The 72,089-nt window shown below is 33.1% G+C and overlaps 2 protein-coding genes and 2 pseudogenes across 2 annotated transcripts; 2 read left to right on the top strand and 2 right to left on the bottom strand.

The window, feature by feature from the left end:
- The window catches only part of LOC143639787 (dnaJ homolog subfamily C member 2-like), a 3,252-nt pseudogene extending 291 nt beyond the window's left edge, over nt 1-2,961 (top strand).
- A 13,825-nt stretch (nt 2,962-16,786) lies between these two features.
- LOC143639714 (eukaryotic translation initiation factor 2 subunit 3-like) lies at nt 16,787-27,971 on the bottom strand. The gene is made up of 7 exons (XM_077107764.1): nt 27,930-27,971; nt 27,585-27,885; nt 21,042-21,224; nt 19,890-20,024; nt 19,681-19,784; nt 19,192-19,328; nt 16,787-16,895 (listed from the first exon to the last, which is right to left on the bottom strand). Exons 1-7 carry the CDS (start codon nt 27,969-27,971, stop codon nt 16,787-16,789), a joined length of 1,011 nt encoding a protein of 336 aa, XP_076963879.1.
- LOC143639749 (eukaryotic translation initiation factor 2 subunit 3, X-linked-like) lies at nt 22,236-37,393 on the bottom strand. The gene is made up of 5 exons (XM_077107794.1): nt 37,314-37,393; nt 36,670-36,733; nt 35,616-35,743; nt 35,405-35,526; nt 22,236-23,320 (listed from the first exon to the last, which is right to left on the bottom strand). Exons 1-4 carry the CDS (start codon nt 37,380-37,382, stop codon nt 35,425-35,427), a joined length of 363 nt encoding a protein of 120 aa, XP_076963909.1. The 5' UTR covers nt 37,383-37,393; the 3' UTR covers nt 22,236-23,320; nt 35,405-35,424.
- Nucleotides 37,394-45,944: 8,551 nt separating this feature from the next.
- LOC143639785 (cofilin-2 pseudogene) lies at nt 45,945-46,556 on the top strand (annotated as a pseudogene).
- The last annotated feature ends 25,533 nt before the right edge of the window (nt 46,557-72,089 follow it).

Raw genomic sequence — 72,089 nt, 5'->3', positions numbered from 1 at the left:
AGAGTGAATGACACATTTCCAATTGCTGTCCTGTATACAATTGAATGCCAGAGGGTCTAGATGTCCAGCCACAACCACTGCCTCTAAAAGGGCAGAGGAGAAAAACCCTGGTCCCAGCTAAAACCCCAGCTCCTCCAGCTCCTGAAGAGATATGGAAGAACACCATGATTCCAAATCTCATGCAATTTTCTTAATGTATCTGAACTCATGATGCTGACAGGGTTAAGAAAAGGATTCTGTGTTTCCTATCACCACCTCTCTCCAAGGAACATTTAAGCAAGCACCAGTACTTAATCTGAGTGCAGATGCTTCAAGTTCCTTACTACCACAGGCTCTTTACCACTTCCAATAGTCTGTGCTATAACAAAGCTTGCATCAACAGGAACAGAAAAAAAACCTGCATCATCAAGACAGGGAAACTATTACCACTGCTGAGAGCTTCACACCTGACTGAGCTGCTAGAATTCTGAACAATGAATAGCATGCAAAGACAGTGGGTCTTTGCCAGTATAATATGCACTGTGTCTCAGTCATTAATTATAGTTTAAAAAAACTTTTAAAAAACTACTAAAAAGCCCAAACTGAACTAATATCTCCATATACATCTTCAGGAAAAAGATACTATGAAGGCCATCCCATAAGTGGTAGATAAATAAAACACCAGTGTGAAAATGCTAATTCAGGAGTATAATAAAGACAAAAAAAAAAAAAAAGTAAAGCCTCCAGTATAACATAGTAACTCTCCAGAACATATTTCAAAGAAATGGACAAAATGCCTGACAAAGAAGTTCAAAATTGATTATGAAGCAGCTCAATGAAATTCAAGAAAATCCAGAGAGTTGAATAAAAACAGAATAACAATACATAAGAAATTAAGCAAAAACAACAGGATCTCGAAAAACAACTGAACAGAAATCTTAGAAATGAGCTTACAAATAAGTCAATAAAGCCACAATGGACAACTTCAACAACAGACTTAATCAACAGAACATATATTTAAAACTGAAAACAAGACTTTTGAGCATTGCAAACAGTCAGGGCACAGCCATCACCCATGCTCTGACCTCTGTCTCTGCACTCTGTCAAGTTGAACCTGTGGGAAGATGGTTTGAAGTTTTTATTAAGAGGAGAACCAGAAATGCTTCTGCCTCTTTTCAGGAACTGGAGGATAAAAAGGAGTTACCAGAGGAATCAGTAGATGAGGAATTGCATTGGAAGAGTTTCCCATGCTTAAAACACTTGATCCAAAAGAATGGAAGAACCAAGATTATTATGCAGTGCTTGGACTTGGCCATGTAAGATACAAAGCTACACAGAGACAGATCAAAGCAGCTGGAGAATGTTCTGCTCTCCACTATAGAGAATGGATATTGAGGTCAGAGGAGAGAAAGCAATGGTCTTAAAACATCACCCACACAAATGGAAAGCAGAGGGTGTAACAATAAAAGAAGGAGACAAGGATTACTCCACTTGTATAACTAAAGCTTAGAAAATGTTATCTGATCCAGTGAAAAGACAAGAATTTAACAGTGTAGATCCTACTTTTGACAACTCAGTTCCTTCTAAAAGTGAAGCAAAGGATAATTTCTTTGAAGTGTTTCCTCCAGTGTTTGAAAGGACTTCCAGATGATCAAATAAAAAAAAAAAAAATGTCCCTAAACTTGGTGATATGAATTCATCATTTGAAGATGTAGATGCATTTTATTCTTTCTGGTATAATTTTGACTCTTGGAGAGAATTTTCTTATTGATGAAAAAGAAAAACAGAAGGCAGAATGTCGTGATGAGCAAAGATGCGTTGAAAAGCAGAATAGAGCAACAAGGGCACAAAGAAAAAAAGAAGAAATGAACAGAATAAGAACATTAGTTGACAATGCCTATAGCTGTGATTCAAGGATAAAATGTTAAGAAAGAATAAAAAACCAAGAAAGAAACAGAAAAGAAAGCAAAAGCAGAAGTCAAATGGAAGGAACAAGAAGCTAAAGAAAAACAAAGTCAAGCTGAATTAGAAGTGGCTCGGTTTGCTAAGGAGAAAGAAGAGGAGGAAGTTAGACAGCAAGCAATATGGGCAAAGAAGGAAAAAGATATCCAGAAAAAAAGCTATTAAAAAAGAGAGGCAAAAATTTCATAACTCATGCAAGACCTAGAATCACTTTTTCAGATAATGAGGCAGAATGGGATAAAATGATGGAAGAAGTAGAAAAACTTTGTGATCGCCTTGAACTAGCAAGCTTACAGTGCTTGAATGAAATACTCACATCATATACAAAAGATGTAGGAAAGGCTGCTCTGGAAAAACAGATAGAAGAAATAAACGAACAAATTAGAAAAGAAAAAGAGGAAGCTGAGGCTCGTATGCGACAAGCATCGTAAAATGCAGAGAAATCAACTGGTGGAGGTGGAAGTAGCAGTAAAAATTGGTCAGAAGATGATCTGCAATTGCTAATTAAAACTGAATATTTTCCCTGCTGGACCAATTCAAGATGGGAAGTTATTGCTAATTATATGAACATACATTCCTCTTCTGTCATCAAAAAAAAAAAAAAAAGTGCCAAAGATGTTACTGGCAAAGCAAACAGTCTTCAGAAATTTGACCCTCATCAAAAAGGTGACATAAACAAAAAAGTTTTTAATAAATTTAAAAAAGAACATGGAGTGGTACCTCAAGCAGATAAAGCAACACCTTCAGAACGATTTGAAGTTCCCTGCACAGATTTAAACCCTTGGACAGCAGAAGAACAGAAGCTTTTGGAAGAAGCTTTGAAAAACATACCCAGTCAATACATCTAAAAGATGGGAAAAAACAGCAGAAGCAGTTCCTGGCAGGACAAAGAAGGACTGCATGAAACCCTGGCAGGACAAAGAAGGACTGCATGAAACGAATAAGGAGCTCGTTGATATGGTAAAAGCAAAGAAAGCTGTTCAAGAGCAAGGGTTAAATGCAAGTAGAGTCAAGAAATGACATAATGACAATCTTACTGTGTGCATTCTTATAATATAACTGAAAATACTAGATAAACTTTCATTTTAAGAATTATATTTATTGTATCAAAGTTCTCCTTCCAAAATAATTTTTCAGAGCACAAAGATCAACCATTAAAATGATCATCAGGGCCTTATTTTTGTATGACACAGTATTTGTTTCAAATTTCCCAATTCATTTTTGTATTTTCCTTTAAGGATCAGTAGTTTAAAACTTGCAAATTCTTCGTTTTATAAATATGTTTAAAATAAAAAAATAAAAAAAAGACTTTTCAAGAACCTAGTCAAACAATGAGTGAATGAAGATGGCATTTAAAATCTTCGGGTTACCATTAAATGATTAACTAGTGGCATTTTTAGAATACACAAAAGAAATGCATTCAACATAGAAAAGCTGTTCAATGCATTAGTAACTGAAAATTTCTGCATTCTTAGAAAAGTTATGAATATGCGGTAATCGGAAGTCCCAAACAGACACATCAGGAATGATTTTTATTATGATATATTTCAGTTACACTGCCAAAAGTATAAGACAAAAAAGAATTCTGAAATATCAAAGAGAAAAATGCCAAGTCACATTCAAGGAAACTCCCATTAAGTTAATAATAAATAAATATCTTAACAGAAATTGTGTAAGGCCAGGAGAAAATAAAATCACAAATTCCTGAAATTTTAACTGCGAATCAGGAATACTATAGCTGTTAAGGCTATCTTTCAAAAATGGGTAATAACTCCTGACTTTCTAAGTCAAAGAAACATTAAAGGTATTTGTCACTAACAGATGAGCTTTGCAAATGAAGCTAAAGGGAATTCTATATTAAAAGTAAAAGATAGGGCAGGGGATGTGGCTCAAGCAGTAGGGTGCTTACCTGGCATACGTGGGGTGCTGGGTTTGATCCTCAGCACCACATAAAAATAAAATAAAGATGTTGTGTCCACCGAAAACTAAAAAATAGATATTAAAAATTCTCTCTTTCTCTCTCTTTAAAAAAATAAAAAATAAAAGAAAAATATCATTATAAAATCCTGTGTCAGTATTAGTGGTACTAGAGGAACTGACACACACACAAGAATCAATTTTCTCAAAATAGTGAAATATCAAATTATAATGATGAATAAGAAAGAACAAATATTTAAACCAATCAGAGAAATGTGAACATGACAAATTCAATAAAAACGTACCAATAATAATCCTGAATGTAAATGGACTAAAATTCTCCAATTAGAAAATACAGCCTAGCAGAAATGAATTTAAAAACAAAACAAAAAGACCAGTAAAGATACCATCAGACTGAAAGTGAAAGCGTGAAAAATATATTCTAAGCTAAGAAAAAACAAAAGTGAGCAAGAACACTATATATTTTGTATGTGACAGAAGAGACCAAAACTTGCAGAAGAGACAAAGAAGGTGCATGTGTGTACATATCTATGTTAATAAAATATATTATTGCAATAGAAATAGTTTTTTAAATAAATATTTACTTTTTAGTTGTAGTTGGAAACAATATCTTTTATTTTATTTATTTTTACATGATGCTGAGTCAAAAACCCAGGACCTTGGGCTTGCTAGAGTGACAACCCCAGACCTAGAAGCAAGTTTTTGAAAAGATAAAAACCAACAAACCTTTAGCTACAAAAACCGAGCAAAGAGGTTGGGTGATGGTACACACATGTAATCCCCGCAGTAGTTAAGGAGGTTGAGGGAGGAGGATCCTGAGTTCAAAGTCACCCTTAGCAACTTAGTAAGGCTAAACCATAAAATTTTGTTAAAGTTAACAGATTGGCAGTATGTATTAAGGATGAAGCCAAGTACACCACCATGAGTGGGTTTCTAAAACAAGAGCAAGTGGACAGAACTGAGAATTACCATGCTAAGCTATATAAGCCAGTCCCAAGAAGTCAAGGTTGAATGTTTTCTCTGACATGGGCTAATCCAAAAAGCAATAAGGACTAACTTTAAAAAAAATTATATTCCATCCTTTTATAATCATTCCAAAATGAATCTAATATATAATAAAAGAACTGATAAAAAAAACCCACTGTCATCAATAAGTAAGTAAACTGACAATAAAGGGATGGATTCTGCAGAAAAGAATAAAAGAAAGAATAGAGATGGAAAAAAAATATTATCAATCAGCATGCATGGATCAAATGCAATTTTCCCTTATTTACCTGCCTCCCCCAAACCTTCCCAACCTCTAGTAATCACTATGCTATATTCAGGTTGTCTTTTTTAGTGTTCATATGTATCAGGCAAACAACAGACAACAACAACAAAAAGGAGCAGAATGTTAATACAAGATAAAGTTGAATTCAGAACAAAATTAGCAGAGAAAACAAAAAATGATAGAGGTCAATCCTCTAAATGTGTATGTACTGAACAACAAAGTTTTAAAGTTAATTAAGAAAACAGTAAAAGAACAGTAAAGAATAGTAGGCAAAAAACACTTTTAGATCGAAAATAAGAGATGAGTGTTCTAAATATTCTTTTTAGGTAGGTTAAAAATTCTAATGTTCATAGATATAATATAGGCTTCTCCCCGTGACTACCACAAAGGGTGAAGATATAGCCAATTTAAGCCAGTATAAGTGCACCAGCTAAGACATGAGCCAAAGTAAGCAGCTCCACATCCTAATAAAGACAGAGAAAAATTGCACAACAAGTTACACAGGGTGAGGAAGAAGGAGAGGTTCTTAGGGACAAACAAAGAAGATCAAGTGTTACAGGAAACCAATGGCATGAAAGCTAAAAAAGACAGTAAAATGCCTTTAATGAATATCCTGACCATCATAAAACGATTATGGATCCACTGAATAAATAGCAAAACAGGACTGGTTTACTGACACCTGGTTGTCAACAGACAACATAAGGCCCATGATTCTATTCTGGTTGCTTGTAGTAAGATCTTCCTCAAATTCTTTCAAGAGTTAATAGAAAAACCTTTGGTAAGATAGACGCTGCTAGTATAGGGCGTTTCTCATTTACTGAGATCAAAAGTATAGCATAATTGAGGACCCACAAAAACTGAAGAAGGATATACAGAAAGTAAGAGAATTTCTACAAATACTACAAACTATCAAACTTCTTTACATTAAGAGATAAAGTTAATTAGCTCCACTGGAGGAAAATAATGAAAACTTCAAGTGCTATCAGATCAGAGGTTTGCCTCCTAAGGACTTAAAACCTATTGAAACTAAGGGCGAGATTGCCAGAGGTTCAGAGTAGAAGAGGAAGTAACAAAGTGGTAGAAGTAGCTTCTGTCAAACAAAGGAAAGTGCTAGAAGAACAGAAGTTCCTCTAGTGATTCCAGTAGCACTATTAATAGATATTACCAGTAAGTACCTGCCAAAATAATGGAAAAGGGCTGATTAAAGAAGATAGCAATGCATTACTACCAACTTTATGAAAATTACAAGTGAGAAAACTAAATAAAATAGACAAGTTCCACAAAGCCATAATTATTATAATAAGCTTAAGAAAAAAATAGGACATTTAAATATTCCTAAATATACCTAGTGGGGTGTTTTCCAAAACCAATAAATAAGTCTTCAATTCTCTGGATACCAAATGATGTTCAAAAATTCAATTTTAGTTTACCATTGTCAAACTCCATAGACTTAACATATGCCAACTTAAGACTACAGTTTTAAATCCAGGACCACTGTAGACTAACAGACTGGGCATAAATTGGTTTTCTACTACTCCTCAAATCCAGTCATTTGCTAGAACAGTCATAACACAACCCAAGAAAATAAACAGCTTTGCTGATTTACTGAGAAATACAACTACAGGGCAGCCAAATGAAGGAGACCCATAGGATAAAGTATTGCAGGCCTGGGATTGGCACAAGGTTTGCATTCCTGTTTCTGGGCATTTTGCTTTCCCAGGCAGTCCTCCTGGAAGTTTTCCAAGAAAATCCAACAATCTTTACAAAACTGGAAGCTTTCAAGGTTCCATTTTTTAAGAGTTTTTATAGAGCTCAAATTCTAATCTTCTAATCCCAAAGGTCAATGAGGGGGTGAAAATACTAGCACTCTAATTACTTGGTCCTTTGGTAACTAACCCCATCTAATGACTCTCTAGAAGTCCCAACCAACTTATTAACAGAAATTCAGAGGAGCCCACCAATTGAGAAGACCAAGGCAGGAAAATTATCATATCTGAAGCCAGTTAGGATAAGGAAGTCCCTGTCTCGAAATTACAAGTAACTCTTATAAATATGAATCTAAAATACTAGCAATTGGAATCTAGTATCATTTTTAAAAAAGCATTATACAGACCTAGTGGGATAAAAGACTAAGCTTAACTGTGTTCACTTCCCCTGATTTATTTGTGGAAGCCTTTGCCTACAACCCCCTCTATCAATAGGCCCATCTTTGAATGACTGTCCTTTAAATATTTAAGTTATAAAGCTATTAAGCATTCCTTTATCCAATCAGTGTCCTTACAAAGAAAAAACAGGAATGCACCCACAGAAAAAGACCTGCTAACACAGCAAGATAGCTATCTGCAAATTAAGAAACCTTATGAAAAATCTGACACCTTAAACCTGAATTTTTTTGCTTTAAGAAAATGCACTTATGAGGAATTTTATTGTGAAATAACCAACAAAATAAATCCCAAATTAATTAATGTACATCTGAAGAATATAATAAAAATCAAAAGCCACATATTCATGTAAATGGAAGTAGAAACACAGTCAAAAGCTAACACCCATTCATGATTAAAAATATACAACAATGAAGAAAAACTCTATTAATATGTAATGGCAAAAGACTGGACACTTCCCTTCTAATATTAAATTAGGAAAAAAAATTATTCTTGAACTTCTAACAACACTGTTTTGGAAATTCTAGGCAAATAGGTGAAAAATAATCAAGTAGACAAAAGTGAAATTTAAAAAAATCTAGATTTGAAAGAATGATGTAAATACATTGGACGATTAAAAAAATCTTACATACAGAAGAGCATACAGAATCCACTAAATTTCTTATCATAAACAATAACCAATAAACAAGTTCAGAAAGAATAAGAGGTAAATATTTTAAAAATCTAGGGTATTAGATGAAATGAGATATAGGCATGAATAGTGGTAATGACTATGTGACATTATAAATAATTTAAAAGTATTAAACTGTGCAACTGAAAATGGTTAAAATGGGATCTGGGAATGTAGTTCAGTGAAAAACTACTTGCCTAACATACAGGAGGTCCTATGTTCAATTCCCAATAGAAAAAGAATACACATACACACACCAAAAAAAAAAGGTTAAGATGGCAAATTGTTACTTGAATTTACTACAATTAAAAAAACAAAATAGAAAAAAATATATGTCTATGCATTAGCAATAGATGAATTTCAACATCAAAACTAACCAAGTAATTTTACTTAAAACAAACACTGGAAACAACCCAAATCCCACCCTCCTAAAAGTACAAAAACATATGCACTACACGTCTTTTTTTAAGAAAAATCTTAAAAGATCTAAATAGCTGGAAAATATTCTATCTTCATGGATGAGAAAGCAACATTGTTTTAAATGACAATACTAATTGACCTAACAGATTAAACACAATAATCCCTGATTCCCGTGACAAAAATACTTTAAAATTTATAAGTAATTGCCAGGACTCAAAGGAAATCTTGAAAACAGAACAAAAGTGAATAAATACTCAAGACTATGCATTTGTAAATAACCAACAAAATAATAATGAACAAAAACAAAAATAGTTAAATCAAACATATCCAAATAAAAAACATTGTATTTTGAAGAAAACTATCAAGAAAATGAAACCAAATCACAGAATCGGAAAAGATATTTGCAAATCAAAACATGTGCAAAAGACTTTATCAAATGATATCTTCTAATTTGATACTAAACACATTTTATATAGGCAATGGAATAGCAGTTTTTCCAAAGAAAACATACTAATAACCAAACGGCAAAAACTCCATGACATTACTGTTAATCAAGAAAATACAATCAGAATCACAATGGGCTTATAACTTCACACCCACAAAACAATTAGAATGAAAGTAATAAACAAATGCTAAAAAACACAAAAAGAAATCAGTGTTCTCAAAACTTCTGGAGTGTAAAATAGTACACTTAAGAAGAGTAACATAGTATACTTGCTTTGAAAAGTCTGGTAATTCTTCAAACAATTAAAAGTACTTACCATATGCCCAGGCAATTTGTTTTTTTTTAAAATAAAAACAATCCGAATTTCCTTCAACTGGTGAATAAACAAGTAGTATGTCCATTCAATGAAATATTAGGTCATTAAAAGAAAATGCAAATTACTAAAATTAGGTCAATAATGAAATGATGACAGTCAATAACATCAAAGGGAGAATGAAAGAATAAAATCAACAATTATACCAAATAATTCACAATTTTTCATGAAACAGACACATTTTTGGAAGATACTAAATAAATTCAAACATTTCCAAAAAAGAACAGAAAATGATGGAGAGAGCTAGGAAGGAAAGAAGGAAGAATAAACACAAATTACCAGGCTTAGTTAATACCTTCTTGAATGAAATAATACTATATTCTACAAGCTCATTCAAAATATTGAAAAGGAAAGTATGGCTCAATTCATATTAATTACCAAGTCAGTGTAATTCTCATACCAAAATAAACTAAAATGATAAAAATGGCAAACTACAGACTAATATTTCAAAAATAAGATACACATTCAAAACGATATACACTAAGGTTTATTCCAGGAATGATGCACTAGATTAACATTAATAGAATCAATTGAAATTAATTTTTAATACATCATGGTATATTAAAAACTCAAAATAGCAAAAAGCAAACAACCTAAATTCAGTCAATAATTTTTTTTTAATTTACCAACAAGATTACTGATCCTTCTTCCAATATTTAACTTTCTGTATTCTAGTTGTTTTTGGTTTACTTTTTCGAACCCAGGGGCACTTAACCACTGAGCTACATCCTCAATCCCTTTAACTTTTTAAGATATGGTCTTACTAAATTGTTGAAGATGACTTTGAACTTATGCCCATGTCTCCTGGATGACTAGAATTACAGGCATGTGCCACCTTGTTAATGAATGGGTAGACTTGTATATTTGGTTTCTGCATCCAAACTGAACCAACCAACAGATTGAAGATACTTTAAAAAAAAAAAATGTTGCAAATATACCGAACACAATTTTATTATGTTCATTATTCCCTAAACACAACAAAAATGACTATTTACAAATACATTCACATTGTAGTAGTAAACAAGAGATGATTTAAAAATATATAGATGGGGATACACTGGCTATATGGAAACCATATGGTGTATTATATAAGTGAACATTCTCAGATTTTGCTGCATATGTGTATGGCAAGGGTGTGTTTACCAGAACCAATTCTTTGAAGATCCAGGGGGGTAAACTATAATTCAAATACTACATGTAGATTTAGTCTTCCATTTACAAAGATACATTTTTAGGAAGAAGATGTTTATAAGATTCCAACCTTTGGACAACTTACGAATAATTAATATATTTTTACAAACCACAGGTATGGATACAGCCATGCTGCAGATAAGTTGTTTTTTTTTTGTAAAAGAACAGAAGTGTTAACTAGACTTTAGGTACACAGAGAATATAACAAGCATTTTTTAAATATCTTAATCTGGACAGAGGAAGGTTAAATACTTCGCATCTCTGCAGTTACACCTCCCAGATAAAAAAATCTGTAGTATTTGAAATTTATGTATTTATTAATATTTAAACACAAAACAAAATGGTCTTATTTAGTGAAATATTACCTTACATACTAAGAATTCAAATAATTCTTTACTACTGCCAATATTATCAACAGTGACATTCTTTACCTGTTATTTATTTTTTACTTCTGAGTTAAAATTCAGTTAGTTACCTTTTAGCTTCAGCTGCCTTGCTTCCTTCCACCTCAACCTTAAACACTGGTTATTCCTACACCAGAAGCTGGTCACTAATGACAAAAGAGGAATTATCTTCCAAAGCAAGCTTTTACATTTGCAAAAGTAATAAATATATTTAAAAATATGCCCATATTTTAAAATCACTTCCTTCCAAACAATACCATTCCTTAAGACTTGGAATGCTATCTAGTCATAAGTAAATCAGAGAATAATTTTATTCTCTAGTCCCCCATAAACTTCAATTCTATGAGTTTTTATATTTTTGTTGCTGCTGTTGCAGTATTGGCGATAGAAACTAGGACACTCTATCACTGAGCTATACAACAAACCCCAGAATTAAGTTCTATATAAAAACCAATTGTTATTAGATATAGAGGAAAGAATATTTTTAAAGGTTCTTCCTGTTCGTCTCCAGTTTACTGTAATCTAAAAAGAACAAATAAAAATTAAGTAATTAATATATTGGGGAAAAATGATTTTATTGTAGTCCAAGTACTACGTAAAATATAGTATAAAATGTGGTAGCAAATCTGTAGGCATATTGCTGGTAAAGAACCAATAATACATCACAGGCTACTCCCCAGTTATGCTACAACAAAACTTCATAAAACACTCTTTTATCCATTATATTACAGGCACATATGAATGTATATTTTCTCTTATCTTCTACAGAAATAGAAGCCTGAAAGGATATAATAGATGGTATGTAAAACTGACTGTAAAAAGGCCAAAGAATGAAAAAAATATACGTATGTGCCAGGGAGATGCTAACTAAAATTGTGCTAGTGTAGATACATTCACAGCAGTAAGCTAATAGTAACCCAAAACATTATTATTGGATATTTATTTCATAAAGACATATTTTGTCAATTTATTTTTACAGCCTCAACATATGTAAAAACTAAGACACCTGCCACCAAAGAAAAAAACAACACCACACCCCCGAAATAAAGGAACACTCTCAATAATAAAAACCACAGAAAAAAAGGAATAAAAAGCTTTTAAGGAGTACAAACTCATTATTTAGATATAAACCAATGCAGCCAACACTGGAAAAATGTTAACTTTATGGTTGAAGGTGATTGCTGAGGTTTGAATAATAGTTTTCTTACTAATGAGGTGAGGCAAACTTCCTATCTAATTTGGCTTCAATTTCCTCAACATAAAATGTAGGAAATAAACTTGCTGGGTCTTTTAGACAAATTACTATACATAAGTAACTCAAAATAGTGCCAACCATAAAAAAATAAGTATTCACTTTACTTAACAGCAGAGAGAGTATTTTCTGGGACAGACTGGATTACATGAGTTTTTATTAAAGTATAATTAATAAGTGAAAATAGTATTTGTGGTGTAAAATGAGGCTTTGATATAAGTGTACATATAAAGTGATTCAATTATAAGCATGTTCTGTGTGTTTGTGTTAGTACAGAAAACTGAAACCAGAGGCCTTCCACCACTGAGCTATGTATGTTCCAGCCCTTTTTTATTTTATTTTTTTATTTTGAGACAACCATCTCAAACTTGTGATCATTCTGTTATAGCCTACTGAGTTGCTGGGATAGTCTTGCACCACCATGTTCATATTAAAAGAAAAGAATTCTTACTATGAATTTTATAGAAGAACTCCTGTGGCCTTGAAGCCTCTGAAAGCAAAGGTCTGAATGCATTTGTCTGTCATCCTTAAGATTTTTCACAATATGACCAATATTATAAAATATTCCTATAACCCATTAAATCTATAATATCACAAGCACAAGTTTTCTAAACAGTTATTACTGACTAGTTGGATAACCAATGAACTTTTAGGTTTAAAAATGGAATTAACAAAGCACTTGTAATACTGCTTATTTAAAAATATCAATATTTTGCCTTCTAATGGCTTTTTTCCCCCCAATTTCATTAATTTTAAAGGATTATGTGGAAAAAACCCCCTACTTCCTTCTTGTTAGCAGAAATATTCTAAGCATATCAATTTAATAAGATTATGACATTATACTAAGGTTAAACATGAACTTATTTAGAAGTATTTTGTGTAATAGTATTTCCAACAGGGAAGAACTGTTGGGGATTAGTAGTAATAATAAAGAAAAAAATCGAGGGCATCAAGAAACAGGATGAATAAAGCTGTCATCAGCTCCCTGAAAGCAGACTTCCAGAAAGCTTGGCCAATGTAAATCAGATATCAGGCTCAAAAAAATTTTTTTTTCATTTGAACCACTCTTATGGAGGTAAAAATAGAGTCAGTATTCAAGAACACATCTTTTTAAATTTCTACTGGTGCAGTAGTCCTTGAATCCTGGCAATACTCAAACATGAATCATGAGAAATTAAGAAGAAAAACTTTATTTCAAGCAAGTTTATTCACAGGTGTCACAGCAAAAACTGGCTGTACTAACCAATTTCATTTCAAAGCTGCATTGACATATAAATCTGAAAATGATTGGCAGTAATCAACTTCTACTAAAATGTAGATAAGTCCATTAACATGCCAATTTTTATATTTATTAGAGACCCTGCTATTTGAATGGCATATATTAAGATTTCCTAACAAAAATGAAAATAACCTGACAGCTTCTAAAGTAATGAGATGTGAAATAAATTTCCTAGTTTTTGCTTTAAAATGTACCCCTAGGTTGTTTAGAAAATTCTGGTTTCATTAAAACATATTATTTAACTGTTATTCTTCATTCATCATCTATTGTTGGCTTGATGGTCAATCCTCTTCTTATTTGACCCCAACCAATTAAACTGCAAAATGAAAATAAAAGAAATCATAAATCTTAAATTGATCCTAATAGCATTACCGTCTAATCGTGACATAACTGTTTTTTGTTTTTCCTTTTTGTCTAATTCTAAATTTAAACTTGCACTTACAAAATCTTCTTGGAAAAGAAATATTCCCCCTATCTCTTTAGGTTCTTAGAGCATGTTTCTACAACATTTGTGCCTAAAACAATATACCCACCAATTCAGAGTAGCAAAGAAAAATTCTGGAAGTCTCCTTAGGGAACCACAGAAATACACCAAACACCTCAGCCCAATCTAATAAGGTATATCAATATTTATTCCTTCCTCTTGAAATATGCCAAGTGCTTTGACAACACCTAAAAAGGTTCTAATGATCTTAAGGAAAAATAAAGAAATAGAAGATCATGTAGATCACAAAGAGATTATTCTTAATAGTAAAGGAACATCCTACCATCCTTGATACCATAGTTTGCTTTTGTCCACGCTGGTCTGTTTTTAGTAAAACCAGGTATCAGTTAAAAGCTACAATTCTAAAAACTAAGAAGAAAGTCAGAACTCGGAGACTTGAAGACTCAAGGACCTGGTTTCCCTAGCAGAAACACCAAATAAGCAATAGTATAATGACTAAAGTGGATCTGTGGGAAATCTATAAAGATCTCTAGTAAGAAGTGAATGATAAGCTAAGGAAAAAATACACCAAAAATAGGAAATTTCATGGCATTTTGTTCACCTTTGCCCAACTACTTCCCAGAAACAATTCTGAGCAATGAAAGTCAATGAATTCCTAATTCCTTTCATAGGATGGAAGAAAAAGAGTCAAACTTCAAAAATTCTGCGTCTAGAGGTAAAGATTACAGAAACAGAAATCTACTACAACAGCTAAATCCAAAGCAGCAGCAAGGTCAGACTCTGGTGGAAAATAAAAATATTTTAAAAGGGACATATAGCTGGGTATGTGGTACATGCCTGCATTCCAAAATGGGAAGCTGGGGACAGGACAAGGTCATGGTCACCCTGAATAATAAAAGGAGATCTCTGTATCAAAACAAACAAAAAAAAGCCAGCCACAAGAGGGCTGGCTGAAATTAATATCTCAGTGGTAGAACATTCACCCAGGATGCAATAGCCCTGTTTTGTATCCCTAGCACCACTATCAAAATTTTTAAAAAGTTGCCACATATGTGGTAAAATTAATTGGGAAAAAGCATACACACAAGCCCAAGAAAAATGATGTCTAAAAAGACCTTTAGTCTTCTTTTTGGTATGATTAATGAAGGTCATTCCAGGCATATAGTCTATGAAGATTAGCAAAGACAGTTGATTTTTCAAATGTCCACTTTATAAACATCTCAAGGAAAACCCATTCCAATGAATACAATACATTTCCATGTAACCAAACACAAAATAAACTACAAAACAATATGTAATAAAATGTTAATATAAAAAGACAGACATTATGAAGAACTAGAAGATAATTCACAGATAAAAATATAATGGCTAAATTGAAATATTTACTACAGGGACTCAATGGTAAAAGTCAATAGAAAGAATGAACAACTTGAAACATCTGATATGAAATGATCAAAGAGCATAGATGAAAAAAAAAAAGAGTAGAACTCATTTGAATAAAAAATGTTTTCAAATTCACCAAACATAAACACATGGGCACACAAATTAAAAAAGGTCAAAGAATTCTACATGAAAGACTCAGATCCAGATCAAAACAAATGATTATTACTGCCTGTATTTATAAACAACATATTGAAAACAATAAGAAAAATACAATTCATCATCTAAAAGTGATCCTAAATAAGACTATCAGTGTATTTCTCAGAATAAACCAGAAGTAATAGTATATGATATGTATTAAAAGAAAACTAAGAATTCCATATCTGATAAAGTTGACATTCAAAAATGAAGAGATTAAATATTTCCCAGATAAAAACAGAAGAAAATTCATTAAACACTAGACCTGTCTTTCAAAAAATGCTTAATGGGAGTCCTTCAAACAAAAGACATCAGGATAACTTGAAGTCATATAAAATATGAGTTCTCTAATAAAGAACTTTCATGTAGTATAAAAGCCAATAAAATTAAGAGCTTGGTTTTTAAAAATTGTTTTCAGGGTTTAAAAATCCAAAGTATAATTATAAATTTATGTTAATAGATGTACTGTATAGAAGATTTAAAATTAAAGCTATCAGTAAACACTAGGGTTTTGGGATCATACTGGTACATATCCACAAAGGAATGTAAATACATCAAAAGGATTAACAATAAAAAGACAATGAAATTAAAAATGAGAAAAAAGCTGGAAAATATTTTGCAATATTTTAGTACTTTTAAATTTTCTTTGTAGTAAAACACTTAAAATCTATGTATTAAAACACTCAAAAGAACTGTGTGAATGGATTAAAAAACAGAAATTTATACTTTTTTAAATAAAAGACTCACTTTAGATCTAAAAACACACAGATTATGGTTAAAATGGAAAGATTAGAAATGGGCATATCCAGAAAAAACATCGGTAACAAAACAGACTTTTAAAACAAAAAACTATTTGCAAACATCAGAGATGGACTTTATCTAATTACAAAGCGTTAATTTATCAGAAAAACAAAACAATTACAAACATAATATGCAGCAAATAACCAAACATCACAGTTCTTAAATATATGATGGGATACTGTCAGAGACTTCCACAACTAACTTTCAAAATGAACAGAACAATCAGATAACTAAGAAAAGAGAAAACCCAAACAACATTAAATCAATAGACCCAATAGGCTTATTAAACACCCAACTGGATTACAGCATACTTATGAAACACTTCATATAGACCATGTATAAGGTCAAAAATCAGGTCTTAATAAATTTAAAATTATCAAAATTAGACAAATTTCCAATTCTATTTTGTATTACATTGTAACAAAACAATTCAACAGACAGGGTAACTAGGAAACTGACAAATACATAAAAAAATAACTTCTTTAAAAATGGATGAAAAAAAGGAATTAACAAAAATTATGAGACAAGAGAAAAATTAAAACAATACCAAATACCAAAACTTATAGGCAACTTCTATTAAAAATGGTATATAGTTCTTTAAAAAATTAAAAACAGAATTAAAATCTAACTGCACCAAATACCTGACCCACCATTCTGTCAGCTCGACACAAGGTTGGGTCAATTTTGGTTCCAACTCCTAATAAAGATATAAGATTCCACATATTCCTAAACTTTGTTTATTAAGGTAACTCCAAAGCTAAAGTTAGTCAAACAAGGACAGCATGGGTTTCATATAACAGCTACATTTTGCTTATACCATCCAACAGCTGCACAATTAAATTTCTCCTCTATCTAAAAAGTCAGATAATTGACAAAATTTTTCCTAAATATTTAATAACAAAGATTTTTTTATATAAACTGTGAGGCAAATAATACCTGGTTAATCAAGGTAATAGTAAAATGTAATCAGTAAAGACTTTAAGATAAAAAGTTCATAATGACTAATTTTCAGAAATAATAGTGACATTTTTAAACACTGGTTGGTAGACAAGCAAGAACTGTCACTACACTATTTTACTTGTTTGTTATCATACGTTTCAGTAATAGAAAATTAGATTATAAAATTCCCAGAACTTGTATTTAACCATTCATATACATACATACACAGAGAAATCTTCTATAAGAGCTCAATAGCGAAATAGCCAGGCACAGTGGCACATGCCTATAATCCCTGTGGCTCGGGAGTCTGAGGCAGGAGCATCAAGAGTTCAAAGCCAGCCTTAACAAAAGCGATGTGCTAATAAGCAACTCAGTGAGATGCTGACTCTAAAGCATCTATGAAATAAAGTTCTGCAAAATGGCAAAGACTCCAGAAATTCTCTTTTCCATAAAAAGTAAAGAAAAAACTGACAAAAATGTGAGATAAACTTTTGAAACTCTGAAAATTAAGCAAGGGCTTTGAGGTAATGTGACAAATGTTCACTAAAACAAAAAGTCATACTAGTTAGAATAGTGAGTTCTGTGACATTAAGATATCCATGAGGGGTTTGAAAAACTGGCATTTTTCTGCAATCCAGAAGGTCAAATGAATGGGTAAGAATGTCATATAATCAGGCACAACCCAAGTAAACCGTAAGCCCTCACCACTAGCTTACCTTAAGGTTGTGTTGGAAATAGACTAACTAGGCATATGTTAACTGCCTGGTTTAGTGTTGCAAGCATGCTCCAATGTTCACACAGAGCTCTTTAACAAGGACTGAGAAATGCAATAACAAAATGCAATAATAATAAACCATCCAGGATGGGACAGAATCTCATATGCAGCCACTGAACTCTATTATTTCATGTATCTTCAATAGGAAATTATCTGAGACCTGCAAGGCAGGAAATATGGTACAAGCTATTTTTAAAATATTTTACCATGCAGATATACAAATGTTAGAATTACTAGGCAAAAGACTTTAAGTCAACATTTGACTTAAAAAAATGTTTGAAACACCAAGCATAAGGAAGATGTTTCACCAAACATACAACATTAAGAGTCTAAGAGCACAAGACAATCAAATAGGTATTCTAGAATTCAAGAGTATAAAAATAAAAAAAAATTTGCCAGAGTAACTCAACAGCAGATATAAGCAGTAATAAGAATCATCAACCTTAAACGTAGTAAATTATCGAGTCTTAGAAGAAAAATGAACAGAACCTCAGAGATCTGTCAATTATACCAATATAAGTAAAATGAGTTATAGAGGGAAAAGACAATGACAAAAATATTAAGAAGTCATACATAAAAATATTCAGAGTAGAAAAAGGAAAAAAATCTACATGTTAGAGATTCAACAAACCGTAAGCAGAATAAAGAGATTCACAATAAAACAAATCATAATGAAATCACTGAAAACAAGAGAAATGAAATGATTATGCACAAAGGGTTCTTTAAGATTAATAGCTAATTTCTCATGAGAAAACAGAAACCAAAATACTACCATAAGAGGTCTCTATAGTTGAGCTGCATAAAAATAACTGAAACATCTAGAACAAAAGCCAAATTGCTTTTCATCTAACTTTTTTCTTTAATCCAATGATAAAAAATAAAAACTCTCTCAGAAAATCTTGCCTTTCCTGGATAATGCTAGTGCTCCACAGAGAAAAAAAACTAAAAACTCCCTAAATTGTTCTCTTCTACAAAGGAGAAGTTATCTCTTAAGTCAGCTCCAGCATAAAAGACTTCATATAATATACAATATTTCAGCCTGATTCTTTGTAATAATATACATAATAAGCAGCTAAAAACCGTGCAGATAATAGTGATAAATTTTAAGTTCTACACATAAAACCCAAATATACTCTTTATGAATACTTACTTTAGAAACATAATATCGTGTAATCTAAAATCAAAACAAACAATGTGTATTAGGAGTTAAAATTTCTAATTATACAGATGACATATCCTCTTAGATAAAATGACACAAAGCCACTAGTAAAAGTTTATCAATGAAAGAAAAGTTCTTACCAATAAGACCCCCCCGGAACAGCATATTGAAGATCATTGTGTTCAGCAAAAAGTGAAACAATTTTGGAAAAGATTGGTTTACACATGAGTTTTCCTTCACTATCTTTGGAAACAATACCAGGTCTGACTTCTATCTCCTGGCTCACCTGAAACAGAAGTTGTTGAAACATATGGGTAAAAGAATAATTATTTAAATGTATAGTCCCAATAGATAGATAACTAAACTAAAAAGCACTGCTATTCCCAAGAATGTTTTCAAATATCACAACAAAAAGAATAAAAATCCAAACAGTTAATTTTTAAAGCTATAACCATTCAATACACTAATTACCTACAGGAAATATACTTGTTAAATATAAGACTTGCTATATTCAAAAAACAATAGTAAACAATACATTTTTCTGGAGGGGGAAAAAAAAAGAAAATTTTTTAGATTTCCTTTTGCCACTATCATTTTCTGTTTAAGAAGAAATCAAGAATTTAGAATTCAGTGTTTACCTTAAAAGGAGTATTAACTCCTTTTAAAATACTACCACCAGTTACACCCCCTTTAAGGTCATCAACCTCACAGCCAGGTTTATTAACATCAAAAGACCTAATCACTGAGGAAGAGAAAGGAGAACTATTAAATTTCATTCTCCACAAAAAAAAGCCAATAATGTAGAAAAACTAAGTCAATAATTAAAAGACAAGAGATAAATTCTTACCAATAAGCTGAGGTTCTGAAGTAAAGTCTCTTGGAGGCACTGGAATTTTCTTTACTATATACTCACAGACAACTTCAATATTATATTTCAGCTGAGCAGAAATTGGAATAATAGGAGCTCCTTCAGCTACTGTACCTACATGATAAATTTAAATAGATCAAAAGTTGTCAGTTAACAGAATCCATTCTACATTATGTATTATATAAAATAACTATTAAGTTTATAAAAATAAACATCCCAATATTCAAGTAAGCAAAAATAAAAATAGTTATGTTGCTTAGAAAATCTATGACATTGGTTTTCCATCTTAAAAAAAATCATTTTATAGAAGATTAAAAATTAGCAAGTTCTATCAATACAAATAAGCAGATAGAAGAGATTTAAAAAATATGTCCATTACCAGCAAAGAAATGTAGCCAACTGAAAAAATATCCAAGTTAAAACATTCGGCCACTCTCAAAACAGATGTGACCTGTGCCTTGTGCTTCTTGAAGATAATCATGATGTTTTCTGACTGAATTATCCTTCTATAGTTCTGGGGCTGAAAACCCCAGATTTTAGTAGTTTATCCCCCAGGAAAGAAAAAATTATAAACACTCTGCTTATCAGATTATTGGCACATACAAAATGTGCCAATACTACTACTTACATGTCACACAGGATAATAAATGAAATGGAAAATACACAATGAGATTTTAGAAACATAATGAAATATTTTATTTACCACATACTAGGGTAAAAGACTTTTTTCATAAGTAATATGAATAAGAAATCAAATGTGAGAAACACATCACAGATTCCCGAAAATAAGGGGGAAGGAGGGAGAAAGAACACTATATAAAGATTACAGAAATCACTGTCAATTCCAATTTTGAACACATAATCATTGAAAATCAGTGGTGTTTAAAAAAAAAAAGAAAGTTTGTTTTTTTAAATAATAAAAACAATAATAAATAATAATTTAATAATAAAACAATAATTAAATAATAAAATTTTTTTAATAAAGTGGGACTGCTTGTATAAATTATTTTTAACTAAAATATCAGGTTGCTATAAGCAACAAAGGTTTTAAGTACTAAGAAGAGAACACAGATGTTCCAACCATTAATTAATACTGGATAATCCATTATATTACAATACCAGGATTCTTACCTTGAACAAATGCAAGGATCTGTTCATACTGTTCTTTAGCTTGACTTTCTTTTACCAAATCAATTTTATTTTGCAGAATCAATATATGTTTCAGCTTTATAATTTCTATGGCAGCTAGGTGTTCAGAAGTCTGAGGTTGAGGACAAGATTCATTACCAGCTAAATGGATGTCAAAAAAAAATTTAAACAAAGATAGACAGGATGAGTATTAAGAATTAACCGGTATCTATCTAACAGACCTTCACTTGCCCAATTCAAGACCTATTTTTTAACACTACTAACATGTTTTGGTATGCTGTTTAAATTCTTTGCCTTATTTCTTCTGATCCTCCCAGTCTTTTAACTTCCACTTCTAGTAATGACTGCAATCCGGGCCTCAAGTTTACCTTCTTAGGGTTTACAGACAGCTTTTGCTCAGTCAAAACATATATTCTGACTTTATTTAGTATTTAGAATATTGTGATCCATTCTACTTTAGGATAGATGATCACTACCATCAGTTTAAACCTTATAAAATCTTTCCTTAAAAAACAACTTTTGGGGGGAATCAGGTAGTATCAGAGATTGAACTCAGTCAGGGGGACTCCACCACTAAGCCCCATCCCCAGCCCTATTTTATATTTTATTTAGGAACAGGGTCTCACTGAGTTGCTTAGCACCTTGCTTTGGCTGATACTGGCTTTGAACTCATGATGCCCTTGCCTCAGATTCCTGAGCAACTGGGATTACAGATGTGCACCAACACACCTGGCTCAAAACAACTTTAACCAAGAAAATACTTCAAAAGTAATTAAATTTCACTTCTAAAATTAGTTAAAAAGGCTCTGACTTCTGACTCAAAGTAGAAGCTATGATAGGCAAGGAAAAAACCAACATGGAAAACAAAAGTGCAAGTAATCTTAAAAGATTCAGTTCCAAACAAGTTTTGATATCTCTGAGTGTATGCCTCACTGATATGCACTCCTTAACCACAGAAACAGATTAAATATTTGTGGTTCCAATATTTGTGAGGTATTTTGTTACACAGCAATAGAGAGCAGATAAAGCTATTCATTAACAAAAATGGAAAGAAGAAAAAAGAAGTTCAAAAGCAATCACTAATAATTTGTAATAAAATATAGTTTTGTTTTGTAAACTGAAGATCATCTTTCCCAAGTAGCTATGTTCATTGGTACAATACCTGAGATCATGCTTGTAGAAGTCTATTCTTATTTGACCTCTCCCCAAATGCCTTGTATTTCTTGTATTTCTTGAGGTAATCATTATGTCATCTCTATCTGAAGTATCCTTATTTAATCTTGGGATTGAACATACCAAATTTTAGGCTGAGGCTTCCAAGCCATGTGAACGCTGGCCATGCCAGAAAGAACAACTACGTGATTCAGTGATCAATCACACGATCAGTCATCATTTCTACATAACAGGAAGTCCCACTAAAAAAAATCTAATTAGATAAAGTATATCAATTAGGTTGACAGTATTTTCATATGGAATGTTATAAAAAGAAAACCACATAAGCCTCACATTTAGAACTCTTCTAGATTCTGCCTTATGTGTCTCTTTCCTTGGTTGAATCCTTTTCCTGTAACAAACCAAACTGAATAAAACTGTCAGTGAGTAGCATGATTTTTTAACAAACTTAAGGATGGTTTTAAGAATCCCCTCAATTTTCAGGTAATTCAAGAGTGAAAGCAACCTTGTATGGGGCAGTATAGTGCATTCTAACTTTACACGTGGCTAAATTCCACATAGCCCTCCACAACATTCACAAAGAAAGCACATCCTAAGCCTTGAAAATCTATCTTGACAGCTCTTGTTAGCATTTCACATGAATGAGACTGGCATCTAAATAAACCATTATTCAAGATAAAGTACACAACACACTGAGACAAATAAACCAACACATACTTTAAAAAAAAAAAGTCTACATAAAAAAATGTACAACCTTATGTATATTTGTAGATTAAAAAAAAAATGCACCACTGATTTCAATATTTTTTTTCCTTTTACATACCATGCTTCTTATATTAAGATAATTAAGGAATATGGTCATGATTTTGGGAAATTAACTATAAAAATCTCTATTTATGTCACTTTAAGTTCCCCAAGTCCTCAGTTTTCCTTTAATTATTCCATCTCAGGCTGACCACACTTTTTGCCCTGGATTAATCTTGATATATTTACCTATCAACAGAAGAGCTGCATCCATTACTGCTGCACCATTGAGCATAGTAGCCATCAAAATATCATGACCAGGACAGTCAACAAAGGAAACATGCCTAACAATTGAGACATAATAACCATCTTTTAGACAATTAAAAGACACATGAGTCAGACTTTTTAGATTTACTTTGTTTTAAAAGTAATGAATATTGCTACAAAGTGGCTAAAAAACTGGTATTTACACAATTTTGAAGATTGCAGTTGAAATTCAACTGAGGATCACTGCAAAGCAGATACAACTATGTGCACACATAACTTTTTTAAAAACCAGGTTCTGATATGCCTAGGTATACTCTCAAATTCAAAATAAAGATGACAGAATATAGAACACAGACGTAGTTAATATTTTTTGAACATTTAAACCTAATGAATTATAAAAACTATTTTATTTGCCATCTATGTAAGTTCACCAGGTTTCTTATCATTTTCCAATTGAAATGTTTCTAACAGTTCCATGTATCTTTTACTTCCTCACTAGACATGTGATTTACAATTATTATGAAAGTGGTAGCTTGTCTTTTGAGCTTAACAAGGTCTTTTATTTGAACTCTTTTAAATAGAGTCTATAAAATGCAATTTTTATTTTTGATAAAATACATCCAATCATTTTCATTTGTGATGTGTACTCTAGAAACTTTTAACCACACCCTAAGACTATCCATTATAGTTTCCCTTGAATCTTTTAGTTATATCTAACCCATTTGAGAAAGTACTCAAAAACGTATATTTTGAGATTAAAGCCATTGCTTTTTAGTAAACTTGGAGACTGGTCCAGGACCCAGATCCATCGCCTGTAAAATATAAAAATTAGAGGATGCTGAAGTCCCTAATATAAAATGGAGAAGAATATTTACATATAAATTCCTTACATATACTAATAATCTCTAGAGTACTTGCAATACCTAGAAAAATGTAAATGTTCTTTAAATAGTTGTTATACTGCACATTTTAGGATATATAGAGGAGAAGAAAGTCTGTACATATTCCCTAACTTTTTTCCTCTGGGAGTTTTTAATCTGCAGTTGGTCTGAAAAGATGCAAAAACCTTAGACATTTAAGACCATTCACACTAAAAAAAAAAATCAGAACAAAAATGTTGAGTATATTCAAAGAATACAGAGAGAGAGAGAGAGAGCGAAAGAGAGAGAGAGAGAGAGAGAGAGTGCATTAAAATGTAAAGTTTAAAAGTAGGCTCTTTTCTGGTTATAAATAATAATTTTTAATCATCTACTGAAGTATTTTTGTACCTCTTTCAAAGATCAGTCAAACATCTGTGCGGTCTCTTTTACATTCTAAATTCTCTTCTACCAATCCTTATCTTTAGTACAATCTTGAATACTACAGTTACATTTTTTACATCAGAAAGACCAATTCTTCATATTTTATTCTTATTCCTAATTATTTTAGCTATTCTAGTTTGCTTCACTTTCAAAATAAACTTCACAATATTCTTAAGAAAAAAATTGATAAAATTCTGACAGGAATCATACAAATGCTTCTACATAAATTTGAATACCATCAACAACCTCCATTCTTTTGTTACTTAAGTCACAAATACAGTCTGTTTAATTTATGTGGCATGTAATTTTTAAATATATTATATAATTTTTACTCCATATGCACAATGATTCTGGATGATTATTTCTTTTTATTTTGCCCATGTTAGTCAAGATGATGATAGCTTCTCAAGAAAATTTGGTTAAGTATTCTCTGTTTTTAAGAACTTTAATGTCTATCTTTTGGTGGTACTTTTTATAGTTCAAGTTTTCTGTGTTCCACATCTCCATGTTTTCATTTTTTTTGAGATTTTAAAAGAAGCCATTTTTAAAATTTTCAGAACATGTATTTGTTGCTAATAAACATAATGGCAAATTTTTATTGCTCTTATATTTCACATTTTCAAAAATAAATTTTTTGCAGCAAACACTTTATAATTTTCTATGTAATCATCAACTGGAAAAGTTTTTTCAATCAGCTTGCTCGACATTTCCTTTGCTTGCCTTGTACAAAACTTAGAGTACTGTGCATAACACAAATAGGGCAGATATTCTTGTATTTCTAGTTAGAAACAACATTCAGTATTTCAACATTTGAAGTCCTAAAGTTTTGCTGTAGAGGTTATCAAGTTGAAGAAACTCCTCCTTCTTCCCCATTATCAGCATGTTTTACAAGAATTTCTGCATAAACACCTTATTATGCAATTTATAAGAAAGATATTTCTTTCTTTCCTTCTTTTTTGATACTCAGGATTGAACCCCAAGCCCCTTTTTATTCTGAGACAAGGGCCTTGCTAAGTTACTGAGGCTGGCCTTCAACTTGCCTTTTAAGTTGCTGGGATTACTGGCATGTACCACCAGACTTAGGAAGATGTTTCTTTACTCTACTGTAATGCTACATTAACAATGAATGATTTTCAGACAATCAATCTTGCATACCTGGAAAAAAAACCTACTTGGTCATATCATGTACTTCTTTTTATAGTACTAAATTTTACAGGCTAATATCTATAAATTTTGGTGTTGATATATATGGTTACTTGAGCAGCAGTATCTTTTGGGTGGAGGGGAACATGTTGGTCTAGACTTATCACAGTGATAGTGGCCTCTCAAAAGGTTAGTAAATTGTGTTCCTCTACTAAACTTTAGGTTGATAAAGAATGAATCCATTCTATAATAATTAATTGTGTAGAATTTTTTCAATAGTCCCTGTTTTCCTTTAGATATTAGCTAATGTTTCAATCTTCACAACTATAACTTGTTTTCCCATTGTCATTTGCTTAAACTCTATCAATTTTGAAACAAAACACCTTTTAGTTCTATTAACATTTTCCAATATTTACAATTTGTCCACTATCACAAAACAGAAAACTTATTACAAACTAAACATAATAGAATTATAGAAGAATATGGTTACATTAATATTAACTAATAAACTCCAGATTATGATTGTCAATATATCTTGGTGCACTTTTTAACTTAGCTGAAATATTTTTCAGAATCAAATACTGAGTCTCAATAGGCTAATATTATTGTATTCTTTCTGCTTGCTTTGTGTTAATTTGTTTTTCTTTTTATAAACTTGTTCTTCCGAATTGGAAGATCAGATTATAAATTTTAGGTTTTATTGTTCTAAGTAAGCTTTTTAATTTCCTCCTAAGAAGGTTTTGCTGTGCACACAAATTCTGATATTCTGTATTTTCATCTAGTTCAAAATCACTGATGACTACAAAATTGCAAATTAAGATGACACTGAGGTATCAATAATTAAAAGTAATCTCAATCCCTTGCTGGGTAGCAATGTAAATGGTACAGATATTCCAGAAAAGTATGAGATATGTTTTCAAAACACTAAACATATACTAATCATACAACTCATTACATTACATATGTAAATGTATGTGGCACAAAATGAAATTTTACATCTCTGAAAAACTTATACCCAATTGTTCTTAGCAGTTTTTTAATAGCACAAATCTGGAAACAACTAAAAAAAAAAATCGACAATAGTTCAGCTATATATGTGTGGCAGACTACTATTTAACAATAATAACATAGTGAAAAATGACAGCAACCAGGGTAGGTGTCCAGGACATTTTATAGAATGAAAAGAATAGAAAAGTAATACCAAAAGGTAACAACTGTACAATATATGTAATATTTCTGAAACAACAAATGCATAGCTAAATAACACATTAGTAAAGGAGTAGGTATAGCAAGGGAGAATTATATGTCTATAAATGAGTAAGAAAAGACCTCTTGGTGGTACAATAGTTCTATATCTAAAAGCAGTGGTAATTTTTAAGTATAAAGGTGGTAGTAAAATAATGTATGTCTAAACATACATACATTATGCCAATATCAGGACTCTGATATATAGCTCTTAGAATCAATGGGATAAGAACATTCCATTAACTCTTTAACTTCACATAAATTTTAACTATTTCAATTTTAAAACTATAAAACAGAGTCCTTCTTAGAAAATGAAAGTATTATATTCAAAGATATGTAATTTTAGGTGAATATACTTTTAATAAAAAATATATAAAGCAACATTAAAAATGTGTAGATTTGAGCAATTTTGGTTCAATTTTTGGAACTTTTCTAAAAAAAGGTTAAGATGTTTTTGGAATGTTTTCACGGGGAAAAACTGTGATGAACTGAAGAACAGTAAGCTGCTATTTTAAAACAATAAAACTGTTAATAGAATGAGAAAAGTAATCCAAAAACGGAGACCCAACGTGGCGGCCGGCAAGGAAGCAGCACTTTCAGTATCTCCACATTAACGGGATCAGAAAGACCCATTAATACGCCTAGATTCTACCTGCTGAAGAACTTCTAGCAAAATTCCACTGAAAGGAGACCTGCCAGGAATTGGTAAGTTTATTAGAGGTGACAGTTTGTCCCAGACGAGTGAATCTTGGCCGCGCGGCGCGGAATGGCCGCTGGCCGCCGCCTGCCCGGCTCTGCAAACGGCCCCTGGTGGCCCGGCCCAGAGAGAAGGGTCCCCGCCCGGCCCAGCAAACGGCCCCCGCCCTCCCGGCTCTTCGAACGGCCCCGCCCGCACAGTTAGAGGCCCCGTGAAGGGACTCTAACCAAGCCTTTATGACATAGCGAACTGGGAACTAAAACCAGGGATTGAGTCAGACCAGAGACAAGCCAGTCCCACCGCTCCCTTCAGACACTCCAGCAAGGAGCCAGGACCCGCCATAGCAGAGAGGGGAAGTCACCAAAGTTTGGCAAACAAGATTCCTTCCCAGCAGAATCTACGTTAGCAGGTGTGTGACTCCCACCCACATCAGATACAAACAACTTCAAAAATCTCTCCGTGGGCGTGACCGTAAGGGCCAAGGGACTCCCTACCCCCAACTCCCCCTACTGCCAGTGACGTGAGCGTGACTGTAGGGGCGGAGGGAAGCAGAGAAGACTCCCCACCCACAACTCCCCCAACTGCCAACTGAGAGGGCATGACGGTAGGGGCGGAGGAAAATAGAGGACACTCCAGACCCCCAACTCCTCCTACAGCCAGCGGAGTGATTGTAGGGGCTGAGGGAAGCAGAGGGGATCCTCGACCCCCAACTCCCATTACCACCAGTGGTGTCAACAAAGGTCTTAGCCACCAGCTTCCGAGGGCATGCCCACCAAAGGAGTCTGGAAAAATTAAACTATTGACTCCCAGACCACAGCTCTACAGCACTGGGGCTTAGATGAATGACAGAGAGAGTGCTCAGTCGTTTGGGAAATAGGGCACACGGTGGGGCTGAAAGTGTAACCAGATCCTTGGGGAACCGCCTCCGGTGAGCAGGACCTGGCTGGCTGGTAGGAAGAGGGGAGAAGGGGCCGTAGAAGTGAAACGGCTCTGGACCAACAGGATTGAGAGACTCCCAGGAGATGCCTTACAGGGATTGCTGTCGACACATTGAGGGCAAAACTCAGCTCGGAGGGCACAGCTCTGCCTACGGGAAGAGAAGAAAATGGATCTCTAAGACCTAATTTTATTTCTTATTTTATTTTATTTTTTCTCTCCCCTTTTCCCTCTTTCTTTCCCCTTTCAAGTTTTATTGTTCTTTCCATTCTCCTCTATGCTTCTATCTCCCTCTCCTTCTTTCTTTTCAAGAGCACCTTCCTTCCCCTTCCACCCAACTTTCATCCCAAGCATTACGTCCTCCATTTCATGTAATTGTCTAAATGCAAATAGGTGAATGTTTCGAGGCCGTCTATAGGGCTCCTAAATACCTAGCTACTACCAACACCCTGATCCAATCGACGGTTAATATCCCCCTTCAGTAGAGCAACCTTCTAAAGTAGCCAACATACTAACCCTGATACCTTCATAGCACCTAACCTAAAGTCCTAAGAACAAACAACAAATCACTATATGCATACAGAATCCGGAAGCCCTTTATAAATTGAATGAATCAGCTCTAAAGTACAATAAAGTCCAACATCTCTAGGCATAATCTCCTACCACAAAGGAGAGACAACAGAGATATACAAAGCCAAAACAAATGTATAGGAGAAAGCAGTTACAAAGCAGTCAAACAGAGCTGGAAAGTAACATGAACAACATGAAAAAACAAGGGAAAAAAGGATTACAGATAATGCAAGACAACTTAAATCTACAGGAGGACCTAGAAGCATCAGAAACATGGACAGGGAAAGAAATCAAGGCATACCTAACTCAGATGGAACGGAATATTACAGAAGACATGAGACAGCAAGTCCAAGCATTGAAAGTATATTTTGAAAACGAACTAAACAAACAAATTCAAACTGCAAAGAACGAGCTTTACCAGGAGATAGAGATCTTAAAAAAAACAAACAAACAGTAATCCTAGAAATGCAAGAAACCATAAACCAGATTAAAAACTCTAACAAGAATATTACAAATAGACTAGATCAAGCAGAAGTCAGAACATCAGATAATGAAGACAAAGTTTATCAACTTGAAAAGAATATAGTCAACACAGAAAAGATACTTAAATCTCACAAGCAATGTATCCAGGAAATATGGGATCTCATCAAAAAACCAAATTTGAGAGTCATTGGGATAGAAGAAGGCACAGAGGTTCAAACCAAAGGAATGGACAACTTATTAAATGAAATAATCCTAGAAAACTTCCCAGAGATGAAAGATGGAATGGATTGCCAAATCCTGGAAGCCTACAGGACACCAAACAACCAAAACCGTAATAGACCAACTCCAAGACATATAATTATGAAGATAGCAACATACAGAACAAGGAGAGAATATTAAAAGCTACGAGAGAAAGGAGGCAGATTACATTCAGGGGTAAACCAATTAGGTTAACGACTGATTTTTCATCACAGACTTTGAAAGCGAGAAGATCCTGAAACAACGTATTTCAAAAGCTGAAAAATAATGGATTCCAACCAAGAATACTGTATCCAGCAAAATTAAGCTTCAGATTTGACAATGAAATTAAAATCTTTCACGATAAACAAAAGCTAAAAGAATTCGCAGCCAGAAAACCAGCACTGCAAAGCATTTTGGGCAAAATTCTACAGGAAGAGGAATGGAAAAATAGTGCCCAAAACTAACAGCGGGAGGTATCTCACTAAAGGGGGAGGAAAATAACCAAAAAGTAAAAACTAGCCAAACTAAAATAAATAAATAAATTAACATGACTGGAAGTACAAATCATATTTCAATTGTAACCTTAAATGTTAATGGACTAAACTCACCAATCAAGAGACACAAGCTAGTAACCTGGATCAAAAAAACAAATCCAACAATATGCTGCCTTCAGGAGACTCATATGATAGGAAAAGACATACACAGGCTGAAGGTGAAAGGTTGGGAAAAATCATACCACTCACATGGCCCTCGGAAACAAGCAGGAGTGGCCATACTCATATCGAATAAAATCAACTTCAAACCTAAGTTAATCAAAAGGGATAAAGAAGGACACTATATCCTGTTAAAAAGAACCATCCACCAACAAGACATAACAATCATCAATTTGTATGCACCAAACAATGGTGCTGCTGTGTTCATAAAACAAACTCTCCTCAAGTTCAAGAGTCAAATAGACCACAACACAATAATTATGGGTGACTTAAACACACCGCTCTCGCCATTAGACAGATCCTCCAGACAAAAGCTGAATAAAGAAACCATAGAACTCAATAACACAATCAATAACCTAGACTTAACCGACATATATATAATATATCAACCACCATCAAGTGGATACACGTTCTTCTCAGCAACACATGGATCTTACTCAAAGACAGATCATATATTATGCCATAGGGCAATTCTTAGTAAATATAAAGGTGTGGAGATAATACCATGCACCATATCTGATCATAATGGAATGAAACTGGAAATCAATGATAAAAGAAAGAAGGAAAAATCCTGCATCACATGGAAAATAAACAATATGTTACTGAATGATCAATGGGTTACAGAAGACATAAAGGAGGAAATCAAAAAATTCTTAGTGATAAATGACAATTCAGACATAACATACCGGAATCTATGGGACACAATGAAAGCAGTTTTAAGAGGGAAATTCATTTCCTGGAGTTCATTCCTCAAAAGAAGAAAAAACCAACAAATAAATGAACTCACACTACATCTCAAAACCTTAGAAAAGGAAGAGCAAAACAACAGCAAATATAGCAGAAGACAAGAAATAATTAAAATCAGAGCAGAAATCAACGAAATTGAAACAAAAAAACCATTGAAAAAATTGATAAAACTAAAAGTTGGTTCTTTGAAAAAATATATAAGATCGACAGACCCTTAGCCATGCTAATGAAGAGAAAAAGAGAGAAAACTCAAATTACTAACATACGGGATGAAAAAGGCAGTATCGCAACAGACAACTACAGAAATACAGAAGATAATTAGCAAGTATTTTGAAACCCTATATTCCAATAAAATAGAAGATAGTGAAGATATCGATAAATTTCTTAAGTCATATGATCTGGATAGATTGAGTCAGAAAGACACACACAATTTAAACAGACCAATAACAAAGGAAGAAATAGAAGAAGCCATCAAAAGACTACCAACCAAGAAAAGCCCTGGACTGGATGGGTATACAGCAGAGTTTTACAAAACCTTCAAAGAAGAATTAATACCAATACTTTTCAAGCTATTTCAAGAAACAGAAAAAGAAGGAGCTCTTCCAAATTCATTCTATTCTTTGTCTGATCCAGAAACCAGACAAAGACACTTCAAAGAAAGAAAACTACAGACCAATATCTCTAATGAACATAGATGCAAAAATTCTCAATAAAATCCTGGCGAATCGAATACAAAAGCATATCAAAAAAATTGTGCACCATGATCAAGTGGGATTCATCCCTGGTATGCAAGGTTGATTCAATATACAGGAATCAATAAATGTTATTCACCACATCAATAGACTTAAAGATAAGAACCATATGATTATCTCGATAGATGCAGAAAAAGCATTCGACAGAGTACAGCATCCCTTTATGTTCAAAACACTAGAAAAACTAGGGATAACAGGAACTTACCTCAACATTGTAAAAGCTATCTATGCTAAGCCTCAGGCTAGCATCATTCTAAATGGAGAAAAACTGAAGGCATTCCCGCTAAAATCTGGAACAAGACAGGGATGCCCTCTCTCGCCACTTCTATTTAATTTAGTCCTTGAAATACTAGCCAGAGCAGTTAGACAGACAAAAGAAATTAAAGGCATAAAAATAGGAAAAGAAGAACTTAAAATATCACTATTTGCAGACATGATCCTATACCTAGAAGACCCAAAAGGGTCTACAAAGAAACTACTAGAACTAATAAACGAATTCAACAAAGTGGCAGGATATAAAATCAACACGCATAGATCAAAGGCATTCCTGTATATCAGCAACAAAACTTCTGAAATGGAAATGAGGAAAACCACCCCATTCACAATATCCTCAAAAAAAATAAAATACTTGGGAATCAACCTAACAAAAGAGGTGAAAGATTTATACAATGAAAACTACAGAACCCTAAAGAGAGAGACAGAAGAAGATCTTAAAAGATGGAAAAATGTACCCTGCTCATGGATAGGCAGAACTAACATCATCAAAATGCGATATTATCTAAAGTTCTCTACAGGTTCAACACAATGCCAATCAAAATCCCAATGGCATTTCTTGTAGAAATAGATAAAGCAATCATGAAATTCATATGGAAAAACAAAAGACCCAGAATAGCAAAAGCAATTCTAAGCAGGAAGTGTGATCTGGAGGTATAACGATACCAGATTTCAAACCGTACTACAGAGCGATAGTAACAAAAACAGCATGGTACTGGTACCCAAACAGGCAGGTGGATCAATGGTACAGAATAGAGGACACAGAGACCAATCCACAAAATTACAACTTTCTTATATTTGATAAAGGGGCTAAAAGCATGCAATGGAGAAAGGCTAGCATCTTCAACAAATGGTGCTGGGAAAACTGGAATCCATATGCAACAAAATGAAGCTGAACCCCTTTCTCTCTCCATGCACAAAAGTTAATTCAAAATGGATCAATGAGCTTGATAGCAAATCAGAGACTCTGCGCCTGATAGAAGAAAAAGTTGGCTCCAATCTACATATTGTGGGGTCTGGCTCCAAATTCCTTAATAGGACACCCATAGCCCAAGAGTTAAATACAAGAATAAACAAATGGGACTTACTCAAACTAAAAAATTTTTTCTCAGCAAGAGAAACAATAAGAGAGGTAAATAGGGAACCTACATCCTGGGAACAAATTTTTACTCCTCACACTTCAGATAGAGCCCTAATATCCAGAATTTACAAAGAACTCAAAAAAAATTAAACAATAAGATAACAAATAACCCTATCAACAAATGGGCCAAGGACTTGAACAGACAATTCTCAGAGGAGGACATACAGTCAATCAATAAGTACATGAAAAAATGCTCACCATCTCTAGCAGTCAGAGAAATGCAAATCAAAACCACCCTAAGATACCATCTCACTCCAGTAAGATTGGCAGCCATTATGAAGTCAAACAACAATAAGTGCTGGCGAGGATGTGGGAAAAAGGGTACACTTGTACACTGCTGGTGGGACTGCAAATTAGTGCGGCCAATATGGAAAGCAGTATGGAGATTCCTGGGAAAGCTGGGAATGGAACCACCATTTGACCCAACTATCGCCCTTCTCGGACAATTCCCTGAGGACCTTAAAAGAGCATATTATAGGAATACTGCCACATCAATGATCATAGCAGCACAATTCACAATAGCTAGACTCTGGAATCAACCTAGATGCCCTTCAATAGATGAATGGATAAAAAAAAAAATGTGGCATTTATACATAATGGAGTATTACGCAGCACTAAAAAACGACAAAATCATGGAATTTGCAGGGAAATGGTTGGCATTAGAGCAGATTATGCTAAGTGAAGCTAGCCAATCCTTAAAAAACAAATGCCAAATGATTTCTTTGATATAAAGAGAGTAACTAAGAACAGAACAGGGAGGAAGAGCATGAGGAAAAGATTAACATTAAACAGAGACAAGTGGGGGGAGAGAAAGGGAGAGAGAAGGGAAACTGTATGGAAATGGAAGGAGACCCTCATTGTTACACAAAATTACATATAAGAGTTTGTGAGGGGAAAGGGAAAAAAAAAAAAACAAGGGAAAGAATTGAATAACAGCAGATGTGGTAGAGAGGGAAAATGAGAGGGAAGGGGAGGGGGATAGTAGAGGATAGGAAAGGTAGCAGAATACAGCAGTCACTAATATGGCATTATGTAAAAATGTGGATGTGTAACTGATGTGATTCTGCAACGTGTATTTGGGGTAAAAATGGGAGTTCAAAACCCATTTGAATCAAAAGTATGAAAGATGATATGTCATGAGCTTTGTAATGTTTTAAACAACCAATTAAAAAAAAAGCTAAATGAATTTTGAACATAACAAAGGGCAACACAGAAATTTAAAACTAAACAAAAACTACACTGTGCATTCATAACTTGTGTTTAAAAACTGTGTTTGTATAATCATGATCTATACTTTCCTAAGGTGAGACTTATGCTTACATATCATTTATAGACATCAGTGTTCTCTTATGAAGAATGAGGATAGGGTATAAATGCAGTTACAATCCCCAAAGGCATACAAAAACAAGTCAATATGTTAAAAAGAAGTAAGACTGGAGACATAATTCAATCTTAGAGCACTTGCCTAGTATGTGAAAGCTGCCCCCACCCAAGAAAGAAAGAAAATAAGAGGAAAGGAGGGAAGAAAAAGGGAACAAGAGTTAAGAAGAAGAAAAAAAGAACTTATTAAGAGTATGTGTTTTCTGTTCTAAAGGAGGGAAAAAAAAATCTAAAACAAAAGAAACCTGGAGAAAGACACCATCAAATCTAATGAATTATTTCTTGTTATGTGATAATACTTCAGAGAATTTGCATTTATTTAGTTTACTTGGATTTAAATAATTAACTTTCCACATTAGAAAAAAAAATTTTTAATTAATAACTAATGTATACTCTATTTCTTGACCAAAAATGTTGTTCAAGATTTCTCATCTCATTTTGTCAGCTGCATCAGCATAAGTTTAATTTTCAGTAGCAGTTAAGCTCCACTATTTCAACAAGTACGGGAAATGAAAAGCTCTTGAGCATAAAAATCATCACCTGGCTAGTATGAAGTTTCCCTAGGTCCCTGGAATATCTGTAGGAAACTCATCAGGTGTACTACTTCCACAATATCTATAACATTCTGGCCGAAGACAACTTGAGTCGTCAAGTTCATAAATCTGAAAGTTTCAAAGAAAACAGTAAAATTAGTCAACTGTATAATTACAACTAAAGTAAAATGTTTTTCTTTCCACAGAATAATATATACCTTGGCATTAGCATATCCAAGCTTGATGGTAATATTCCTTTCCAGCTCATTTTTGAACCTCACAGTGTGAACACCAGAAATAGCTTTTACAACTGTAGATTTCCCATGAGCAACATGATCAATTGTTCCTATGTAAAACAAAAAATATTTAGGCACCCTATTACAGCAAAATTTCAATAGGATAATCAAAGGTACAACATAACATAAATCTGTAGTTAACAGTGATTTCACTCTTCCCTTGCACATATTCTCTTTTCTTAAACAATTGTGTTTTAATTTAATGTAAGAAAAGATTGCCTTTCTTTAAAATACTCAATGAAATGTATGTAAAATTTTATACACTAAGAAACCTTACAGTATTTCCAAAATGTAGTAATAATTTTGATGGTCCTAGATTAAAAAACAAAACAAACAAAAAAAAACCCTCAAATTCTGGGAAACTGAAAATAATCTGTTTAATAACAAACAATGCTGCTAAGAGTAGTATGTTTTCACTTATCACTTTCTAATAATTGAGTCTTATCCTGGTTTTCACTCAATTTAACTTTTCTTATAAAGCACCCAGGATATCATTAGGAAAAGCACTACTGAATTTAAAAGCCTATTTATTCATCAAGCTGTCATTTTATTTTTCCCCCAAATATTATTTTAATAATACTGTGAGCAAACATTCTCACTTCTTAAACAGTTCCTATGTATGTGTATGGCACACTGCTTTTTCTTGTACCCGTGTTGTTCCACAGTAGCTACGTGATTGTTTTTCTTATTCCACGAGGGATTAGGCCATGAAGACTGAATTCAGGGCCTCAGCTCGCCAGTCAAGCATTCTTACACTGAGATACATCTCAAAATCCAACTGTGCAAGACAAGAACGGAGGGCATTCTTTCCATTTCCCAAGACAAAGATAATTTGTATATAAAGGCTCAAATGTACTCATTAAATATCTGAATCATTCCACAAATCATTTAATCATACAGACTAAATTTTCCTACCAGAAAGCACTCAACTGAGGACTTTCAGAACTGTAGAATTTATGTAATAAATTGTTCTTACCTATATTAATCGTGGCTTGTCTGCTGATAACTTCATATAAAAGTGGAGTCAATTTGGTAACGTCCTACAATAAAACATCATGTTAACCCAATGCCCAGAAATCAAACCAGAACTTTTTTTTAAACTTCAGGTTTGGTTTCTACAGCACTACTGCAATCTGTACTGTCAAACAACAACAAAAACAAAACAAAAACAGCCTTTCATGTAAAAACAGTCTTTATTTCAGCGAAAAAACTTAGGAATGGAGAGGTAAAGTTCTTCCTGTTTTCGAAACGGACAATGCAAACTGTCACTATAGATTGCAAACTTTAGTAATACTGAAAAAAAAAACAAAAAGACCCAACTCCTTAAAATTGGAAAGCTTAATACGTTTAACACACGATTCCTTCCCGGACCTTCGGAGCTCAGAATTCTCAATAAATCTCACCCGAATCACTCAGAATTTCGAAGTGTCATGAACCACATCCTAAACCAGACTCTCAGGACTACATAAGGTGCACCAGGCGGCGCCATCAGGGATTATTGTGCATGGTTACACCGCTCCCTCCTAACCCATGTTTCCAACAGACAGACAGTGCCTCGCCACAACTCCTTCCTCATTTCCGAATCCACTGTGAATTCCCCACGGGGGGAAAAACCCTCACCAACGTGGCGAGATCCTGCAGAGAAAGGTGCGGCTGCCTCAGAGTCACTCCAATCTCGCTACCCGTCATCTCGCCCCGAGAAGAAGGAAATTGCTCTGTTGCCGCCTAAGAGTACGCAGGCCCCTTTGAGAGGGGCGGGGAAGTAGATGTGGGAAAGGGTTAGGCTTGGACAAACGCAAGACAAGTTCAGCCGCCGTGGCCTCGCTATCGACTCTTTGTCCAGCTTGTATTTACAGATAAAAAAAAGCTATCCTTGTAGGCTATCTGTCTTTTTTTTTTTTTTTTTAACAATGCAAAGATTCAGGATCTAATTGTACAAACTACAGACTTTTTAGATATTTGTTAAGGCAACACTAAGGGCAGCCCCATAAAAGGCCCCTTGAGAGGCGAGTAATGCAACGGGACATGCGCAGTGGCAAGGGATAAAAGCTGTTTACGTTTCCTATTGAGTGGGTGGAAAGAATCTCCCTGAATCTGGAAATCTTTGCCAGGGTGTGAGAATGGAGAGGAGTGCTTCAAAAAATATATTCGCTTATTTGAGCAGTTTGTATAGTTTAATAACGCAAGACAGGCGTGGGGACGCTATGTGCTGAGCTAGCCACGCTCATGCGCCCCTTAATCTCTGGCCTGAGTTGGGGAAGGCGGCCTCTTGGGGAGGTTAAGGACAGGATTAAGTTCGTAGTTTATTTCCAGGGAGCCGAAAAGCGGAGGACTGCGGCCTTAATGATCCATGGAGCTACTACACAATGCCTTCAATGGACAGAAGTTGGTTATAAGATTTTTGTAAAAACTCACTTAAGAAATGACCTCTTAACCTTAATATAAGCCAATAAATCTGTATTTTCTTATTTGTGCGTGATTTTGAAAGTACTCTTCCCACATCAGGTTTAAAGAGGCAAAATTATGGTTGAAGAATATGGTTATATAGTTGCAGGTTGTTTTTTTTTAAAGGATATTGGTATTCTGCACATTTTCTATTGAGTTGTAAAAAGCAAATGACAAATCTGGGACTAGCCTACGCACGTTTTAATTTTTTTTAATACTTAAAATTCACTTAAGTAGATTTTCATTTTACAGTTGAACTGAATTTTAGAGAGATTAATTTGTAAAACTTACTGGTGTTTGTAACTGCTATACTACTTTACTCATCGCCTTGGTGTGATATCACAATGGGCAAAAGGTGAAACTTATGCAGTGAAGGAGGAGAAATAAGGAATGTCCTCATCTCTGCCCTTTTCAGTGCTTTATTCACTCAAGTCACTCAATTTCACTTTATAGATCTTAGTCAAGAAAACAAAAATCCTTAATGATAGGCCCTGCAATAGACATAATTCACAGAAAAAAAAATTCTAGGTTAATTAATTTACAGCAAATAATTCTAGATTAATTAATTCTAAGCACTGCAAATACAATCATGACAGGCTAATAACAGACATTCTCTCTGTGCCAAGTTCAAATATCAGATCAAAAGTCTCAAGTCTTAGGCTTTAAGTCCAGCAGATGCACACTCATTCAGACAAAGGTGATAAGGTCAGGAACCAAGGCAGGCTTCTCCTGGTATGGAGCTGATGGCTAGCTGAGGAAGCAATCCTAGGGAAAAGTCAGGGCTCTTGCCATAATCAAGATGTATAAAGTTTGAGAAAGGTGAGGATGATGGAGAGGCTCAGCAATGGAAGACAAGTGATGGGATGTGAGTCCAGGTCCTCATCAGGCTCTCCAGCTTGTGTGCCTCAGTATTGGCTGGCTGAATATCTGTTCATTTGCTCATTATTTATATGAAAATTTGGGGCTTTTGATCCCCTTTCAATCCTTATTAGCTCCCACCAGATTTCTCAGTGACATTATTTATCCTGGGGGTTAAATCATCTGCTCTGGTGGTCCCCACCCTGATCTTTTGTAAGGACAGCCTACCAGAGACTTCAATCTGAGTTCTCAGAGTGGGGGTAAGTGACTTGTTTGAGTCTGAGGGCCATACTGGAGTGTGACTAGTTAGACTGCAGGTTTCAAACTCAAGTTTTTAAAATGGAGTTGCTTAGGCTCAGACCTAAGGCCACCCTTACATATGCCTAACCCTCTCATGTGAGAAATAGTCAGATCAATCATTTCCAAAATATAGTAAGGGGACTTTAAATATAACCCAGGGGAAATTTCCCACCAGAAGAGAACAAAGGGGTTCGGGGAAAATTAAAAGTATATTTCTTTAAATAACCCAATAGTATATAATAAAACCTAGGTTACATTCAGAATTTTATGCACTCCCTACATCTCAGCTAATGAAGAATCAGGGAAAGGATCTTGTTCTCTAGGAAATAAAACTGGTTGTACATACTCTGAGGATTCCTAAACACAAATGACCAAGCCTTGGAACACGGTCAGTAAAGTCACATTTTATACTGTTCAGTTGTGTCTCTTAGCACATTCTTTGTGCTTGGGCAGGTCAACTTTTGTTTCTCATAGTCATGAAGTCAGTGCTCTTTGTTACTTCTGTTAGTGAACTTTCTAAAATTCAGGTATTATTTGAATCAGGCCTGAACCAAGATGTTCTTGTGTGAAACTCATTCTGGAAGTTGTTGAAAATAGTTTTTGTTTGTTTTTATTTTTTGATTTTAACTTATTTATTTTCTAGTCATAAATATGTGGTTATGGTAAGAATATGAGTGAAGATTAAAAAATGCATGAGAGTCAGCCAAAACTGGTTAGAATCCTAAGTTTCTTTTATATCCTGTATCAATAAATGTCTCTGGAAAGATTACTGTTAGGAACATAGTTTTAAAGCCAGTAAATTGCCACAAAGCCTAGATCACTCATCTTTAACCACTTTGAAGACCTAAAAGTGTAGTTCTTGGAACAGAAATTACTCAAATCTTTTAAAACCCCTTTTTCACCATATAAATAGTATGTTTAAAACCCTGCATTACTTCAACTCCCCTCAATTCTAAGATACCACCACAGTGTGTGCCTGTATGTATACGCACATCCTCACACACCTGAGCTTGATTTCTTTGTTAATTCGTAGTATAGTATTGCCTTTAATTTCACAGAGTACACAGACTACTTTATTTGAATGTTATTATTTTGTTTAAAATAGCCTACATCATTTTAAAGTAAAAATAAGCAGTTTGAAACATTGGTTTATTCATTTACTAATAGTTGATGTGTAGTTATTAATAGTGTTTTTCTGGATTCTAGAATGCTCCTTAATCTTCACATATCAAAAATCTCATTTCTTTTATGCTTAATTTGAGGTAATCTGTGTAGCTGACTAGTCTAATAGATCCCAAATGTTTAGATCTTCAACCCTGATCTTTTTTTATTAGAGCATTATAGTTATACATAGTAATTGGGTTTAGTTTTACAAAATTATACATGAAAGAAATTTTATTTCAATATTCTTTGTGCTCCCTTCCCATCCTTTCTTTTCTACATCATTCTCTTTCATCAATTAATATTTTTTTCCTAATTTACTTTTAATTGCTACTTTCTACTTTTCACACATATGAATGTGAAATTCTCATGGAAAATTTAGATATCTATAAAATATGGTTTTGTTAAATTTATTTCATACTTCCATCCCCTTTTCAGCCTTTTCCATTTTTCTTATTCTCCTGTGTTTTTTTTTTGTTTTGTTTTGTTTTTTTACTCCTGACTTTCCCCCATGTATTTAGGATAGTTGACCCCCTGACACAACTCCATTGTCATCTTTTCTTTAATTTGCTCTGGCTTTCACATTTTAAATAAAACATTTGACCCTTGATTTTCTGAGTCTGGCTTTAAAAAAAAATAGCATGATGTTCTCTAGTTTTGTTTATTTACTGGAATATGCCATAATTTCATTCTTTTTTATGGCTGAGATAAACTCCATTGTTTGTATATATTTTCTACATTCATTCATCTTTTGACAGACATTTGGACTGACTTTATGATTTAATTATTGTTAATTGTGATTCTGTGAATGTTGAAGTGGTAAATTGCTGTAGCATGCTGATTTTAGTTCTATTGGATAGTACCAAGGGGTGATATAGCTGGGTCTTAAAGTAATTCCATTGCTAGTTTTGAGAAATCTCCATGCTGCTTTCTGTAGTCATTGTAGTAACTTGTAATGCCATTAACATTGCTTGAGTGTACGTTTTCCTCCACATCCTCACCAATATTCATTAATATTTGTAATATTGATGAAATGAGATAAAATAATAGTGCAGTTTTGGTTATATTTTCTGATTGTTAAAAATGTTGAACACTTTTTCATATATCTATCCAATATATCTTTTGACTCATGTATCCAAATTTTACTCAGATATTTCAAATTACATACACTCCAAACTGAATGCCTCACCTAACTTCTCAAACTCTGCCCCACATCATTGCATAGCAAACCCAGGGCCTTGTTTTTCCAGTCAATTGCTCTACCACTGTCATACATTTCCAGACCCTTAGTACAACTCCACTGCAGTTTTCTTATGCTTCATTCTTACAACAGTAAAGATATTAGATAAATTAGGTAATATCTTGTTCAATGTAGGCACTCATAATTATAAACTTTTCTTCTAGAATTACCTTCAGAATATCCCAGAAGTTCTTATATGTTGTGTTTGTTTTTCTGGTTTGATTCTAATGATTCTTCTTAAATTCACCATTTAATTCTTTAATCTCCAAGTTATATAGTTTCTATAGTTTTTCTTGATATTGATTTCTAATTTTATCTCATTATTATCTTATAAAAATACAAAGAATTATATATGGCTACGTATATAATTAGTACATGCACATATGAATATAAAAAAAGAGAATTCTGTGCATGTAAAAATATTTGTCTTTTTTTCCATTTACAAATATGAGTTGAAATTTTCTGACTTTTCTGATTAATTTTGGCTTAAATTTATCTTTCTAAGTTATATGAGAGGTTACATTGCTTGTGTTCAAGCTCCACTTGCATGGAATGTAATTTTCTATTCTTTCCTTCATATTGTGGCTATCTTGCAAACAACATATTGCTGAGCATTGTTTTTATTTCTTTCTGCCAATTTATGTTATAATTTCAATATAGAGATTATTAACATTTAGTCTTATAGAGTCTATTAATTCTTGCTATTTTTATTTGTTTTAACAATTGATTCAGTCCTATTTCTCATTTGCTTAACTTTCCTTCTAATGATATCTATTTACTCATGAGTTCTACAGTTTTTTTTTCTTTTTTATTTTATTGTTACATTTTAAAAGCATTTTTGAGTGTGCCAGCTTGTTGTTCATGAATTCAATTTGTTTCTGCTCATTTTGGAAAGATTTTGTTTTTTATTTAATTCTGAAAGATAGCATTGATGGGAATAAAATTTTGTCTGAAAGTCATGTTCAATATTACATACCCTCCTGCATTTTAAAAGTTGGTGCTCATAAAGAAAATATAATATTACTTGATGAACTTTGAAATGGGACTGATATTTTTCTCTTGAGGTATTTAAAATTCTTTTTTTAAGGCAATTATGTTTTATAGGGCAATTCTTTTTTTATCTTGTCAATGTGGGGTTCTGAGTGCCTCCTACATCTTGATATCCATCTTATTCTCAAAATGTGGGAAAATATCTATTGTTATTTCTCTGAATAGATAATGTAGGCCTTACCTGCATACCACAATCTTCTTTGATTCCAATGATTTTTACATTTTATCTTTGATGTTTCTTTCTGGACTCTGATTATGATTGCTTATTTTCTTTGACAAGTACAACAAATTTGTGATCCAACATGTAGAATCTGTCTTCTGCACAGTCTACTCTATTGAAGAAATTTTCAATAGATTTTTTAAAAAATATTTATGTTTTTAGGTGTAAATGGACACAACACATGCCTTTGTTTTTATGTGGTGCTGAGGATCAAACCCGGGTCCTGCCCATGTTAGGTGCTCACTCTACCGTGGAGCCACAATCCCAGCCCCAGTCAACATATTTTTTTATTTGATTTATTATGCCTTCATACCCAAAATCTGATTCCTTTTCTGTATCTGTATCTCTATATTAAACTTCTCATCTGTATTGACTTGCATTATCTTTATATTTTAATTGGTTCTTTTTAGTTATACATAACAGTGATGAATTGATGGACTGTATTTTATTCTAATTAGGACTCCACTCTTGTGTATGGTGAGACTCACTGTGATGTATTCATATATGAACATATTTTGAGAGCCACAGCTGAAGGGGCCCCAGCAAACTTTCAGACTGCCAGCTGATGATTGGCTCACAGCGGCACCAGCAACATCTAGCTGATTGGCTCCTCTGCAGTGATGCCCATTGGGCTGTTTCCCTGCCCTTTCAGGCCACGGAGCTGCTCATTGGGGGACTTTTTTGGCTCCGCCTATGCGACCCAGCCAATCGGCCTCAAGAGCAGGAGGATTGTGGGAGGTGGGGAGGCTTGTGGTTGTGAGAGAGGCTTGTGGGAAGATGGTGGTGGCAGTTGGGCTCTGAGGGTTTTTTCCTGAGGAGCTGTTTTGTTTGGCTTGTGTGGTTCTAAAAATAAAGTTAGTTTCTTTTGACAAGTGGCTCCTGAATTGTGCCCATCCAGACTGCGGCAAACATAGATTCATTTCACTCTTTCCTTTACCTATGCTTCCTCCCTTCCCTTCATTTCAATTTGTTTAATCCAATGAACTCTTCTTTTTTCCTGCTGTCCCTTGTTGTAAGTTAGCTACCATGTATCAGAGAGAGCATTAGATATTTGTTTTTTCAGATTGGCTTATTTGCATGATAATTTCCAGACCTGTCCATTTACTAGAAAGTGTCATGTAGTCATTCTTATTTATGGCTGAGTAATGCACTGCCACCAAGCATGATTTTAAAAAATGCTCTCAGATTTTCAACATCATCATTTCTAGTCACTGAGGTAAGGGTGGTATCCAGAAAATAATTTGAAATACATTGTCCATCTAAAGCAAAGCTTTAGTAATAGCTAGAGCCCTTGAAAGGAAAATCAGGTATACCTGCTTAAATCAGGTAAGAAAAAAACTATCAAGTCTGAAAATCAAGCTATCAGCCAGTCAGAATGGAATTGTTGCTACTATAGATGCTAAAATTCCAATTAACTTATCAACTTTGCTAAAGTCTCTGCCCAAAAGTACATGACATTCCCTTTATAAAAACATTGTTTTTGGAGAATTTTTAGAGTCATATAAAAGTAAGCTTTAAGCACTGATCCCCTATATTTCCTAAGACTACCCATACAAACATTTCCACTATCTAAACCTTGTGCTTCAGAGGCACATTTGTGAGAACTGATAAACATACACAGACAAACCAAAATTACCAAAGTCTAAGAGTTCATGCTTGATTCTGCATATTCTGAAGATATTGAAAAAAATTTGTAATGACATGTAGAGACCATTTTAATACACAGAATAAATTACCTTGTTCTTAAATCTTCTGCACTTATTTGCTATTCTCTTGCCCTCCATTACTGGAAACTACTAATGTTTCTTTACTATGTATCATTCTTTACCTCTTCAGATGTCATGTAATCAAAATGATACAATAAACTGTCTTTTCAGAATGGTTTCTTTCACAAAATAATATACGTTAATGTTTCCTTTATATTATTGTTTGTCATTTACTTTTATTGCTGAATAATACTTCCCTATCTTATTGAACACAGGTGTTATGTTTTGGATATTAAATATCTTCCCCAAAGTTCATATGTTGAATCAGAGGAAGTTTCTATCTGATAGTACTGTCAGGAGGTAGAAGAGACTTTAGAAAGTGAAATTTAGTTGAAGGAAGTAGGTCATGGGGGATGTACCCTGAAAAGATACGTTGACATGTCTACCCTTTCTCTCTTTTTGTCAGCAATAAAGTGAGAGCTTTTTGTGTGTGTGCCACATTCTCCCTTCCATGTATGTGACCTCAAAACAGGCCCCAAAGCAATTGTGTCATGAAAACTCAAAATACATCAGTCAAAATAAAATTTCTTTTTATGTTGTTAATCTCAGGCATTTTTTCAGTGTGATAGAAAGCTTATTAGTTTATGCATTCACATATGGAAGTTGCTACTATATATTTGAAAATTAGCAATAAATCTATAAAGGCATTTCTGTACAAATTTTTGTGTCAAGATGCTTTTATTTCTTTAAGTAAAGGCAAAAATAACTCGGTCATGTAGTAGAAATATACTACTTTTTAAGAAAACACTAGAATGTTGACCACTTTGCATCCCCAGGAACAATAATAAGATATCCCATTGCTACAAATACTCATCAGCCATTAATGTTTTAAGTGCATTGATTTTTAACCATTCTAATACATGTATACATTTTAGTTTACAATTCTCCAGTGACATATTTCACAATATATAGTACGTACTTACTTGCTCTGTAAATATCTCCGCAGGAAAGATGTTCCTTAACTTCTGGAATATATAAGAATGTGTGTGTGTGTGTTTGTGTGTGTGTGTGTGTGTGTATTTATTTATTTTAAACAGCCCTTTCTTGGATTTTCTTGAGAAATATCTTCTCCCATTTATATTATATATTTATATTTTGATAAATATCTTATCTTTCTTCTTGTCCTCTGAGTACAGCTGGTTTTATTTGAATAAGATATAGCATCTTCTGCCCCTCCTTCTCCTCCTCCCTGATCCACGGACCCAGAGCAGCCGCTGTAGTCACAGCCGCAGGCACTATGGCATCTGGAGTTACAGTGAATGATGAAGTCATCGAAGTTTTTAATGATATGAAAGTAAGGAAATCTTCTACACAAGAGGAGATCAAAAAAAGAAAGAAAGCAGTTCTCTTCTGTTTAAGCAATGACAAAAGACAAATAATTATAGAGGAAGCAAAGCAGATCTTGGTGGGTGACATTGGTGATACTGTAGAGGACCCCTACACATCTTTTGTGAAGTTGCTACCTCTGAAGGATTGCCGATATGCTTTGTACGATGCCACATATGAAACAAGAGTCCAAGAAAGAAGAACTAGTATTTATATTCTGGGTTCCTGAAGTGCGCCCTTAAAAAGATTTATGCTAGCTCTAAAGATGCCATTAAAAAAGAAATTCACAGGTAATAAACACGAGTGGCAAGTAAATGACTTGGATGATATTAAGGACCGATCAACACTTGGAGAGAAATTGGGAGGCAATGTAGTAGTTTCACTTGAAGGAAAACCATTATAAAATGACCATCAAGTGCCATCTGGATCTTAAGGGGTTTCATTTCTCCAGCTCAGTCCATTGGAATAGCATTAGGTGTTTTTTCATTTTTTTTCCCTTTCCTCTGGGCCCTTCCAACACAGTGAATGAAGGAGATATCATTCATTTAAGCAGCCTGTCACTGATTGCCATTAGACTCTTCAGTATGGTTATTTTTATGTAGAAGGAATGCCTTTCTGTCTTTATTTCAGCCAAAACAACTGGTTATATGCCTCGTTTGCAGCAAGCACTACAATGAATATGATTGTCAATGTGAATAGTCTAGAATACTGCAAAGGGTAAGCAGATTGAATGCCTTGCAAGTATTATTCACTGGTCAGATGGTGAACTTTTTTCAGTATTATTATAGTTGCACTTGATTGTAGTTCTGTGAGGCGCTGGAGCATTCATACACCTCACCTGCCTTGGCAAGCCTTCTTTTGTGACATGGCAGAATGAATATAACACTATGCATTAAAAGCACTTTTAAAAAAATGAGTTTAATCCCCCCAAAGGAATGCCAATTAAGTTTCATTAACTGTGTCATCAATTTATCCTAGTACCTCAGTGTTCATTCCTATTACCTACATATCTTCTTAAAAGAAATATCTGTTATTAATGCCTTTTTGTTTTCCACTGAGTGTACACTACTGAATAAGTGTAGGAGTTTTATTTTTACCATGTGAGTCTTGCAACACTAAAGATATTTTGAATATCAGTCATGATGGCAATTTCTATATAAAAAAGCCTTAAATGGAACATTGTTTTGAGATCAAACTCCCCATCCTCACAAAAATGGCCACATTGTGATAAAAATTGTGGCATGTTAAAAAAAAAAAAAAAAAAGATCTAGCATCTTATTTTCATGAGTCATGTTCCTAATGTTTTGTCACAGTATACGAGACTATCCACATTGCCTGTCTTATTTTATTCTAGGAGTTCTATTATTTCAAATTTTATATTTTGGACATCTAATTTGGAGAAATGTGTAAGATCTGTGTCTAAATTACAACCCCCTTTTTGCATATAAATTTTCAATTATTTTAGAATCATTTAATTTTTTTCAGCATCTGCTCTATTATAAAAGATACTGATTATTTTTAATGTGGATCCATTTTGGAATTCTCTGTTCTGACCCATTATTCAGTTTATCTATATTTTTTTGTCAATTCTGCTCTATCTAGATCACTACAGTTTTATTATACATCTTTATGTTAGGCAGGACCATAAATTATCTCCCACTTTTTTTTCAATATTGTCCTGGCTATTTCTAAATCTTTTATCTCTCCATATAAACTTGAGAATAATTTTGCCAATATTCACAATTTAACCAGCTGGAATTCTTATTAGGATTCATTGAATACATAGAACAAGTTGAGGAGATTTTATATCTTAATGACACTGAGTTTTCATAATAGAGCACATGCAATATCACTAAGCTAATTACAAGTTTTTCTATTAGTGATTTTTAATTTTCTTTTATGGAACTTGTATATATTTTGACTGATATCTAGATTTTTGATTTTGGAGTGTTAATATAAATGTTATTAAATAAAACCAAGAATCAATAAGTGGAATGGCTTCAATTAAAAAAACACTATGCCTAGCAAAGAAATTAATTAGGAATGTGAAAAAAAGATACTATATAATGGGAAGAAATCAGGTATTTTATCCCCTTTTTATTATTTCTTTTGCATTAAAAAATAAATTTAAAAAAGATGCATCTTAAATCTCTGATGAGTTTTTCTTCTGAGCTGTCCAGTTTAAAAAAAAAAACTTATTCAGCTGCAAAGTCTCTTGAAGAGATTGGCTTTATAACCCACAAAGAGTTTTGCAGGACATCACATCAGATATCAGGGTTCTCACAATTCTGGATCTTGAAACAATCCTCAATTACTGATTTTCTTTAAAAGCTTCATTGTTTTCTAGTTAAAACAAAAGTATATTGTCTTTTTACAAACATAAAATCTCAATCCAAACGTTATTTCAGTTAATTTTTCTTTGCATTTTGTGCTGTAATAAGAAGTTTTTATCATTTCAACTTAAGATATTATCAAGAAGCAAGCAAAATGGAGATTCCTTGGACCCAGCTATTTCTCTTCTCAGACTATACTCAAAAGACCTAAAAACAGCATACTATAGGGACACAGCCACATCAATGTTTATAGCAGCACAATTCACAATAGCTAAACTGTGGAGCCCACACAGATGCCCTTCAATGGATGAATGGATAAAAAAAAATGTGGCATTTGTACACAATGGAATATTACTCAGCACTAAAAATAATGATATCATGGCATTTTCAGGAAAATTAATGGCATTAGAGTCAGATTATGCTAAGTGAAGTTAGCCAATCCCAAAAAACAAATGCTGAATGTCTTCTCTGATATAAGGGAGATGACTCAAAATGGGGTAGGGAGGAAGAGCATGGGAAGAAAATTACCTCTAGATAGGGAATAGAGGTAGGAGGGAAAGGGAGGAAGAATGGAAATTGCATGGAAGAGGGAAGGAGACCCCCTTCGTTATACAGAATACAGGTATGACGATGTGAGGGGAAAAAAAAAAAGAAGTGGGTCACATTAGATTGGGTAGAGAGAAATGATAGGAGAGGAGGGGAGAAGAGGGGAAGTGGGGAATGGAAGGACAGCAGAATAAAATAGACATTATTATTACTGTGGGTATATACATGACTGCATGACCAATATGATTCTGCAACCTGTACACTCAGAAAAATGAGAAATTATATCCTATCTGATTCAAATGTATGATATGTCAAGATCATTATACTGTCATGTATAACTAATTAAAACAAATAAAAAATGGAAAAAAGAAGCAAGAATCAATTTGGAAAAAAAAGCCAATCTGAGTCATGGAATACACATATTGCTGTCATAGGATGCTTGCATCTTATTACTCTTGTAGCATTCTTTTATTTATACCATCAATTAGCATGCTCTTCATATTTAAATCAGGTTATAATAAAATTAGTGGCTTTTTACAATGAAAAGTTGTTGTGTCACTTTGTTAAAAGTTGTAAAAATTAATGGAGAATAAAAGTTTGATTAAAAAACAAATTTAAATTGTCAAGTGTCCAAAATAGGGAGGAATTTGGGACAGTGATTTGACTTATATGAAACTGGAGGAGCATAGGAATGTGAAAGAGGTAACTGTGGTTGAAAGAATCAGGAAAAGGGCTGGGGATGTGGCTCAAGCGGTAGCGCGCTGGCCTGCCATGCGTGCGGCCCAGGTTCGGTCCTCAGCACCACATACAAATAGAGATGTTGTGTCCGCCGAATACTAAAAAAAAAAAAAAAATAAGTATTATAAAATTCTCTCTCTTTAAAAAAAAAAAAAAAGAATCAGGGAAAGACATAATGTTAACACACTAGAGATTTGTGGTAGGCTGTTCTCCTTGGAATTTTTCACTCTATCTTTATCCCCAATCCACCCTCTGATCTCCCCTTGAGTCTTTACTACTTTCTTTTTTAATATTTATTTTTTAGTTTTAGGTGGACACAACATCTTTATTTTACGTTTATGTGGTGCTGAGGATTGAACCCAGTGCCTCCTTTATGCTAGACAAGCGCTCTACCACTGAGCCACAACCCCTTCCCCCTTTTACTACCTTCTTAGCTTTTTTGAGCTTTAATGTTTGCATTTTTCCACATTTTATATTGGTGCATTATAATTGTACATATTGATGAGATTTGTTATTACAGATTTGTACATGCATACACTGTAATAACATAATTTTGTCATTATCACTCCCCAGAACTTCTCCCCTCACTCCCAACCTCATCTATGTCCCTCCCCCCAAAAAGCCTTTATTCTTTTTCTCTACAGATTCTCCTTTAATTTTTAGAACAACTCCATTTTTTTTTCTTTTTCCCCTCTACCTTTCACATATGAAGAAAAACATACAACTCTTAACCTTGTGAGTTTGACTTAATTCACTTAATATGATGTTCTCTAATTGCATCCATTTTCCTAAAAATAATATAATTTCATTTTTTTTATACTGAATAAAACACTGTTGTTGATATATACCACATTTTCCTTGTCAATTTACAATTTATGGACATCTAGGCAGATTTCATAGTTTGGCTATTGTCAATTGTGCTGCTATGAATTTGGGTGTGCATGTTTCACTTTAGTAAGATGAACTTAATTCTTCATGGTGTGTACACCAAGAAGTGGTATAGTTAGGTCATATGGTGGTTCCATGCCTGAGTCCTTTGAGAAGCCTCTACACTGATTTTCATAGTGCTTGAACTAATTTACAGTCCTATCAACATTTATTATTTCTAGATCTATTATTTTTTATATTCTGGATATCTGCCCTTCGGCCTAATGTGAGATAATGTCTCAGTGTAGTTATTATTTTTATCTTTCTAATTGTTAATGATGTAGAATATTTTAAAAATATATTTGTTGGCCATTTGTATTTTTTAAGAAGTATCTGTCTAGTTCCTTTGCCCATTTATTGATTGAATTATTTAACTTTTTTTGGTATGAAGTTTTTGAGTCCTTTACATAGTATAGATATTAATCTCTGTCAGAAAAGTAGCTAGCAAAGATATTCTCCCATTGTATGGGTTCTCTCTTCACATACTTAATGGTTTCCTTTACTGTGCAGAAGCTTTTAATGCTGTCCTATTTATTATCTCTTGGCATATTTACTGAGCTTTAGAGATTCTATTGAAAAAGACATTGTGCCTAAAAACTATATGTTGACCCTACATTATCTTCTAGGAGTTTCATTGTTTCTGGTCTAATTCCATAGTTACATTTTTTTGATAAGAGATTAATATCCAGAATATATATAAAAAACTAGAAAAAACGTTACACTGAAAAAGAAAAGAAACCAAATAAATAAATAGTGGAGGGTTTAATTTTTTATTTTTTAAAAAATATTTTTGATATTAACACTCTGTGACATGAAAAGCTAGCAAAGATTTTTTTTCACATTCTTTCAGTTTTGTCTTCATTTGGTTAATTGGTTTCTTGGCTATGAAGCTTTTAAATTTGAGGTAGTCTCATTTGTTGATTATTGCTGCTACTTCAGGAAATAATGGAGACACATTCAGGAAAAGCCTACACTACTACCTAGAAATATTTCTTATATATTCCTCTCTGGTAGTTTCTGAGTTGTATTTATGTCTAATTTCAAATTCTATATTTCGATATGATTTTTTTTAGCATTAATTGTTGAATAGATTGTCTTTCACATCAGATATGCCTGGTTCCTTGTAAAGAATCAAGTGGTTGTTTATATGTGAGACTGTTTCTAGGTCCAAAATGATATCTGTCTTTCTGTTTTTATGACAATATTATGCTGTTTGTACTATAGTGGCACTATAGTATATTTTTAAATCAGCATATTTTAAATTAAGATCATTTTTATGGTCAGGATTGCTTTGTCTATTTGAGGTCTTTTGTGCTTACATATGAATATTATAATTTTTTTCTAGTTACGTGAAGAATGTTACTAATATTTTGAAGCAATGAATCTGTAGATCAGTATCAGTGAAATAGTCATTTTGAGTGTACTGCTTCTCCCAATGTGTCAACAAGAGAGGCATTTCCATCTTCTAATGTCTCCTTCAATTTTTTTCTTTAATGTTTTATAATTTTTCACTGTAGAGGTTTTTCACCTCTTTGATAAGGTTTATGGTATTTTATTTTTTTCTGGTATTGTAAAATGTAAATTTGTAAACTTTTTTCTTTGTCAGTGAGTTCATTTTTGGTGTATAGGAAAGCTTTCTGATATTATATATTGATTTCATATTTTACTTCTTTGCTGAACTTATCAATAGTAACAGACTTTTGGTGGACTAGTAAGAGTTTACAAGTCAAAGCACTATATCACCTACAAATAGATAAAATTTTATTTCCCCTTTTTCTATTTTTATCCCTTTTCTTTTTTTTTTACTTGATTACTATCAGGTTTCCAGTACTGTATTGAATTAGTGATGACAGGGGGCATTAATCTCATTACTGATCTTATAGATAATGTTTTCGGGTTTTTTTTTTTTTCTTTTCAGTATGTTATGGGACAGGCTGTATGGGAAATGACCAAATAGACTCTATTTTACCTGAGACTCCATATCATTTAAAAAATGCTTTCCCCAAGGGGGAGCCCCACCTCTGTACTCATTAATAGTTACCTAGCATAACAAATGTTACATGGAACACAAAACAGCAATTCTTATTCGATGTAAAATTGTTCTCTTTTGAGTCAATTTTTCTTGAGAAACGTACCTTGTCAGAAATTGTCTAGGCATTAGTAACCATTCTCTAACATGTACTGAAGTAGGATTATTTTGATCCCCCCTTCACTTCTGTTTTATTGCTGCTATGCCAATCTGGAAAGCCCCATGGGAAATACCAACATATCCATTGCATTGTCTCGCTAGCTGCTGGATTCAACTTCTGTACCTGTTGCTTGCAGCTATGTTGACCCGGATATGGTTTTTGCATTTAAATATCTTAAAATGTTGAGGCTTGAAATTATTCCTTGCAGAAACAGTTATGGGTCCTGTGGGGAACAGTCACCAGTCAGCTGGCTAAATAAAGACTTCTCTATTTGGACAAAACTCCTGAAAGTTAAGTGGTGTGTGTGTGTGTGTGTGTGTGTGTGTGTGTGTGTTTAAGGATTTATAATTTTTTTCTGTGGTTTTACTTAAGGCTGAATACAGAGAATACCAAAAAATCAGCACTTATTAGGAAACATTAATTTTAAAAAGTGTAATGTATTTACATATATTAACCTCTTGCATATATTTAGATTTAAAAATATAAATTCATTCTGAATATACTTTGAATTTGAGTTCTTTTTCTTTTTATAATTATATCAAGTATGTTTAATTTTTTTTTGTATCTAACCTAAAAGCAAGGCTCTTGTAAGCTGATCCCAAAACAGTAAATTAGGAATTTATAACAGTACTTTAAGGGAAGCTAAAGCCATGTGAAAGAAAAAGGCTTCAATACCAGATAAAAGAGAAAATATAAAGAAACAAAAAAATCACAGAAGTACCAATTCTACTCTGTTACTTCTAATTCCAGCAACAATTCAACTAGCAGTAGCTTAGATGCTGTTCTAGAAAATAAAATAATTCATTCTTTCACTACAATTTCAAACTTCACTCAATGAACAATTATTTAGCAATCAGATTCATTTGTAATAACCTAAGAAATGATTTATACCTACAAAACATTAACAAAAGAGCCCTTGAAACACACTGCTGAAAGCCTCAATACAGTTTGGGGGCCAGATTTCAATGTACACAATGTTTCCAATCAAAAAGAGTTTACAGTACTCTGTACTATTTGAATCATGGCTGAGGCATTCTCCATAACTGAGGCATACTTCAACCATTCCTATCATCAGAGAATTGTAGATGTAGATGAGACCATGACAAAATGTATGACAGTTCTCTAAATAGCACTGCACATTAAGTAATTATGATGCAATTGTGACAACACAGATTACAAAACTGTGATTTTTCTCTGAAACAGCTCTTCAGAATTCTAGTGATAGTTATATATTAAAATTAATTTTCCCTGAAAATTCTTCAGTAGAAAATGATTTCTGACTGAATTTTTGGTCAATAGGATAATTCTAAGATATACACAAGAGAAAATTAGAAAATGAGTAAAGTAAATTTAAACTGAATTTTTACAGGTACTAACAAGCAAAGCAATTAACAATAAATCAGAATTACCTTAAAGCAAAGATTTAAATCAGTCAGTTTTGTAGAAAACAACTTAAAAGTTTTGGGTTGTCTTAATTTTTAAATTTTGATTTAATTAGTTAAACATGACAGTAGAATGCATTTATGCACTTTGAAATATGATACATAGATGGGATATAATTTTATACTTTTCTGAGTGTCGTACAATCATATTGATCATGCAGTCACATATTTACATAGAGAAATAATGTCTGTTTCATTCTACTATTTTTCCTATCCTCACATCCCCTCCTCTTCCTTGTCTTCACTTCCCTCTACCTAATCTATGATAATGCTATTCTTCCCTAGTGTCCCCCCAACCTTATTATGAATTAGCATCTGCTTGTTAAAGAAAACATTTGGCTTTTGGTTGCCTACATTATTGCCATTCTGGCAAGGGTCAAATGAAATCTTAGTGTAGTTTTGATTTGTATTTCTGTAGTTGCTAGAGATGTTGAATACACACACACACACACACACACACACACACACACACCACATATATATTTCTTCTTTTGTGAAGTTTCTGTTCAGATCATTTGCCCATTTATTGATTGGGTTATTTGGGTTTTTTTAATCTTATTTTTTTGTATGTTTTTTATATATTCTAGAGATTAATGCTTTATTGCAGATACATGTTGTAAGATTTTATCTCAACTGTAGCTCTCCTCTTTTTGATTTTTTTCTTTGCTGAGAAAAAGATTTTTAATTTGAATCATCCCATTTATTGAGCATGAAACACTTTATTTTTCTTTGCTTGTCACTGCCACAGAGCCAACCTATACTCTGCTCTGTTAATCTGAGCAGTCACTTTGCTTTGCTTTGAAATATTTATAGGCTGACAGTGTTCCAAAGAGCAGGGAGATTTCTCACAATATCATGAATATGCCATGTTATGTACCAAGTACCTGTGACATATAATTTTTAATTTATTATGTCTCAGCTTAATGACTTCATGTAGCCATATTGTGTCAGGTTTTAAAAAAAGTCCACTTGTTTTAATTTAAACCTCCAAAGAGTGTGTGTAGTACATTTATGAATCAATATAGCATATTTATACTCAAGCAGATTTTCTTGTAGGAGCCATACCCAAAATCTCCCTGAAGACTGTAGAAAAACACTCCAGGAATTAATTCTGCAGTAAGCAGGAAGAAAAATCAAGTGTTTTCAGCTATACCTGAAGGTCTGAGTAATGCTTGTAACTTTTCAGCCCCACAGATATTTTTGGAGTTATTTGGGTTTTTTTTAAAGATCTGATTTAATCCTATTTTTGTCTAATCTCAATGGAGTCTGAGGCCAGTCTAGGAGATTCCTCATGTGTACAGATAGGAAATTGAGTCAGGAGGTTGGTTCTCATTTCAAGTATTGGAGTTTGCTGGAAAGGGTGGTGCCGCAGTCTGGCTGGGCCCAAATCACGACCCACTGAAGCAGGAACAAACTTTATTTTTGAACTGCAAGAAAACACTTCACACACTCTCCTGGGAAATTGTCCCGAACACCAGAAGGCTAGTCCAGGAACCCCCAGCCGCAAATAGCTCTCCTGGAAAAACCTCCTCCTGCACTTCCCCAACCAATGGGAACTCTCGGGGAATCCCCGGGAATCCCCAGGTGAACTCCCAAGTAGCAGCCAAGGCAGATAGTAATGCCTTGCCTGTCAACCAATACTGTTGGCAAATGCCAGGTGCCATACAGACTCTGCCGTGGCTCTCATCAGGGTGGTTGAAATATTTACAAATTCAAAACTGTCTAAGTAATGAATTACATGTAATGGAAACTCCAGTTTTTGTCAAGAACTTGATGTTATAACACTTGAGCTTGAAAGTTAATTTTAAAGGATTCTGCATATACTTTATACTTTCAGAAGCATTTTATTGAATAGCACCAAATATTTTTGATATATATATATATATCCAGGATGAATTTTATATATATATATATATATATATATATATATATATATATATATATATCTATCTATCTATCTCCAGGATAAATTGTATTTGCTAGTTAAATAAAATCTCATAATAAAAAAAATAAAGAGTACACTATGCAGGGAAAAGAGGCTAATACTGAGCCTGAAGACAAATGCCATATTTCAGGCTTAGGTATAATCTTTTTTGTCTTGATTTTTCTCCTCTTCAGGCCCACCAAGGTGGCAGAATTAACCTGAGCTTCAAAATGGCATCTCATATGTGCTTTGGGATTCTTTCCCAAATCTTTACTTGATGCTTTGACCTCACAGACTTTGATTAAAGTATATCTGACCTGCTAAAGGCAAGGTGGTGGCCATGATAATCTTTGCCTTGCTATTGGGGTAATATATCCATCTTCAGGAAAAACTACTCATATATACAGCTAAATAGCCTTACAGAGTATAAAAACTTGAACACACAGTCTTCATTTTTTCCAGTCTCTGAGTTCTTCTATTCAAACTGGTGATATTTCTGTGCCTAAAATATTATCAGCTCTTAACTGAATGATATTCTATCTGCACCCTTAAAGTTCTTTTCAAAAATACACATTTCTCACTGTTTGCAGTATGAGTAATCTAAGAATTTTCCAAATCTTCAGGTTTTGATTTCTTTTGGTTTAATAGTACTTTCTTTACTTCATCTTCTCCCCCTCACAGAAGTGAGAGAAACCAATACTATGGTTTAGAAATTTCCTCCGCTAATTTTCCTTTTTCAGTATTCAAAAGTTCTACGTTACACAAAATATAACAATTCAGTTCAGCAAACTTTTTCTCCAGACTACTTTTTTATGTAATCGACAACCTTTATCAATTTTTAATAACATGTTTCTTATTTCTTTTTAAGATCTCATCAGAATGATTTTTAATATCTGTAACTTTACCAAAATTCTGATTTTTAAGGTTTCCCTAACATACATCTGAAAATTACTCTAGTCTCTGACCATTATTCAGTTCCAAAGCCACTTTCTTATTCTTATACTTACTGTGGCATCCCACTTAATGGTTTTACAATCTGTCATATTGTAGGTAATTATACAAAAATATGTAAACTGGGAAGCTTAAAAAAACTCATATTTTTCCCATATTCTCATATGCCAAAATTAGGTTCTGATAAGAGTTCTTTTTCTGAGTTATGTTACTAGATCCCCACGCAATTAAAAAAAAATCTCTATTCTTCTTCTAAGAGGAAAATGAATCCTATCAAATTAAACTTTCATTTTATGACTGAACTTTTATATGATACTACTAAGTGTAAGAAATTCAACATATAAATTTTGCAGGGAGAAACAAAATTCACTTCAGAGCATTGACTTTCTGAAAAGTGCATAGCCCACGTAATCAACAGAGTTTATAATAGTTTTTCAGAAACTATAGGAAAATAATAAAATATTTAAAGTTTAAAATAAGAAATTATTATTTTTCTTAAAGAAGAAGAGAGTGTAATTGCCTTTTGACAATTTTTTTTTTTTTTTGGGAAAACAATCATGAACTCTCAAAAGAAATGAAAAGAAAAAAGCTAGAACTTAAAATTTAAATAATCATATTTACTCATTGACCAATCTTAACAACACTAGAAATGACAAAGCCAGATACATTTTACTTCCTGAAACAATATAGGAAGTAATGAGTATAATCTATAATATATTTGTAGTCAATTAAAACCATCTTTGAGCATAATTTAGTCACTAATTCACAGTGGAGGACACAAACATTTTTCATGAAATAATTTTTAAAAAATGCAACCATGCAAATTCAGGTGATAGAAAAAATTTAGAAATTAATATTATTTTTTAACAAGTAAATTGTACTTCAAACAAAGTGGAAATCACAATGAATTAAAGATATGTAAACTAAACAAAATGAAGTAATTATAAAAATAAAATTAGAAAAAAATTAAATACAAATAAAAAAGACAGGAATTATTGTTAAGCTATTGAGAGTTGTATACATAATATAGTTATGCTTTAACAAAATAATTATTTTTTAAAGATGCAATGACAATAACAGAAAAAATGACACCTACTTGTTTATTTAAAAATTCTGGGAAAAAAAACATATGATTGGATTTAAAGGTTGGAAAATGTTGGTGACTGTTGAAGTTCAGAAAAAAAATAATGGGTGTTACTTATATTATTCTCTCATTTTTAACCTTTATTTTATTTATTTTTATGTAGTACTGAGGGTTGAACCCACTGCTTCACAAGCACTCCAGTGCAGAGTTACAACCCCATCCTCTGCATTATTCTCTTAATATAATATATATTAAACTTTTAAAAAATTTTTCTGGTCAGTCTTATTTTATCTAAGTATAAAGATTTTCACATTCTGTCTTTATCCAAAGGCCAATTTCTCCAAAGTTAACTGTCAAATACTTTTAAAAATTTAATAAATCCTTAAGATGATATAAATATGGTTATGTTGGTAATGAGTCTGATAAGTATCAAAGATGAAAATGCTGGCTAACCTGAAACTCTTTATTTCAGTGTCCATGATACCTGTTAACATTTCTATACCTAATATTTACAATAGTACAGGAAATATATCTATATATCATGTACTTAATATCAAAATAGATATTTAGACAAATGAGTACTCATAAATAAAATTTTAAATTAAGTAAATGGATCCAAATAACTTAATTCAAATCAAGTAATCAAATAAAAATATAAATGTGTTTAAAGTTCTAACTTATGGATTTTTTTAGGTAATCAAATAATGTCAAATTCTAAAAAATTTATAAAATATAACATAATAGCCATTACTTCTAAAAATTTTCTTCAAAAAAATAGGAGATCAGTAAAGAACTGCAGCACATCTGGTGGAGGAAAGAGGAGATTACGGGAATAAGTGCTAGGGACTATGATTGATCAGTTTGTTATTTGTATGTACAAATATGGCATAATGGGTTGGAATAAGAAAAAAAGACAGTAGAATAAAACAAACTTAGCTTTCCTATTTCCTATATTCATATATAAATACATGACCAGTATAACTCCACATCATGTACAACCAGAATAATGAGATCCCAATTAGAATTAATCACACTTTATGTATATATGTCATAATACACTCAACTGTCATATATATCTAAAAAGAACAGCAAAAACAGATGGAGCTAAAGAGAGATAACATAAAACTTCCATAAATTATAAAAGCATATACAAATATAAAATTATAGGAAGGTTAAAGATCCCAAAGACATATTCAATTTCTCAAAGGAAAATATAGACAAATTTCCAGGAAGCAAGGAAAGAAATAACACAGAGGATCTTCCAACCCAAGAAGAGACTTTGTATGAGAATTCTTACAGGTAAAGAGAAAGGAACATGAGTTTTTAATAATACTGAAAAACATACAAATTAAGGATACTATTACCTAAAATAAGCCAAACCCCCAAAACCAAAGGTTGAATATTCTCTCTAATATGTGGATGCTAATACACAACAAGGGGTTGGGGAGGAAAGAATAGAAGGTCAGTAGATTAGACAAAGGAACATAAAGGAAAGGGAAGGGAATAGAAATAGAAAAGACAATGGCATGAATATGACATACCTTTTGCATGTACATATATAAATACACTTTAATTAATCTCAACATTGTCTATATCCACATATGACATACCTTTTACATGTACATATATAAATACACTTTAATTAATCTCAACATTGTCTATATCCACAAGACTGGAACCCTAATCAGAATAAGATATATTCCATGCTTGTATAAAACAATGAGCCAGAATCACTCCTCTCTATAATTTTCTTGTACATTTGGTCACACCAACAGATCACAGCTAACTAGTGATCCTGGGAGTACATAGGACATTAGTGGGAGGAAAACAGAAACATTATAAGATTCAGAGATGTGAGAAAATAAATAGTAAGATAAATGAAATACACTAGCTACTGCCACTCAGTAGCTTCACAGCTCAGGGAAATAGAATCTTTCCTCTGACGTTGCAAAGATGAAAAGAAAATAAAAGGAAAATATGTAAGCATGGATACTAGCAATTCTATTTTAAAGATTTATCACTGGCTGATTTGCAGCCTAATTCCAGTAATTTGAAATGTGTAGTTTCTTTCTTCGGAAAAGAATTCACATCATCTCCCAGAAAACTCTTAAGTGCTATATATAGCTAGCAGTCATTATTATAAGATGGGAACTATTATCTGAATTTGGACTGCTCTGGGGGACAGAAACACTTTGTCTTCATATATCTGGATTTTCAAAGATCTCACATTGTACTATGAGATCATTGGTTTCTGTACTTCATCCATCTTATCCAACCAGATGACTCAAACTCACTGGGTGAACTGGAAATGGATGTAGCAAAATGGAGAGAAACAGTTTTTGCTTGCCCTCAAAAACTGAGATCAGGATATTACTCTATATGTCCAGGGGCATGTCAAGTCACAAGCTGGTACACACTATTGCTGGGACTGAAGGTAGATGCCCTTAAGGCTTCTTCTGCTCTGGGGGACATTCATCCCTATGCTACACAAGGTGGGATAAAGAATTCCCTGGCTCCACTAGTGACCAGTCGGAGGAACATGCTGAGATGGCCTTGAGAAAAACCACTGTGCTCTTACCCTGTCTCAGGACATGCAACCAAAGGAGATCCAGGCAGAATTTGCTTATCTCCAGCTGTTCCTTCTTACACCCACAGACACTTCAGCTGATAATGTACTGGAGGAGACATTCAACTATCCAGGTTCATACAGCAGGATGGGGTGAGGTCACAGTTCTCAGTAGACATAACCACAGTGGCAGTAGAGAGGAACACCACTATTCTCATGCCATCATCCAATTAGGGTCCCTCTGTCAGTTGCTCTAGTATATTGATTATGCACTGATGTCAGGACTGGGTTTAAGTATCAGAAGAAAAAGAATTTTTGCCATTGCCTCTCTTAATGAAGTGACTGGGCTTGCAGTATTTGGTCAGAAGAAAATTATTTCAGGCCCTTTACCACAACCATGCAGCAGAGAATCTTATAAATTACTGAACAAGGATCATTAGTGCCTGAAACTCCCACCACCCAATAAGGGCCACCATTCTTAATGAAGAAGTAGTCATTCAATATGTACCCTATATACCCATCTATAGTGTTGCCTGAACTACTAAAGAGTCCCCAATCTTGCATGGTCTATGGGAACATAGGTTCCAAAATTAATAATCACTGCCAAAAAGACTACAGGGAAATTGTTCTGTGGTGCCCAGTTAGAAGTAAAGGCAATACTCCCAACAAAGTGATACCACTCAACACATCCTTCAGAAGAAAGTAATTTTGTAAGAAAAGTAGTAGAATGAAACTATGCTAATAAAGAGAAAGTTTAGAAATTATACAAGTACACAAACTAAGCTACACACTTTTGAATTTTAGGGTCTTATTAGGAATTCAGAAAGAAAAATGAATAATTTATTAAAACAAATGAAAATGAAACCAACATAGCGAAAACTGTGGGATGGAACAAAAGCAGTAAAATATCCATAGGCAATAAGGGATTATATCTGAAAAAAAAGATTTCAAAACGAACTAATAATGCATTTCAAGAACTCTGAAAACAAAGAACAACCCAAATTATTGAAAGGAATTGAAACAATAAAGACCAGAACAGGAAAAAAAAAAAGTGAGATAAAAATTAACCTCACAAATGATCACTGAAAACAAAATTTGTTCTTTGAGGAAAAAAAGAGAACACAACAGTAGTAAAATCTAAAGCAAAAAAGGAGATACAAAGAATAGGAAGGAATTGTAAGAGAAATAGACAAATTTCTGGAAATATATAAATAATAAAACTGAAAAAGGAGGCAGGGAATTTGTGTATATTAATAACAAGTAATGGACTGTATGAATAATAAAATTTCTCTAAAGAATCCCTCAAGTTTGGATGGCTTTGACATTGAATTTTACTAAACTTTCAAGAGGAATTCACGTTAATCATTTGAAAACTACTTCATGGATCTAAAAGACTGGAACCCTTCAAAACTCATTCTTTGAGGTCAACATTATCCAATTACCAAATCCATACAAAAACATAGGAATATATAAAGAAATAGACTAAGGAAGAAAAAGAGATCTATAGACCAATAAATAAAATTAACCAAGATGCAAAAGTTTTCAAACACTAAAAAAATTAGATTCAACAGAACTTTACAAAGATCTTTCACTATATTAAGTCAGTTAATTTGAAGGAAGCAAGGACTGTTCAATGTAAGCAAATCAATAAATGTAATACCTCACATCAACAAAGTAAAGATAATAATCATATACTCACTTCTAGAGGCAAAAAAAAATTATTTGATAAAAGACAATATCACAGGAATGATGGTAGAATGATTCAGACATTATTACCCCATGTGCACATATGATTATGTTCCCAGGTAATCTACATCAGGTACAATGAGAAGAATGAGAAATTCCGATCCACTTATGTAGGATGTATTCAAGTACATTCTGCTGCCATGGATAACTAATTAGAAGAAATTTTAAAAAGGTAATATCACTTTATGATGAAAGCATGAATAAATTAAGAATCATATCTCAACATAATAAAGACCATTCAACAAATTCACAGTCAACATGATATTTAATGAGGAAAAACTAAAGTAAATAGTTCTAAGATCAGGAAAGAACTTAAAGTGTCCACTACTGTTACTCAATTCAGTAATAAGAGTTCCAACTAGACCATTTAGGCAAGACAAGAAAAAAAAAAAAAAAAAAGACATACAATTAGAAAGGCAGAAAGTCAAAACATCCTACTGGGAAATAATAAAATCTAATATATAGAATAATTAAAAGACTACATCAAAAAGTTAAAACTACAACAAAATAACTGATAGAACTTAATTTAATAAGGTAGCAGTACATAAAATAATAGCTTTTCCAAACACCAGTAGTATATTAGCTGAGAAAGAAATCACAAAGGCAATCCCATTTATAACACACACACACACACACACACACACACACACACACAAACCTTAACTAAAAAAGTGGCAGATGTCTACAGTCAAAATTACAATAATGAAAAAAACTGAAGAGACAAAAAAGTTTATACTTTTAAAAATTAATATTGTTAATATGTCCATAATTCCAAAATAATTTATAGATTCAATGTAATTGTCAACAAACTGCTTTTTCACCGAACTAGAAATATCAATTTTAAAATTCATGTGGAGGCACAAAGGACCCCCATTTAGCCAAAGAAATCTTAAGCAAAAGAGAGCAAAGCTTTAGGCATCACAATACCTGATTTAAAGACAAATTACAGAGTCAGATTTACCAAAATAAAATGATACTGGTATAAAAATAGGCACATAGACAATGGAACATAATAGAAAATCCAATGACAAATCCACACATCTAAAGTCAAGTGATTCTCAACAAAGATGTCAAAAACATATATTGAGAGAGGATAACCTCTTCAATAAATGGTGCAGTGAAAACTGAATATTTATATGCATAAGAATGAAACTTGACTTCTGCATCTCACCCTATATAAAATTTAACTTAAATGGGCCAAAGGCCTCAGTAAGATCTGGAATTATGAAACTACTAGAGGAAAATAGAAGGCAACAATTCTAAGTCCCTGGTGCAGACAATGATTTTCTATATATAAAAAACACGTGAAACATGGGAAACAAAAGCAAAAACACACCATAGGAGTATGTCAAGCTAAAAAGCTACATAGCAAAAGAAACAATCAACATAATGAAGAGAGTATCTACCAAATGGGAGAAGATATTTGCTAAGTATTCATCTGATAGAAAAATTAGCATCCAGAATAAAGTACTCAAAAAAATAAAAAAGCAATTCACTTAAAAATTGGGCAAATGATATGAACATATATTTTTCTGAGAATACAAATGACCAACATTTATAAAAAAGAAATTCTCAGTGTTATAATTATCATAGAAATGTAAATCAAATGTATAATGAAATACTGTTTCTGTCTGGTTAGAATAGCTATTACAAAAACAACAAAAGCTCAACAAGATATAAGACACACAAATGCTGATGAGGATACAGGGAAAATATAACACTAACTTAAAAAATTTATTTGTTCTTTCTCTTATTCATTTTGGTTAAGAATATAAATTAGTATAGCCAGTAAGGACACAATGGAAATGACATAAAACGAAAAACTGATCTACTATATAGCCTAGTTATTCTACTCCTACCAGGAAAATCAAATCAGCTTGCTGAAGATACCTGCAGACTCATTTATTATAGCACTATTCAAAATAACTATGGAAGGAGTCAAGATGCTCATTAACAGATGAAAAGACAATGTTATATGTTTACAATGGAAAATTCAGTAATATATAAAAATAAAATCATTATTTGCAATATATTGGGGGACATTAAATAAGCTAGATGCAGAAAACCAAATACTAATGTTATCTCTTGTATGTGGAAACTTGAAAAAATACTTTCTAATAATTAGTAGGCACTAGGATGTTACTGGGTTTTTAGAGGCACAGGTAAAGAAGTATGTTTCAATTTGATCAGTCCATACCATACTCATATTGAATTATCACACCAAGGCCCATTTATGTATATTTAATATATTAATATAACATTTTTATAACTAGTTTATGACTGAAAGTCACTCATTGAAATACTTTGGAATATTTCTTAATTTCAAATTTTTAGTTTCCACAAAGTGATTTTAACTGAGAAATAAAGACTTTATTTATATTATCTTTTAAAAAACCTTCATGGAAGGACTGCTATTATAAATTAAATAATTTTGAGTTTCTGCATACTAGCAATATTATTGCAAGTTAATGAGTATTCTTTATATTGTGTGTTAAATTGGAACTCCAAATCATATTTAGCTAAAAGATTCTGGTTAGAGTGTTCTTAAGTCCCCTTCTGGTCTTGGGCATAGGAATAGAGCAATAAATGAAAATTGTTATTCCTTGCAACACGGAATTTTCTTTTAAAATGTATCAATCTATTTCCACTTACTAAGCACAGGTAATTAGTGGACTATTGCTTTATATATGCCTTGTTAAGAGCTTGGATGTGGGAAAAGAAAATCATTACTTGTTCTAATTTTTCAGTAGCTCAGAGACCAAAGAAGGTACAAAACAATGCAAAAATCAATGCATGAGACTGAAATTCAGGACATTCTGCCTTTCAAGCTTGAGTTTTATCAGCTAGATAATAATAAATGAAGCTTTGAATGAGATTACATAAAAGTTAATGAAAATGATGTACTTTATAAAGTACATACAAAATTCAGGATGTAATGGGAATATCCAAGACCAAGATACAGACATAAGCCTTATTTTATGCTTGTGTGGCTATTTGTGTCAGGGAAATTTTTAAACAAAAAAAAAAAAAAAATTTTTTTTGATAAGTCACATAACAAATCAGTTCCCTTGACTGGCTGAACAAATGGCTTGTGGAACTAGGAAAAAAAATCATTTTTTTTTTTAAATAGGGCATTATGTAAAAATGTGGATGTGTAACCTATGTGATTCTGCAATCTGTATTTGGGGTAAAATTGGGAGTTCATAACTATCTTGAATCTAATGTATGAAATATGATATGTCAAGAGCTTTATGTTTTGAGCAACCAATAAATAAAAAAAATAAAAAATAAAAAAATAAAAGTATAAAACAAAAAAAATTGATAACTGAATTTCTTGAGTGTTTTAATTTTCTGAAAGTTTGTTTTCTGTGGCAAAATGCTATTTTTAAAGGGGAATTATTTTATTCAATGCTCAATTATGTACAATGAGTACTAGTAAAATAAAACCTTAGGCCCATTTAATGATTAGGTTATTTTTGTTTGTTTTTTGTTGCTTAGCTTTTTGAGTTCTTTATATACCCTAGTGATTAGGGCTCTATCTCATGTGTGAGGGGGTAAAGATTTACTCCCAAGATGTAGACTCTCTGTTAATCTCACAGACTGTTTCTTTTGCTGAGGAAGATGTGTGATTCCATCCAATTTATTGATTCTTAATTTTAATTCTTGCTCCCCAGAGTCTTATTAAGGAAGTTGGGACCTAATCCCACATGATGGAGATTAGGGCTTACTTTTTCTTCTATTAGATGCAGGGTCTCTGATTTAATTCCTAAGTCCTCAATCCACTTTGAGTTGAGTTTTGTGCATGGTGAAAAATAGGGGTTTAATTTCATTTTGTTGCATATGGATTTCCAGTTTTCCCAGCACCATTTGTTGAAAAGGCTATCTTTTCTCCAATGCATGTTTTTGGCACCTTTGTCTAATATAACTGTAACTTTGTGGGTTAGTCTCTTGTGTCCTCTATTCTGTACCATTGTTCTACAAGTCTGTTTTGATTTCAAAACCATATCGTTTTTGTTACTATTGCTCTGTAGTATAGTTTAAGTTCTGGTATAGTGATGCCATCTGCTTCAGTCTTCCTGCTAAGGATTGCTTTAGCTCTTCTGGGTCTCTTATTTTTCCAGATGAATTTCATGTGTTTTTTTTTTTTCTATTTCTATGAGGAATGTCTTTGCAAACAACCCAATCAGTAAATGGGCCAAGGACCTGAAGAGACACTTCTCAGAAGATGATGTACAATCAAATCAACAAATACATGAAAAATATTAATCATCACTAGCAATTAGAGAAATGCAAATCAAAACCACTCTAAGAATTCATCTCACTCCAGGCAGAATGGAAGCTATCATGAAGATAAACAACAATAAGTGTTGGCAAGGATGCAGGAAAAAAGGTATACTCATACACTGCCAGTGGGACTGCAAATTGGTGCAGCCAATAAGGAAAGCAGTATGGAAATTTCTAGGAAAATTGGGAATAGAATCACCATTTGACCCACCTGTCCTTCTCTTGGGTCTATACTCAAAAGACTTAAAAAACAGTGTACTACAGAAACTCAGCCACATCAAAGTTTACAGCAACACAATTCACAATAGCTAGACGCCCTTCAATAGATGCATGGAATAAAAAAACATGTGGCATATATACTCAATGAAATATTACTCAGTAATAAATGAGAATAGAATCATGGCATTTGCAGGTAAATGGATGGAGAAGATAATGCTAAGTGAAGTTAGCCAATCCCCAAAAACCAAATGCTGAATGTTTTTTTTTTTTTTTTTGATACAAAAGAAGGCTGATTCATAGTGGGATAGGGAGAGGGAGCATGGGAGGAACAAATGAACTCTAGATAGGGCAGAGGGGTTGAAGGGGAAGGGATGGGGCAATTAATGATGGTGGAATGTTATGATCCTTATTATCAAAGCTTAGTTATGAAGATATAAATTGGTGTGAATATACTAGGTTTACAACCAGAGATATGAAAAATTGTGCTCTACATATGTAATAAGAATTGTATTGCATTCTGCTATCATATATAAGTAAAAAATAAAACCTATTTGTTATAAAAATTAATAAAGATGTCACTGAAATCCAATTTACAGTTCATTATATATAATTATGTATGTTTAATACATTTTCAATGAAACAAACTATGCTAGTATGTAGAAGTGTTAGCTCTTTACTTCAAGGATAAAATCTCTTTTTGTTGCCAAGCAGGTTAAAACATAAAACCCACAATGGGCTCTTCCACTAATTCTATACCTAATAACCCAATTACATAAAGCAGCAATATAAATAAATAAAATATAAATAAATAAATCATAAAATTACATTTATTTATATTGTTTCCACATTCTAATCCTCCAGTATTAAAATTTGAACTGGGCAAAATACATAAAGAAAAAGACTATTTTTTTTTAAATTGTAAAATTAAAAGCAAAAAAATTTATATCAGACAGCATTTTACACATCAAAAAATGCTTTAAAAGGTTATTTTGATAACTTGTAGTAATTCTGAATAGATGTCTTCCCACAGAAATGCCTTTATTTACTCCCCTAGATTCCCTTCAGAGTGACACACCAAAGAACAGCCCATTGGTGAGATTTAATTGTCTAATTCAAGTAGTTTGCATCTGGTTTCTTTACCATTATTCCAAAGGTGATGGGGGAAGAAAACATTCTACTAAGGTCTAAATAGTTTTCATGAACTATAGCACATGTCTTTAATGACTAGTAAGCAAAAGTATCCATATTAAAACTGTAAACTTGTATAGAAGAACATGAAGCAGCTGTACATTCTCAGTCATTTTTCAAAACATCTTTAAGCAACTTTGAGAACTCCATCTTTACTTATTATCATGTTAAGTTTGAAATTTTTGTTAAATAAATATACAAATTGTTCATGTTCTACTATAGAAATAAAAGACCACATATAAAAGAAATGATAAGGGCTGGGGTTGTGGTTCAGTGGTAGAGCACTTGCCTAGTACACAGGAGGCCCTGAGTTGATCCTGAGCACCAAATAAAACATATAAAGGTATTATGTCCAACTTACAACTAAAAAATAAATATTTTTAAAAATGAAATGATAAAAAGATGTGATAGTGATATCCATACTAGACATAACTGTAAAAGGACAACACTCAATGCAGAAAATGTGCACTCATGTAATCTTTTCAACATTTCTGAAGCAATACCAAGAACAAACCTTTTTTTTGTAACACATATACATATGTATGTGTGTATACACACACAAACCAAAAAAAAAAAAAGAACACACATACACTTACTATGTAGTTATCTAAGTACTAGTCTCCTAATAATTCAGTTCAAATTTCACTTATCAATGTTGTAAGTTCAACAACTTTGTACATTATAACTGGTGACCAATCACCTTCTTCAGTCTGTCCAAATGCATGTACATCAATCAGCTCATAAATTGGGATCAAGTATAGTTGTATACCTCCTGTCTACCAGTGATCAACATGGGCTCATTTCTTTCACAAAAGCAGCCCTGGACATAAAGCTGAAGAAAAGAAACAAACAAAATGGTAACACATGGGTGTTAAGCAGTTATATTTTTGTACTTATTCAAAGAATTTAGTCGTAAACTTTTCGAAATCAATGAGGAAAATGCTATGACAAAGGAATGGAGATATCACAGAGAATGTGACACCAAGAAAATGGATCATGTTACAAAGATTCTTGAACATGAAAGATTCTTGAGCTTAAAAAGTTCAACTTTATAAAATGGTAGATGGTCCAAATTCAGAAGTATGTTTGATAATTTGCCAATGTATAGAAACTATGCTGAACTCTACATGAGTTATATGGCAAGAATGTAAGGTACAGTTTGAACCATAATTATCTCTGACCAAAATTAACATAGGAGCTTTGGGCAGACACTTCATATTCAAACCTAACTTTCCATCTCCAGTCCCCAAAAGCTCATGTCCATTTCACAATGCAGAATGTATTTTGACCCTACTCCAAGAGTTCCAATCTCTGCAGTTCACTATTGTCCCAGATTACAAAGTCTTTTTCTGAGACTAAAGGCAAACTCCTGGCTATGAATCTCTTTGAATATCAAAAGCAAGCTACATTTATCCAACAGATAGGGAATAGAGCAAACATTCCCTTTTCAAATATAAATAATACAGACATAGAAGAACAGATGAGAAAAAGACCACAATGTAGCCAGGCAAACAAGTCTTGTTAGTTCCACCCATGGCATTTTAAGCAAATAAGTTGTTTTCTCCAAAGGGTTTGAGCAGTCCCACCACTTTGTTCTTGCCAGTGGCAGCATACATGGGCTCTTTTAGAGCCAGCAGTTTTTCTCAGCACAGTTCACTTTACTGACATCAATTCCTGGGGTCTCTATTCCAGACGTGGCTTCACCTTTACAGCTTCAAACATTATCCTGTAGGGGCTCCAACACTACTACACTTTGTATGGTCTCCCACTGAAACCTCAATGGAAATATCTAACCCTAAATTCCATAATTCTGCATAATTGGCACCATGAGGATGATGCCAAATTCTGCACCAAGCTCCCACAGCATCTGAGTTTTCTGGAAAAGGGGCTTCAGCAGCTTCTAAGTGCCTGGAGAGCTGAGCCTGGTGAAACAACTTCTTAGGCTCCCCTGTGGAAACCAGGAACTCTATTATCTCTTCTGAAAGGAATTTTCTTTTTTATATACTAGAGCCTACAATGGGTGTTGTCCTGAGAATTTCTGATATTTTCTGGAGGCATCTTTCCTATTGTCTTTATGCAAAGTCTCTTCAAGCACAACTTTCTTGGTTTCACTTTTAATCTTCATCACTGCTATCTACTTCTGAGTAAAGCTCACTAAAAGCTACTGGCAATATATCCATACTGCCTTAATGCTATAATGTCTTGAAACTTTCTCTTGAATTAGTTCATCACTTTTAAAATTCAGCCTCACAAAAAATAAGTTGAACATGAGCAAAATAAAGAAAAGTTCTTTGCCAGAACACATGTAGCCTCTAGTCTGATTCCCAATAGTTCTCATATCCCCCTGACAACTCGAGCAGTGGGCATTCCTATTGGCATTTTTGTCTTCTGACCTTCCATCAGAATTGCTCATTAAGCTTTTCTTATGGTATTCTATGTTTTATTCAGCCTGCATTTTTTCCAGACTCCTCCCACAAATTATAACCAAAGCCTTCTCAACCACAGTTGGAACAGTCATAGCATCAAACCAATTTCTTGATAACAATTTCTGTGTTGTGCAGTTTTTCATTGCTATGATTAAAATACCTTACAAGAACAACTTGGAGGAGGTGAAGTTGATTTTGGCTCAGAGTTTCAGAGACCCAGTTCATGGTGGGCAGATCCATTTCTCTAGATCCAAAATCATCAGATGAGCATTGTGGAGAAGTATTGTTTACCTTATGGAGGCTGAGAAGCAGAGAGAAGGGGTAAGAGAGTTCAGGAAAAATGAATCCTTCCAGTGCAAGCCTCCTGCCATGCCCCATCTACATTTCCACACAACCATTCCACTCACATTAGAATGGACTGATCAGGTTATAGTTCTCTTAATTTAATCATCCCTCTGAATACATTATTACATTAAAAGATTTTGCAGAACATCCCATTTCCAAACTAACATTTGACAAATATTTTACAAAATAAATATTTAGTTCTCAATGTTTAATGCTTTAAATTACTATGCTAATATGTATGGTTTTCCTTTTTTCTTTTCTTATACATTAATTACATATTATTAAATTTTTCTTTTTTTAATAGGATGTTAAACAATTACAGAATGATTAAAATTTGTTTTTCTATTATTGAGTACTGCTTTACCTTGCAGTAACTGTTTCATTGTATACCAACTATATTACCTTTTATTGGTTTATACTGCATGGAAACAAGGCATGTTTTATCAATTTAGCATGAAAATGAGGTTAATTATCTTGACAAGTTAGTTTACCTATGTCATCATGTTAGCAGATAGCAAATGGGGATTTGGATATAGACAGTCTAATTTTAAGTCTAAAACTCATTTCATGAATTGAATAGAGATGTAAATATGAGTGGGTAGCTAACAGAAAGTGCACACAAAATTCAATATGCTCTCTACAAATGCCTCAGTGAATTCAAACTTGGTATTCTTAAGGACTTATCAAATTTATACAGAACTTAAGTTAGATTTTATTTGTATGTTTTGGATAAAAAGAAAAGCAAAGGGCTGGGGATGTGGCTCAAGAGGTAGCGCGCTCGCCTGGCATGCGTGCAGCCTGGGTTCGATCCTCAGCACCACATACAAACAAAGATGTTGTGTCCGCCGAAAACTAAAAAATAAGCAATGTTAAATATTGTCAAAATGTTAACACAAAATAAATATATGTGTTAACAATAAACCTAGGTAGATGGTATACTCAAAACATGTTCACTGACATTTGAATGATAACATATATTTGAATATATCCTTGAGATCCTTGGGATTAAATTAAACCATCGGGCACAGATTTCTTAAGAAAAAAATATATATTTATAGCCACTATTCCAAATAAATATCAAGAAAGTTATTGGTCATTTCTTAATAAAATACAAAATTTATA

Source organism: Callospermophilus lateralis, chromosome Y (genome assembly GCF_048772815.1).
Source record: "Callospermophilus lateralis isolate mCalLat2 chromosome Y, mCalLat2.hap1, whole genome shotgun sequence".
Taxonomy (NCBI): Eukaryota; Metazoa; Chordata; class Mammalia; order Rodentia; family Sciuridae; genus Callospermophilus; species Callospermophilus lateralis.
The sequence above is the reverse complement of the archived record's forward strand: the minus strand, read 5'-3'. Positions and strand labels throughout refer to the sequence as shown.

Coding starts and splice junctions, on each gene's coding strand:
- LOC143639714 (XM_077107764.1), bottom strand. CDS start 27,971: ATGGCGGGTCCTGGCTCCTTGCTGGAGTGTCTGAAGGGAGCG. Junction 21,225..27,584: donor TGCTAGAAGTTCTTCAGCAG/GTAGAATCTAGG, acceptor TATCTTTGTTTA/AATTTTTTTTTGACATCCAT. Junction 20,025..21,041: donor GATCCTTGCATTTGTTCAAG/GTAAGAATCCTG, acceptor TTTATCATGTAG/GTACAGTAGCTGAAGGAGCT.
- LOC143639749 (XM_077107794.1), bottom strand. CDS start 37,382: ATGACGGGTAGCGAGATTGGAGTGACTCTGAGGCAGCCGCACCTTTCT. Junction 36,734..37,313: donor TGCAGGATCTCGCCACGTTG/GTGAGGGTTTTT, acceptor GTTTTATTGTAG/GACGTTACCAAATTGACTCC. Junction 35,744..36,669: donor ACAAGCCACGATTAATATAG/GTAAGAACAATT, acceptor TGTTTTACATAG/GAACAATTGATCATGTTGCT.